This window comes from Archocentrus centrarchus, chromosome 9 (assembly GCF_007364275.1).
Source record: "Archocentrus centrarchus isolate MPI-CPG fArcCen1 chromosome 9, fArcCen1, whole genome shotgun sequence".
In the NCBI taxonomy this organism is placed as follows: Eukaryota; Metazoa; Chordata; class Actinopteri; order Cichliformes; family Cichlidae; genus Archocentrus; species Archocentrus centrarchus.
Window position 1 is genome coordinate 22,735,300 of NC_044354.1, and position 60,030 is coordinate 22,795,329.

Genomic DNA, 60,030 nt, shown 5'->3' on the forward strand with positions numbered 1-60,030 from the left:
AAATCGACTCCAACAACCTCTCAGTCATTTTGCAGAGCTCTCTGAGCAACAGATCTAAGCTTTGCCAAGAGTCAGAAAGCCAGATGAATGTGGAGTGAGGTGCAAAGAGGGAGATCTTTTCTACACAAACCAGGGAGGTCACTGATGTGCAGGAGAGGTAGGGTCTGTGTGTGATTGTCTTTGAATGACAGCGCACATCCTGCTGTTGTACTTTTCCCTAGGCAATTAACTGTAATCAGCCCATCTGAGCTCTCTGGGTGTTCTACGACACTTTCACACGCTGGCACCGGATGTCTCTCATCACCACATCCCACACACGCACTCACACTGAGTACTACCTGGAAGCTAAAGTAATAGGATGAACCTTCGACCCGCTGTAAAAGTAGAGAATGTACAAGAACATGGTTATTTGTGCACGCATGTGTGTGTGTGTGTGTCCATGTGTGTGTGATGTGTGGTGCTTGTTTGTAGCCAGGTCTCTGTGGGCCTCTCCAGCCCGTGGCTCTCACTCTGTTCAAACTTCACCATGTGTTGCACACATGTTCCCATTAGCCCTGTAAAGCAGTCTTTGTGTCTCTGAGCAGCGTCTTTGACAGCAGTTAACTGTATTTCCCCTTGTGACACACACTGACCTCGTCCACCTCTCCACCTGACTGAAAGCACCTTCACCCACATAGGGCAAAATGGATGCTTATGGCAATGGGAACCTAAAATGCATGCTGTGTGAGAATTTCCCGCTATGAAAAACTTGGACACAGGCATTGAGATAGATGCTAACACAAGGAACAGAGGTTATCCTCTACCTTTCCCACATCTACTGTGACTGATCCTTGTTACCAAGGGGGATTATGGGGTCGTCCAGTGAGTTCGCTATGCCACACAGTGTGTGGGCCATGTTGGCCTGCGGAGGCACCACCAGGCAGGCAGACACGACTGCTGCTCTGGGCAACAGCTGCCGAGCAAAATGAAGCTGAAAAATTCCACTCCCCCATTCCCATAAACAGGACTAAGATATGATTTACATATTGTGAGACAAGAAGAAAATTATACACCTTACTGCAGGGCAAGTGTGTTTCTGATACATGTGTGCATGCTTGCACAATACTTAACTACAATTAGCATGCCTAAAGAACCCACAAAGGGTGCATCTGGGAGCTTAAAATGCCCACATTAGAGATGATTATATTGTTCAGTATTCAACCACAAGTTTTTATTGAGAATAATTGGAAAATGTTCCCCATCCACAGGAAGGTCAAAGCTCAGATTCAGAGCTGAGAGAGATTTATTGTTTTCTCAAGGACATTTTAGCAGCGTGGGTGCCTACTGACATGAAACTCACCCTGTAGTGTAATGACAGCTGCTACAACGTTGCATTAAAGTGCAACTGACTGTATTGGTTACTGCTGGTCAGCCTTTGTCCTCCAACACCCTCTTAAACTCGAGCTCCTCGTCTCTCGTCTCCAGCCTCTCTTCAAATAGCGGCCCAGCTGACTCATCCTAAACCCCTCTCACACATGCTTACACACAGATAGTGAATCTCACAGATAGAAATACAGCCACATGCAAGCGGTGCGCACACTCAAACACACCCGCACACACATTCACATGCCCACGCACACACACACACACACACTCCACTCACCCCCGGTGAAAGTAGAGCTCAGCACATTCTTGTGGGGCATGTTGACACCCTGGCAGGATCTATGAGGAGGTTCTGGCATCAGTAACATTTTGTTATTCCAACGTTTTTGCTCTTGTGAATACTAACTTCTCCATCTCAGAGCCACAGACCAAATAAGAAATCAGCCAAGTATTTCAGTCACACCACATGACATTAGTGGATTTTGGAACTGTTAGTGAAAGGACGTATATTATTACTTTTCCGGCTCAGTCAAGTTTACTGCCCGATGTATTCTTTATATTTATAACTAAGGCTTTGACTGTGGTGCAGATCTCGGCAGTGCAGAATGAGCGTGGCAAATTTCCAGCAAGGACTGGGTAAGATACCCTGTAAGTCACAAAAACAAGTGAATTCACTTTAGCTAAATTCACACGTTAAATACATTTAAAAACCAGTATCATCAAGTTATAGCTCATGTAGGCAGGACAGTGTGGACAGAAAACATTATTCTTTTGACCACTGTGCAGAATATAGCAGATAAGCAACATAGCCATTTATCTGCTCAAACATGTGCCAAAATATGATAATTACAGATGTTTTCTTTCAGATATTAAACTGAGAGTATCTGAACAAGCATGCAATTATTAATTTTTTAAAGCAACTACAAAGTTGCTGGTAGTGGTGAGAAGTACAGAAAACATTTTAGAGTCAAAACATTTTAGCCTTTTTCAGCTCACTGTTTTGGCTCATTTTCATTAGTTTTCAGCTGCAACAGGCAGCTGTTTTTAGCTAAACACTTAACAACAAACCTAAGACAGACAACATCTACAGTAGCTTGTGAATGTATTGTAGTGTTTAGCAGCTAAAGTGTTAGGGGACACTGAAAATGTTAGACTAGATCTGCTAGATGTGCAGACCTCATGCAAATTTGACATATTAACTACACAAGCTGCTAATGCATCAGATTCTGCTGTGGTCTGTTTTCTGATGTATTTCAGAAATAAAAATGTGACAGGCTGCTGTTTTATCATCATCTTTTAATCAGTTTTATTCTCAGTTTCTCATACTTCTCTCTGTTTTAACATAAAGTGCTGTGCAAAATCACCCCTCATTTCTTTATATTTTGCTTCCAAGGAGCCAGACTGTAATTTTTTAAAGTGGTCTTGAGCAATAGTCCTCCGGCTTTCTGAAGCTCTTTTAAAGTTTTCCAGTGGACATTGGCTGCTTTTTCAACCATTTTCAGTCCAGTCCTTGTATCTGACCATTTTCAGGGGAATATCTTTGTTTGATTGTTTGTTACTTAAAAATGACCTATCAATGACTTGAGCTTAAAAACTTGTTACAACTGTACAAACTATTTTTGCCTTTTGTACTGTAGTTTGTGTGTTTACATATGTTTGCACATAAATCGGTGCACTTGTTTCCCATTTTCTTAACAAAATATTCTTTAAAAAAAAAAAATTTAGGGGTTGCTCAAGACTTGCACAGCCCCACATACCTACACTGTGCTCTTTGAATCTTTTAGTACTTTATTGATTGCTGAGAAGGCAACAAAAAGGCAAAATTTCAATTTAACAATCTCTGCCATGATATTTTGCTCTTGTGTATAGAAATTCGATCCAACATTGTAAACAACCTGGCTTCCTTACAGTGCGTGTTTTTTCACACTGTCTCACTATATTCCTGTCCCATGATGGACCTGACTAATTAGGAGCAGCTTGTTTTGACCCAGGTCTATAAATAGGCATTCTTGTGCCTCTGGCCTTTATTTTAGTCAGACGCTGATGCTCGTGTTAGAATATCTTTAACAATATGGGGCACAGAATGGCTAATGTCCAACATGTGTGGAGAGGAAAAGGCTTTACAGAGAAGAGAAGCAAAGACTTTTTATCTTTTAAGTGATAATTACTTGATTCCTATTCTGCTTTTCTTGGCATTAGCCTTTGATTTCATGCAAGTCAGCCTGCAAGACAAGCATAAAATTACAAGTGTGATGATTTTAAAAGCCCTACACTTTACTCTTATGTGTCTAATTAGGAAATCTCTCTCCTTCCCTTCCTGCTGCATTTTTTTAAATCCTCCTCTCTTGCTATTATGTGCTCTTTGATGCTTTTAGTTTATCTCCTACTTGCTTGCTCTGTGTTTGTGTGTGCAGCATACATGCCTCTTGACACATTCGCTGCTGACTATGGCCTGACTCAGATGCCAGTGGAACAGGGTGCGTCTCCCAGAGCCAACTGCACATACTTCTGAAGTCAAGATTTGTAAGAGTCTTTCAGACAGCCCCCTCACTTGTAAATAGAACAAGGGTCTGTATTAGGAAGGAAACTGAACTTCACTTAGGAGCATTGTAGAGCTATTAACAGCATTCAGTAGAATACAGTGTGTATCCGCTTTACTAAATATCTCTAATGTTCCACTGCAGGTTGGGCTTGTGTCTTCTTCAGAAACAATTTCACAAAAGCAAAACATCTGTGTGCAAAATAAATTATACCTCCATTTATATCAGCGTCTATGAAGTTAATACTGTGTCTTTATTGAGTTCATGTGGAAACGTACTGAATTTGAATCAGAGAGCTTTAGAGGAATTCATTGGTGCAGTGCTCAGGGCTCTCTGGGCACCTCCTCCCCCTGTCCTTCCTACCTCTTCTCATCCCCTGACCACTTCCTCATGGCTTTGAAGCCGGGCGCCCTTCTTAGCTGCTGCCAGACAGGATACCCCACATCCTGTGAGAGACAGGAAGGAGCTCTGCTTATACTGTAGCCCCAGACACAAAATCTGTGCTCCAGCAACCTTCAGAAAAACCTATATGCTGCTATGTTACCTATCACACTATTTTACACTAGTGTGATGCTTTTTTTTTTTTTTATTAAAAAACAAATAAAAATCTGTTCTCAAAGATGCATTTCAAATCTGCAAGGATTTCAACAGCTGGTACTCATTTTCCTGAGCTTCTTTTGGATGGGCTTACCCATGCTTCAGTGAAGACACTCCAGACCTCCATCTGCTGCAGAGCTAGTGGTCGTTTTGTTCGCTGCACTGATGAACCGCATGCAGATCAAGAATTTGGGTGCTAGTACAGAGTTTTCTTCAGGTCATACAAATGCACAGTCAGGATCTGTGAAGCAGAGATGAGGAGTCTCTGCATGTCAAAATGTGCTAATGGACAGTGGCAGTGCTCCATCTCAGCCACTGGACAAGTTCTGAGAACTTGTGATTGTCTCATGAAATGCAACATCTGCTGTTGCTTCAGGCTGAGGTTTTTGTGACTATTTTGAATATGTAAATGTATTTACATTTTACTAAAAGATTTCATATACATACTGCACCCTTGTATTGTGCCACCACTTATTTCTGATGTGAAACTTTACCTCCTTGTCCATATGCCTGCAGTTTAAGGTCAAAGGGAGTCAGCCTAAAGACCTACAGCCCCAGCAAATTTTGTTTGAGCCCAGCTGTCATTTGTTTTTTGGACAGGCATGCCAGCTTGTAAGAATATTGCTTTTCAGAGCAATAAAAAGAGGCATACACCCAAAATCCTTGGTCTCCTTCCAGAAAATAAAGAAGAGGTGACCATGAATAAAATAGCTCCAGAGCTATGACCGAATTGACTGCTCCTTGCGGTGGCAATCTAAAATGTGCCAGGAGCAATCAGCTTTGCTGCCCTGTCTGCTTTCAGGTGTGGGAGCCCTCTCTCTGCCAGACAGCCATCAAATGCATGACTGTAATTTAGAGCATTAAGATGCAGTAGAGTTCTGAGCCCTTTGCGTGCATGCATTTTGTTGTTTTGTTTTTACTAGTTATTTATCTGCCAAAATCAGCCATGTCAGTCTATGTGCTTGTTTGCCCTTCCAAAAGTAAAGTCTATCCATGGGCCCCCAAAGTGTCTCCCTACAGCTCCAGTGAGACATGATGAGGAACAAAAAAAGTTAAATATCTTTTTAAAATGCTAACAATAGTTTGAAGGTCTGTGTATTGAGTGAGACCTAAAACTAGAGCTAGACATAGCTTTGTAAGGAACTGACCATGCATATCTGCATTTATGTCGAGCTTAGAGGCTTGTGCTGTGTTTGCCAGCAGTGACAGGAGACACCTAGTGGCCTGTTTAGTACAAAAACAACAACTGTTTCAACTGCAGAAGTAAATTACAGCTGCAAACACATCTCCTTCATCTGTCATCTAATGTCTGAGCATTATCTTTCAGATTTGAAATGCAAGAGCGTCTTTAGAATGTCTTAATGTTGGTTAAATCCAACTACAACATTCAAGTATGAAACAGCAAAGAGATGTTTCAGGGGAGCACTGAAGAGCCAGAGTGACGGACACAAGGTACATGTTTGCCTGATGATTTAACATGCTTGACTTGACACAGGAGTTAATGATTGCTAACCCCAGAGTTTAATTTTTATAATAACATTACTGCCAGACTATGCAGCCCACAGATCCTGTCATGCTGATGGCCATGCTGATTATATTTGTCAGACTTAACTCTAGCTGTGTTTTTTTAAATTTGTAAAATGGTTGGTAAAAGTGACGGTGGGTCATCATCAGAGCTGAAGGTATTAATTATAACAACGGTAGTTCTGTGGGATGCTTATAGTGCAGGTTTATAGCTTCTGTGCACGTGCGCAAATTTATACATGCACTCTAGTACAACAGTAACCTCAGAAATCTAGACATAATTGTGACTTTAGGAGCCCAAGTAGAATTTAAACTAAATACGACTTCTTTCCAGCGACAGAGGGCTGTTTGTTGCTGGGCCTCATGCTCTCTCCACTCAGGACAGAGGCAGTAGTGCCAGTGTGCCAAACGTTGGAAGTGGGTCAGTGCACAGTCACACAGTGGCTGTAACACATACATCATGTGTGCACCTGTACAAACATACAGAGGGAGGGAAAGCAGAGGAGAACTAGAGTCTACATCCAATTCAAGCCACATTTTAGGCACATTTTAAGCACAAGGCTACATGTTTAGCCTCACAGAATGATATACCTCCAAACTAGTTGACCAAATATGACAGCTGTATGAGTAAAGCCTCTATATTTGTAATTTTGTGCTGCTGAGCTTTGTGAAGTCTGCAGTAACCACCCCATTTGTCAGAGAGAGCAAGGATCTTGCTTGCATCAAAGCCGAGACCGCAGTGGTAGTATATTTTATTGCCTTATTTGCATTTATGTTCTCAGCTATAGCTCATTGTAGTTCAGAGTCTATAGCATTATGTGATTCAGCAATCTGGGACTGACGAATGCAGAAAGGCTACTGCCTGAAAGGCCTGTGTGTTTTTGTGTTTGCATGCTTAGGAATATGTAGAAGGAGCAGGATGCTATTTTACATCAAATGCCTGGAAATCAGAACACTCAAAGCAGGAGTCTTCATTTATGGGTTAAAAAAAGTATACTGTTATTTCACTTTTATTAAGGAAAAATAATAAAATACAACTTTCTACAAAGCAACAAAATATACCTTGCTTTGAAGGAAATATTTGTGAGGCTTCTTTGTGACATTGCACTTAAGCACAGCAGTTGCCTCAAGCTAAATGGTAACATCCACATGTTAACATTTATATATGCAGCACTCTGCATGGACATATTTACATTATATATATTTATATTTTATAATATTTATATATTTTATAAATAAAATATTTACCATTACTTGACTTTGATGACTCCTGGATAATTTTACTGAATTATTCATTTTGGATGAGCAATAAAACACTATGAAAACACCTCACTACATATATATATATATTGCTGGCAAATTATATATTTGTTTAACTTAGTACATTTGATCAAAAAAGTGATTTGTGTTGATAGTGCTGATGGAGTCTGCACCAGTTCAACTTGCCTGTTGTATTAAACCAGATCTGGCAGGATTTGATGTCTCAGATGAAATTTATCTGTTAAGATGATGAATCACAGCAGCTTATTTACTTGCCTGTGCAGGTAAAGCATACATTTCCACACAAAGCACAGATCGTAACTGATCTCAGGGCAGTAAATACAGAGCCAGCAGCAGCTTGTCTATCAAGCTAGTTTCTCATCAGTCTCCCGTCAAAGACCAGAGATTTATACACAATGTGCAGGTGCAAACAACAATCCACTTGACAAGCTCATACCACTGTAAACAAGAAATGGACATGGCCATGAAATCAACCTGCACTGCAGATTTCAGTGGAACTGGAGGTAAGCAGAGTTAAACCTGCTTCCAGAGACAACAGCAACATGATGGCAGTAATTAAAAGGATGGTGCAAGCATACAATAAAAGATGCTAATAGCACAGAATGCTGTTTGAGATGCAAGGAAAGAAAGGTTTCATTGTGGTAATAATTGATGTCACATTTTAGATTTCACTGGGCAAGCAGTGTTTGCCTTGCTTGTCCTGAGGAAACATGAGTTTTTTGGAGCACATAAAAACAGTTTGGGTCTCTATAGCTAATTCCCCCTTCATGACAACTGTACCAAGGTGATTTTTTTTTAAAAATATGATTTACGTGATAAACTATTACATATGCTTAAGTTAGGAGTGTGGTTGCTTTTACTGACAAATAGATACTGACACAGCTGTTGTAGTCTGTAGCTTTTCGTTAGGTTCCACCTCACTGGCTCGACACACTGAACTGGGACTTTTGTCCATGTTTATGGTTTTGTTTGTTGGATTTGTTCTGCTGTTATTGCATTGCCCCTACAGATTTTAGATGCACCTTCAAACCACTAAGAAAGTGCTCCATTTGAAGCTTCCAAAGAAGTATGTCATTATGCAACGTCGATGGCATGACAGTTAGGTCCATCTTTTACAAACAGTCTATGATAGTAATGTCATTTTTTTCCAAATGTGCTTGATAAAAAATACTGAAAATACTGCAGAAATTAAATTCCTGAACAGATCATGGTACTCAGGGCAGTTAGAGATTCATATACTGGAAATTGTGAATATCTGTGCAAAACATTTGTGCCATTACGTTTTGTAGATGTCAAGTTATGTCACCCAATAAATCAAACATTTTGGCTTGCTTTTGGTGCGAATCTAATGCTTGTTTATTAAATGTCACAAGTAAATGTAGGTGATAGATGTAGGATGGAGAGGCCACGTGGAGAGCTGCACCACCACTTGCCTCTCCGTTTTAATTGCACTTTAGTCATTATAACTCACAACACATACACACTTACAACCTGATACACATAGGACCTTTGGGGCAGGCATGTTACTCAGAGGTTGATGAGGTGGGGCCGCTGAGGTGGCCCCACTCGGATCCTCGTCACTGTCTGTCCCCAAATTTTATTTGCACTTTAGACATGGAGGGTTTTGGGGGGGCAGTGTGGGCAAGCACTGACGACCAACAGTTGGTGCTTGTGGCATAACTGTCCCCTCAATTTTAACTGCACCCTATACACCTCATTCACTCACAAACATTAACACACAGACCTACAAGTTGGGGAGGAGGAGGGGTGGATGGGTCATCTTACACCCCGATTTCTTACGCCTCGCCCAGGGTAGGGGTCGGGTGGTTCCTTGGGGACCGGGCTGGTGGTGTCCTGGGGTCGCTGTTGGCCCTGGGGTGGTTTCCACTTGCCCCGTCTTCAGAAGGTGGGTAGCTATGGATGAATGTGTGTCTTTGTCACCGTCTCCGTGAGTATGGGTGGGTGAGTGAATGTGTATGTATGGCATATCTGTGTGTGGGTAAGTATGTATGGGCATGTATGAGTATCTGTGCATAAATGTGTACACGGGTGTGTTTGTATGTATGGCTGGACCTGGGTCTGGGCCTTGTGCCTTGCCTCCTGGCCGCTCCTTGCTGGTTGCCTCCTCCCCCCTACCCCCCTGGGATGGGGGTGCCTCAGGGTTCCTGGGTGGGGCTGGATGTTCTGGCGTGGGTGCTGGCCTGCTCCCCTTGGGGGTGCGGTGCGGGGCTGCGTTGGCTTCTTCGGCGTGGGGGGGGGCTCTGTGGAGGGTCGGGCGGTCCTTGGGTGCCGTGGGCCCTGGGGCCCTGCCGCCGGCCAGTGCAGGGGGCTGGCCGCTGGGGGGGGACTGGCTTCTCATCGCCTTGGGCTCCTCGACTGGGGGGGCTCCGTCTGAGACCACCCTCTCCCGTCTGCTGGGGTGGGTGTGCGGTTGTCTTTGGACTGAGTAGCCATGGGTCTTCCTGGCTCTTGGTGGGCTGCTGGTAGCCTGGGTTTCCGGAGGCTTTCTCTGCCTGCCTCTAGCTTCTGATGGGTGGAGCTGCAGCGTTTTGCCCTCATTGGTAAGTACGTTCCATGACACAGACACAAACATGACACAGACACAAACACCCACTCAATCACAACTCAACAAAATTGTTGGTGTGCGTAACATGCTTTGTTAGTTTTGTTTTTCACACACAAATTTATTTTTGCAAGTATTGATAGTATTTTTTTATGTTAAAGTGATGAAGTATCTGATTAATAGACTTGTGCTCTTTCCCCTTTTTTTTTTTTTTTTCTCTCCTTTTTTTGCTCCCTTTCTCTCTCCCTTTTTCTTTTCTTTATTTTCCTTTTCTTCAGCCTGTCAGCTCTGGCTGTCACATTGTATGTGAAAAAATAACTCAGATAAATAAAATAAAGGGTTAAAACATCAACAAGAAGAGCCTATTGAGAACCTATAGAGCTCATCTTGAAATAGCAAATATGTTTGGCACAACAACGCATTCAGATCACAGTTCTGCTTGCAAGATCTACCAGACATGACAGGCTTTAAAAAAAAAAAAAAAAATGTAGGTGATAGACACTCCACGACAGTGCCTGATGAATTGCAGAATACTGAGGGAACTATAACAAATGGTTCATACCAGTGGGTGTCACTGTCAAATCTGATGGTCTGGAGAGTATCAAACTTGGGGAATGGTCATACTCATACCTGGGGTCATTCAGCAGCAACCCTGGTGTAGAATGGATGTAAACAGCTGGTGTGCAGTACATACACATTTTAAGTTCAGATGATTTCAATCTGGGCTTTATTTTTCTTTGGCAACAGAGCAAATGCCAATGAATTATGGCTTTTTTTGACCAGCATTTAAAGAGCCAACATGGGAGAAAAGTCACTCTCCAGTAAGTGTAGGATTGTATGCCAGCATCTTGACTGGCACTAGTTCGCTGGGATTTTAACAACTTTACCTCAGTCAATGTCAATGTTTTTACATGTTTACTCACACTGTTTGAATTTTGTTCAAAAATGAAAAGGTGGGTTCCCCGCTATTTCTCCCCCATGTCTGTCTTTTTCTCACCGCATGGGCTGTGCTGTATGACCGCAAGTAAACACCCTCTTCAAAGTTTTGCTCTTTTAATGCACAGTATGAATAAATTGCTCCAGGCCCATAAACTTTAACAGTTGTTTTGTTGCTCATTGCAGTTTCCTGCATTGCTCATGCTTAGAGTGGAAAAAGTCGCTGACTGCTTGCCTGTTATGAATCTGCTTGTTCTCATAAAACATTTCTTTAATTCTGTGGGATTTTCTTAAGTGCGCGGACTTGTAGGCCAGTCTCAACATCTCTTCTCATCAAGAGAAAGTCGTAAAGAAAAGCTCCTGTAAAGAGGTTAATTAAAAGTCTTAAAAAGGCTAGTTAATTAGGGAACTTTAATTTGAAAATACAGATGATTATGTTGCATCAACAAAGGATAAATGAGATGGATCTATAAATACATCAAACTAACACAATATTTTGCCTGCTAATGCTGGAGGAATCTAATTTTCTTGCACATACAGAACATTGTTGGCTTTCTTTGCACAGTTTTGTGGTAGTGGCCCAGTCCATTGATTACACAGAAAAGGTCTCAGGGCTTGTTCACCTGACCAAACAGCTCCTGATTAAAGAAGTTGATTCTGGATGGTAGCTTTTCCCTCCTCAACTTCAGGGTGAAAGGTAAATATCATACTGCACCTGAAACACTCCAGAGCAGGCACCCTTCATTCTTAAAGTACAATTTGCCATGTATAGAGCTAAATATACTCTGCCAGCTGTGAACACAAATCATACTTTTACCCTCAAATGCATAGTTTATATATCTCAAGATATTGTCCTTTTGGAATATTTGTCTGTTGTTTATCACAAGTGATGAAACTACTGTGCAGTGTTGAAATATTATAGTCTCTGTTGGCAGCACAGCCCTTCAATTTCAGTGCTGTAATAAGTGAGTTTACCTGCAGTAATAGGCAGCTTTGTATCTGCATGGCTGCAGCAGATGTGTCCTCTCCACCCCTGCTAGTTTAAAGGAGACAGAGTTACTGTGGGAAAGGAAAATGTTTGTTTGAAGAGAGCAAATCTGCTGAGTCTTTTAAATAGCATCGAGCAACGCATCCAAAGAGAAAACTGAAACTTTAAGCAGATTATTGAATGTATTGGACACTAGATCATCTGAATTTTTGAGATATTACATCTGTTTCTCATAAGGAAAAACGTCTGGAATGAAAACCTCATAATTCTTTTTATTTAGTTAAATCATGACTTTCACTTACTATAATTTCAGTCAAAAGGATGAGTCAGAAGTGATCAAATTCTGGAATATACCTATTCCACTTACGTGGGACTATATCTGTTCCCATGTAAGTGGAATAGCTTTTCTGTGTGAACCAGTGAAGTCTTTTATTATGATTTAAAATCCCCATTATGGTACAGCTTCGGCAGCATGATGGTCCAGTTGCTAGCACTATTGCCTCACAGCAAGAAGGTCCTGGGTTTGAATCCACTGGCTGTGTGGCAGTTGCATGTTCTCCCCATGCTTGTGTGGCTTTTCTCCGGGTACTCTGGATTCCTACCACAGTCCAAAAACATGCAGTTAGTGGGGTTAGGTTAACTGGAGATTCTAAATTGGTGACAGGTGTGATGTAAGTGTTAATGGTTGTCTGTCTCTCTGTGTCACCCTGGCAGCCTGTCCAGGGTGTGCCCTGCCTTTCACTCTGTGACAGCTAGATAGGCTCCAGCAACCCTGAGATGGATAAGTGGAAAAACAATGGAGGGATGGCACAACTTAAAAGACACATCTGACAAACCAACAGCTTTATGTTTTTGCATGGTGCTTTGTCCTGAGCTGTCTGCACACACATGCACACTCATAATGCAAAAGAATAGCAGGTTGATGCCACCAGCATGTTGTACTGTTTAAAAAAACAGCAAAAAGATTTAAGCAGAAGCAATTTGCCATGAACAGAATAACCTGATACAGACCATTTGCATATTAAAATTTCAGGGGTTCCCACTGCTGAACAGCGGTGATTCACGCATAGCTGTGGCGTTTTATGTACTGCACCTGTACTGCATCAGAAACATTTTTAGTGATAAATAGGGCTCTTATCAAAACTTTACAACATTACACAGATTTAAATAGAAGCATCAACATCGGGTAGATGGTAAAACCAATAATGGTTTTCTATAAAGGTACATTTCTCATATTTTGTCCATCTTGTCATGTTGCCTAACGTAATCACGAGCTGCACACATTCTGTCTGCACATTTTTGGTTTTCTAAATACAAGTTTATGTGTGGCAAATGGTGCATGTGGTTTTTAAGTTGGCATTTTTTGTACACCCGATCCCAGACTGCCTCCATTTGTTCCACTCCTATAGCAGGTTGTCTACCAATTGGAAAGTCGGTGGATCAGTTCCCAGCTCCTCCTGTCCTTGTATCCATGTATCCAAAGTATCCTTGGGCAAGATACTGAACCCAGAGCTGCCCCTGAAGTATCCATTGGAGTGTGAATGTTAGATAAAAGCGCTTAGGTAAAGATAAAAGCACTGTATGAATGTGTGAGAGATTGGGTGAATCAGGCTTGCAGTGGAAAGTGCTTTGAGTGCTCAAAAGCGAATAGAAAGGTGCTTTATAAGTGCCAGGCCGTTTACTTTAGAGCACTTTGGAGCGATGCACTAAATATTTATTATCATCCCATTAAATGTTGGTTGTTATCAGTCCCATACATATTATCAGTAGGTGGTCTATTCCATCCTATTATCAAGCTAATAATTTCTTATGTTTATATTTTTTTAGGAGGCTTGTTATTGGTTGTGACAATAATGTGCATGCCAGTAAGATTTATAAGGTGTAAGCAGCCTGCAACAGCTTTTAGCTAATCTTGAAAACAAATATACTTTTAATGGCGCTTTAACTGATTTATGTTTGAAGACAGGGTTATGATCATTAGCTGTATATAACTGAGGCTGACAAACCAGTACATTCAGTACATGCTGATATAGTAGGAACTTGAGATTTAATGCCCCAAAGTGCATCCTGATTTATTATCCTTCTACATGGGACCATTGTTTAGGAAAGGAACATCATGTTGTATTATTTTTGAAGCTTTTCTTCCATTTCTTGAGTTGACAGGATTGTGCCCTATCCAATAAAGGAGGAACTGTAGGAATTCATGAAAATAAGACATTTTGAACTGAGAAGATAGAGATTTAATACACATACCTGGAAGGATAACTGAGATTTCAGTTTATTGTTTGCAAATTGGATGAAAAAGGGCTGCAGCAGCTCAACTAGACATGTTAAATATAATCGGGTTAAGACTTGTGACTCGCACATGTGTGTCTTACTCCAGCCTCTGCTTTATGCCAAGCTAAAAGAATTTGTGGCTTCAATTTATGGTGTAATGCACAGACATAAGAGTGGTATAGAACTGCTAAATTTCAGTGGCAGGGTGTATGTGTTTTTTTTGTTTTTTTGTCACAATGTGAAAATATTCCTTTACGTGTAATTGCCCACTACAGGCTGTAAATACAGCTACCACCAACTCTAACTTGAGTGGCATGGTAAAGCTCTGTGGGGCCAGCCCCTATATTGCGGTTGTGTAGTTTACACCTCCCCGTCACATCGCAGCCAGACTGTGTGATTTCTGTTTATTTATGTATGAAAAATGCAGAAATATATGTGGGCTGAATTAGAGAGGCCACGCAGACCCACTGTGAGCCCACTGGCTGGAGCACCAACTGGGCCTCAGAAACCCTCCATTACGCCACAACTTTATTTTTAGCTAACATTCTTCAATTCAACAAAGAAGACATTCAACTTAATCCAAAAGCAAATATTTCTTAGAGAGTTATAGAAATAAACCGTGTAACATATTGACATTTGCGCTACTGTACAGTGTTGCACTGGTGTGTGCGTTTCCTCACGTGAGCTTTTGGTCATTAGACTTAGAAAAGGCGAGCACAGCCTCTTCACGTGTCTGCTGAAAGAAAAAGAATGATCCTGTTTATTGAGTATGAGCTTCAATAACTTCAGAGCATTCCTCAGTGGCATCAGAAAATATTTGGAGACGATGGGAGAAACCGTAGACATAAACAAGTGAGGCTGGGAGGGCTAACTGGCACAGGAGGACAACCTGCCAACAGGAGTTGTGGCTTTCAGGAATGTGCACAAACACAGCGCCTCTCTTTTGTCGTCAATATCATCCACGCTCCCATTTTCTCACTGTGTTTGTCCCACCTGCAACTTGTAGACATTTGACATATAAAACTGATATTTCTGGGCTAAAAACTGCTGCATAAAAATCCCAAAGTTCAGCATTTGGAGAAATACACATATCAGCTTTCTTTTTAAGACTTCAAGTATATGAGAAGATCATGTCTTTATTGCTGAAGGCAGCTGTTAGATAGTTTAGTTTTGCCTGGATCAGTCAAAAGCACATTTAAATTAAACTAAGTGAAAGTAAACTAAAATGCCAACTTGTCCTGCAAAGACTTACAATATTTATACAATATTAGCTGAAAGATGATCACCCAGGTAACTTTCTTCCTTTCTTTTTTCTAGTATTTTAAAGTTATTTAATTATCTCAAATGCTAAATCACTGCTGTGCACAAACCAAGATTATACCAGGATGTTTTACAGCATCAGCTCCTATTTTGCAGCATGCAAGACAGTATTCTGGTGCACATTAACACAACGCCACAATCTTTTCAGTAGTAGGCAGTAAATTCACCCCAAGGTGAGACCACGCAATGCTCAGAGAAACTGCAAAAAACCCAAGAACTACATCTTAGACTCTACGGGCCTCAGTTAGGATGTTAAATGTTAAAGTTTATGACAAAACAATTTACTAAAAGAATGAACATATATGGCTGGTTTGGAAGGGTTGCCAGGAGAGATCTTCTCTCTAAGATGATGATGATGATGATGATGATGATTGAGGCTTCTTTCGCATGTTTTCCACAGGACTTGGGCACCTTGCAGTCATTGAATTGAATTGACTATGAACTCATCTGTATACCAAAGTCAAATGTGAGGCCATCTGTCAGACAGCTGAAGCTTCGCTGAAATGAGACATTCAACAGGACTGCACAGAGTGCTGTGAAAATTCTTTTTCACATGCCTGCATACTGCAGTCTATAAACCAAGATAAGCCCTTCCATTGGCTGTAGCCTTTATTTAAACTATTTCCTATAACATGGAAAGAAACTGATAGTGTTACAGTGGCACAGCTACTTCCGAGTTCTTTGTGCTCTCTTACTGCAGAATTTGGACAAATTTAATATAAGTTAAACAAATTTAATGCTTTATAGTTTCATCATACTTATGAAAACAATAAATGTTTTAAATATTTATTTAAGCCTTTGGTCGAACCTTGCTCCTTTGGTAATTGCCTCTCTTGGGGCAGGAGCTGTGAGGGCAGTATGTTGTTGCTCCTGCCTCATTCACTTCACCTTGATGGCCTACCAGCTGCTCGGCCAGCACTGAGTTGACAACACAGCCTCCAGCTTAGTTTACTCAACCCCCACTTCCAATTTCTCCCAGCATCAAGCTTGTGCAGTTTATTTCATGCATGTCACCCTTGTCAGTGTAATTTCCTTCAGCGCACGCCACACCAGTAGACCTTTGGTCACAGATGGTCACAGTTTTACACCTCTGTGGAGTGATTTGTACGTTTTAGTCCACAGTTGCTTCACACCATATAATAGATCCTGTTGTGCTTGCACTGTGCGTCAACTTGACCCTTCTGAACTTGCACTTTCCAAAACAGCTCTGCAGCAATGTCGCCCTGGCAAATTCATGTTTGGATATTTAGAGAGGCAAGTCAGAACACTGAGCTATCTGATGTTGCTTTTATTAAATCCAGGAGATGCTGCCAAGCATTTGATTCATTAAGAGCTCTGTTTCTCCAGGAAAAACAAAGCATAACAGTTAAAGGAGTGATTGATGTCAAGGTGTGCTTATCAGGAATATCGCTCCAGGAAAATCAAATGGAATTTTTAAATAATTTTCCATGTGTAACTGTCGCATGTGTGATTTCAAAGCAGTTAAAAAAAAACACAGCATGAAAGAATCTAAATGAGTTAAAGGCATTTCTTTTTTTTAGGTTAAAGATATACTCATTCATGCATTTGTTTATCTGAGCATTACTGACATGTTGTCACCTATGGTAATGAGTCAGAGTGAGTGGCACATAAAGACTCTTTTCATTGCACACTCTGGGGCACTGGAGCAGGGCAGTCATAGAGTTTGAAGGCAGAGCTGTGCCCCTGCCTGAATGAAAATACAGAATGGAAAGAATTTCCTGAAATGAAACTCAATCAGTTTTGCCACTAAACAGCAGACTGTGCACTGGAAGACTCGTCTGCAAAGTCTTGGATTTGAGTAGCTTATTAAAAGGTATTCTTGAGAACTGTAGAATAGTGGGCACACAATCAAAATTGGACAGGAAAGCTCTGTTCTGTATCTAGAACAAAAATATAGTTATATGCAATTCAAAATTACACAAAAGATGTGTCTCAGTTTATTCTAACTTAGATCTTGAAATTTTCTGTTGTTGAGTTAAAGTGGACTTATAGCCACGGGTGACAGCGACGGTCGTGAAGATGGCAGAGACTATGGAGGCTGTAATCCATGGCTTTCCTGTGCTGACTGGTCTCACAGAGGCCAGCTGGTGTTGAGTTTCTGTCCAAGCAGCTGGGCTGGGGTGTTTTGTGGTCTCCTTCAGTCCTCTTTGAAGAGGATAGTCAAGTTTAGTCCCTCTATGAGGCCATGAGAACCTGCCCGCTGCAGCCTTACTGAGGAGAGAGTTCCCTGTTGCAAACATGTTAAAACAGGCCTGCAGAGCGAGACTCTGGGAGACTCATGGAGATGTTGGCAACAGGTGAATGCAGCACCAGTGTGAAGGAGAATATTTGGCAAGTGGTTTGGAACATCTTGAGCCAACGTGGGAACTCAGGATGTTGTCAATATTGGTGAAACGTGTCTGACTCAAATGCTGGGAAGAAATAAAAGACACTGGTTCAAAACCATTCTTAGTTCAGAAGGGTTACTCAGACAGGGTGTGGTGCGCCGGTGTGAAGCAGCTGTCCTGTTGGGAGAGGCACAGGGATAGCGAAGCTTTTCATTTACCCCCACAGAGGAAGTGGACAACTTTAGGAAGGGCCTTGACAGTGTGTTGATTGGGCCTTTTCGTCAATCCGACTGATCTACCGTTCCTTGATCTGCGCAGGCCTGGGTAAATGGTTTCCTTGTATTTTGCCTGGCCACACAGATGGTGGAAAATAGCTCTGTAGTGGGTTTTGCTTGGCTAAGCAACTCTGTTTTATTTGGAGTCCCGCACTAAAGGATGAGTAGCCCAGCTTGACTGGAGAGGGCCCAGGGCCTTTTGAGATCACACAGGCACTAAAATCCATATGTGAGATGTATAAACATCAGCCAGTGTTTATTTACAGCATTTGATCCTTCATCATGTGTCTCATGCTTAACTCCACACTCTGGAAAGAGGAGCTGACATATCTAGGTTTGGTAATGTAAAGAAACACATGCAGAAAGCATACACTGAAGCAAGATTTACAGACATCACTGCCAATTTAGTCATTTTACTCCCCCAAATTATAATTGATCATTATCTACCTACTATCACTATCTTCTCGAGGTTATAGCAAGTAAGCACTTCAAGAAGGCCCATTTTGGCCAACATCAAGGTCCATGGAGGTTAAAAGAATTTTTGATTTTGGCAAATGTGCTCATTTGCTCAATGTATGAAAATGAATTTCAGTTTAATAATGTTACAATCAGGAACTGCTTTGCTTAGTATAATACAATGCAAATAGAGGTAAAAGCTAATCAGACTCTGTTTAAGATGAAAAGTTAAACATAACCTGTTATATAAACATTTTTGTGCAATTTTATTGAGGTTTTCCCTGGATTACACAAGCAACATTCACAAGAAGTCAACTTTATAGGTGCAGGTAGGTGGATTTTTTTTACTGCTGGGTAGGCAAACTGTCTTGCTATTGCTACCAGATCACAGCATCTGGCAAATGCATGCTTCCCATTTTAATTTATTGTCTAAGTAAGGCACCTGCTCCTTATTACCTTATGATAAATCAGTGGTTACCAGAGTGACAAAACTTTGAAAACCTTTGAAACTATCCATTCTTAATCTAAAAGGAAACCAGATTCAGTGGCTGGATGTCCTAATTCTTGCCTCGGATGTTTTCAGAAACACATTTCCTTTTGGTGTGTATGTATGGTGTATGTGTGTGGTGTGTATGTATGGTATAGTGGTTAGCCCTGTTGCCTCACAGCTAGAAGATCCTGGGGCCTTCCTGTGTTGACTGCACGTTCTCTCCGGGTACTCCGGTTCCCCCCACAGTCCAAAAACATGTATGGGGTTAGGTTAATTGGTGATTCTAAATCGGCCATAAGTGTGAATGGTTAAATGTCTCTCTATGTTAACCCTGTAACAGATTGGTGACCTGTCCAGGGTGCACCCTGCCTCTTGCCTTACGAAGTCGTGACCCCGAATAAGCAGAAGAAAATGGATGGATGACAAAGTTTGCAAGTTAGCCACTATGTTGGTTTCTTTTTGAAATCTGAGAGCAGACAGCTCTGAGAAATTCATCCAATCAGCTTCTGCTCAGTTTTTGCATGGAGAGCTCCTGTCAGTTGTGTGTTTTGACACACTTTAATGGCTCGCCCATTAAGTGTCCAATGCTGGAAAGCAGGTTGATCCGTCCCATGAAAAAAAGAAGAATATGGACACATACCATGAGCCTTAAGCCACTGATGGTACTTATATAAATGTAAAAAGAGGATTATGCACTAAGTGTCCTGTGTGATCATTGCTGTTTGCCTGTCAGAAGGGTATGTGAAAAACAAACACTCATTTCATGGAATTTAGTGGAGAGGTGGAACATGACAAAGAATCTATAACAGCTTGTATTTTGTCCTGTTATATCACTTTAACTAGTGGACTTCAGAAGTGCTTTTTGTTACCTTTAAGAAGAAACAAGTGAAGTTTCCTCCTGCTTCCAGTTTCTATGTGAAGCTACTCAAAGAATCTTCTGGTTACAAAAGAGAGAACAATGAATTAATGTCAGTGGTGAGTTAATCTGCCAGTTGAGTCCATTTTTATCAGTTTTTAGCGATTTAATACTTTGTCTTGTTCTGCATTTGTCTTTTCACATCATTTACTATTTCACGTTGTAGTCATTTCTTTTATCCTAACTGTCTGAAGAAAGCATGCATTTGCATTTTAACTTTGTGCATGGATTATAAAGAAAGCATACAGACTTGCACATGGCTCTTTTTTTTTTTCTTTTCCAAGCTGACACTAGAAGGCCTCTATAGATTTTAGCTAGGGAGCAAATAATTGTACTTTCCGAAATATCAAATTGTTTAGTTGGATCCTAGTGAATATTTGGATGCTTGCATATAAACATCCAGCGTTGTAAAATCGCCTTTTGCATACTCCAGCAGCGGTTTGAGGATGGATAGAAGTGGGCACATGAAATGAAGGAGTCAGCAGAATTCTCATCCTTATTGTGACTAGAGACCAGGATGAAATATTTCTATTGAAAACAGGGAAAACCTACAGCCAGTCTCCTATGTCTCTGGAAAAACAGAATCTTTGAGCTGTATCTTGGAGCAGTGATTATGGTGGTCGAAATAGGAGCTTGGGGGATTTTTTTTTTAAATGCTCTGAATACAGGAAACACGTGTGCTTCTCCTTCTCTTTTGGTTGTTGACTCAAACTGTGATAATCTGAGCGGCGTGTACCCACCACAAACAAAGGGTTTGCACATATCCTCACCACAAAAGTTATCCTATAGACTTCTGGCTATCTTCTGTAGTTCACCGTGGGCCCTGGAGAATAAGCTTGTTCAGTTTAATACTGTGGCTAAAGGTGCAGAGGTGTGCTTGTGCTTATATTCCATTCAAAAGCAGCTAGTTTGAATGTGACAGAGCAAATAAAATCTATGCTTAATAAAGCATTATTTAAGTTTTTCATTAATTTATTTTTCATCTGTAGCACTGTCAGTAATGTCTTTCTATTTATTTAACATAATGCAGCATTCTGAAGTTAATGTGGCATTTCTCAGTGATGCTGATTTACCTCAGTGGTCAGTTTTCAACCCACTTTTTAAGCTAATAATTAGTAGTTAAAATATGTTATCTACTTGGTCGTAGTATATTATTATGCAGTGTTTGCTGACTTAGCCTCATATCCAGGGAAAGACTTCCTTTTCCATCTGCCTATCACTGATTACGAATGTAGATCAATTAAACGAAAGCTAACAAATAAATAAATCATAATTAAATGATTGCTGATGGTAATGCTCTTGACACGGACTGTGTCTTTGCCTGCATGCAGCCAAAGCCTACTCAGATATAACTGGTTTGCAAGGATACTGTGAATATACACCAGAAAATTTCTAGTACCTGAAATTTGGTCCTTTAAACCACAGACTCTGCAGATGCTACAGATCCATAAACAGAAATGTTTTCATAGAGAATCATTGTGTAATCGTGACCTGTCTGGGCACTGCAGATAAAAACTAAGTTTATTGAACTTTGGAAAACAATTTACTCTGACATACAAATTAATGAATTAAATAAATTCCATTTCTCGATACTGCTCATTTTCAGTATTACATAGCCTGATCATAAAGTGAAACTTCTTGGGGTCGCATTCTATAATTGCTTTCCTCTGATTTGTCCAATGAGATCTCGTGATCTAATGAGTTCATTTCTGCCACATCTGTATCTTATCACTAGGTGTCTCACACTGGTGTGTCTGTGTGGGAGGATTAAACCGTGCATGGCACACATTTATCCTGCTGAGGCTGGCACCTTGAGTTACAGCCACTTCAAAGTCTGGTGTTAGTGGTCCATTAAGCACTGGTAATTGAAGTATCGCTTTAAATGGCACTGAGTGCACTGCTCTCTCTGGACTATAAAAGAAAAAAAAAAAAGTTGGACTGAAAACGTGGTTTTATGAAGTCCAGCCTCATTACTAGAACGAAGGTAGTGACATTTTGCCAGTGGCTGTGCAGTGATTCTATAGCAGGGCTTTCCATGAGGGTCCTATGTAACATGTTGGCTATAATTTCCTCTCTGTGTCCACCTGTGTTTTGTCAGCTAGTAAATTTGTCATGAACAAATTGGACGGTTAAACCTGTCAGAGAAGCTGATTGCTGTTGAAATAACCTTTACTTTAAGTGCTCATTTCACATATTCTGCCACTTTATTTTCAAATGGCCCCATATAAAGTCCAGATGCTACCAGCAGTTTTACACTGTACATTCTATGTAAGCAGGGAAACCTCTGGGTCCGTTTACGATGACAGGGTGAAGAAACAATGCAAATATCTATAAATGACCAAACAGATGAGCAAAACATAATAACCTGCCCAATGAAAAGGCCTGCACAATTGCTTTTGTAAGACCACATGCATGCACATACAGGCTATTTTTTGACTATAAGAGAGTCGGGGATAAAATGTGTGGATCAATTTTATGTTCAGATACTGCATCTCTGGCATTTAATGTGCTATTATAAAACTACAGTTGGCACATTTTGAAGTGTTTACATAAATCACACATTCATGACTGTCTTCCTTTAAGCAGACAAAAAAAAAAAAAAAAAAAGGTCCTGGAAAATTAAATTAGGTTTTCAGAGTTTCGCGTTTTGCCTTGCCAACCTCAATATAATAACTGTAAAACTATTACAAACTGAGAAGTGTTGGTGTTGGCAGCTTGTCAGAGCAGGGGCAGTAAAACAGTGCCGTTTACATTTAAGACAGGTTGCCGTTTCATTTGTAATTCTCTGTCAAGAAGCAGCACTATCTGTTCACAATCCAGCAGTATTACCAATAAGGCACGTGTAAGAATTGTATCATTTGTTGTCAGCTGTAAAAAAAAAAAAAAAAAGTGTGACTGATGCCAAGAAGAAGTTGTAACACTTGTGTGTCCAGCACCCTTGCCACCATCACTTGGAAATATTTCATTGTTTGAAAGACTGCATTTCCTAGGTTTTGTCATAATAAACAGATGATCAATCAAAAAAAAAAAAGATTTTTTTTTTTTTTGAATTGCAGATGTACGTGTGAGTGCTGTCAGATTGTTGAAGGAAAACCCACTGTGGATGCCTCGGGTGGGAGAGAAACTTTGGTCAGTGGATCCTTTGTAGGCAAAGGCCAAAAAAATAACGGCTGGGCAACAGTTGCAGGAGGAGCCCAGAGTCAATCCTGCATGTTTTATTTGGTTGATTCCTCTCAACGAGCTTCTTTACTACCAGTTATGATGTATGGAGGCCTCGAGCAATGTGCGAGTAAAACAAAACACATAGAAGGTATAGAGGTCTCTGCTGGGGAATTATTTTTCTTTTGCCGGTGTGGGGATACTTAACGACTGTTAAATTGGTTGCTTTCTGTGGGATGCTGGGAAGTGTGCCAGAATCACTAAAAATAAAGAAATGAGAAGAATTTAATCCCTATCACAAACACGCCAAAGCCAGGGAGAGAGTAAAGCCTGCTTCCAAAAAAATAACATTCATGGAGGCTGGACAATAATTTCAGTTATACCACGTGATATTTTCTTTTTTGTACATGTGAGACTCATTCTCAGGGCGGGAATGAAAACTGTTGCTTTTGTTTTGTATCATTTCACTCAGTAGCCGTGTTTATAGCCAGAAATAATTTAAAGCGATATCTGGGGTCAGTAATGAAAAGGCTACTGTTTCCTCAGCATACCCCAGACAAGGAAACTCAGAGTCAGGAGTGCTGATATCATGCAGGATCAGACAAGGTTCATTTATTCTTCTGGAAAAATATATTTAAACAAATGAAACAAAATAAAGATACAGTGGGGGAAATATGTGATTCACTTACAAAGAAATGAACAGTCTATAATTTTTATGGTAGTTTAATTTTAAGTGGGACAGAATGTCAAGCAAAAATCCAGAAAACCCATGTTACATTAGTTATAAACTGATTTGCATGTCATTGAGTGAAATAAGTATTTGGTCCCCTACAACCCAGCCTGAATTCTGGCTCCCACAGATTGGCTGTGTGCCCACGTGCCACACAGATTGCAATCAATCAATCGATCAATCAATTATAGATACTCCTGATCTCAACTCATTGTGTGTATAAAGCACACCTGTCCAGAGAGCCAATCTCTTCTGTTCCAACCTCTCCACCAACATAGGCAAGACCAAAGAGCTGTCAGTGGATGTCAGGGACAAGATTGTACACCTGCACAAGGCTGGAATGGGCTACAAGACCATCAGCAATAAGATTGGTGAGAAGGCGACAACTGACCATCAGTCGCCTTCACTCTGGAGCTCCATGCAACATCTTGCCTCATGGGGTGAGGATGATTATGAGAAGGGTGGTGGATCAGCCCAAAAATACACAGAAGGCAGTCACCAAGAACACCACTGGTAACACATGACACATTAATGGGCTGAAATCTTGCAACTCCTGCAAGATACTCCACTCACAAAGGCACAGTACAGGCGCGTTTTAAGTTTGCCAGTGAGCATCTAAATGATTCAGAGAAGGTTTGGGAGAAATTGCTTGGGCCACATGAATACGATAAATCAAGCTGTTTGGCATCAACTCGACCCGCCTTGTTTGTAGGAAGAAAAATGCTGAGTATGACCCAAAGAACACCATCCCCACCAGGGGCAGGCTGGGGTTTAAATTACGCCCGGGAGCTTGGTTTGGAGAGGCCTTTTATCCGATTTTACAACGGACAAACCATAATTTTAAAACAAGAGAACTTTATTTGCAGTATAAAAACACTATATTTATTCAGCAGCATTAAAGCAACTGTGTGTGCATGTAGCAGCAAAGGGGGGGGCGATGGGTAAAAAAAATTATGATCACCGGCCGGTTCAGTCTGGAAACAACTGGCCATTCGGGAAACCTCCCGAGTCTCCCAATGGCCACCACGCCCCTGATCCCCACAGTCAAACATGGAGGCGGAAACATTATGCTTTGGGGCTGTTTTTCTGCTAAGGGTACAGGACGACTTCACTGGATGGAGGGGCCATGTACCATAAATTCTTGCACAAGAACCTCCTTTCCTCAGTCAGAACACTGAAGTTGGATCATGGGTGGGTCTTCCAGCATGACAATGACCCAAAACATACAAAGGCAACAAATGAGTGGCCAAAGAAGAAGCACATTAAGGTCATGAAGTGGCCTAGCCAGTCTCCAGACTTTAATCCTATAGAGAATTTGTAGAAGGAACTGAAGCTTTGAGTTGCAAAGCAGCAGCCAAGAAACCTAAAAGACTTCGAGAGTTTGTGCGAAGAGGAGCAGGTCAAAATCCCTCCTGAGATGTGTGCAAACCTGATGACCACCTACAAGAAACGTCTTACCACTGTGCTTGCCAACAGTGGTTTCTCCACCAAGTACTAAGTCACGTTTTGTTTGGGGATCAAATACTTATTTCACTCAGTGAAATACAAATCAATTTATAACTTTTATGTAATTTGTTTTTTCTGTATTTTTGGTTGATATTCTGTTTCTCTCCATTAAAATTAAATTACCATAAAAACTAGTGACTGTTCATTTCTTTCTAAGTAAGCAAACTTACAAATTCAGCAGGGGATGCAATAATTATTTCCCCCTCTGTAGATATCATTTATAAATTTTCCATAGAAAATCTGTGGAAGGTTGAATAATCCTGCCAATATAATATACACTTGCTGACCACTTTATTAGGTACATCTTGCCAGTACTGGGCTGAATTTCTTCAGAACTGCTTTAATTGACTCAACAAGATTCAACAAGGTGCTGGAAACATTCCTCAGAGATTTTGGTCCATACTGACATGATGGGATCATGTCATTAAAAGATGGGTACACTGTGGTCATGAAGGGATTGACATGGTCAGCAACAATACTCGGGTATGCTGTAGCATTCAAACCATGCTCAGTTGGTACTAAAGGGGCCAAAGTGTGCCAAGAAAATGCCCCCACACCATTACATTACACTACATTACATTATATTTTCTGAGGTGTATGCGGACCAGGGTTATAATAGTTTTGGATTTTACATTATTGTTTAGTTTTAGTTAGTTTTTACTTTTTTTTCTTTAATTCAGTTAGTTTTAATTTGTTTTCAGAGTGGTTTTGCTCATTTTTAGTTTTGGTTTATTGCTTAGTTTTAGTTTAGTTTCGTTAGTTTCAGTATTAGTTTTAGTTTTTCATACTTTATCAGGTGCAAGATTCAAGGTACAAGAGTAAGTCTTGTGTAATAAAAACTCAACCAAAGATACCGTTTAAAGAAATATATTCAACAACCAACTGTTCACAAGACAGCAGCATTACGTGCTAAATGTGTGTCATATTAAGGACACACATGAATATCAGCAGGGAGAAACAAAGAAAAACATGAACTCCCAAACTCAATAACTTCTACAACTAGAAGCACTCAGAGAGCGCAAACCTCCGCCAAGGCCAACCCCCTATCCCGCAATAGTGAAGAATTCTTAAAAAAATTTCTGGATCCAGATCGTGATCCGGATCACCGCCAAAATTTAATCACTTCTTCCTCTTGTCATTTCCAACCACTCCACAACATTTCATCGAAATACGTTCATAACTTTTGGAGTAATCCTACTGACAAACAAACAAACAAACAAACAGACAGACAGACAGACAGACAGACAAACGCGACCGAAAACTTAACCTCCTTGGCGGAGGTAATAAACTCCCAATAAAGTTCAGCGTCAGTGCAGCAGATTAACAACAGCTTCTGTTTTGGCGCTAGCTTGGTTAGATGCTCGATATGTGTCCGACCTCATGTCACATTTCTGCTTGTGTAGCTGGATTGTGTGTGTTCATTACCTTACGGTCGTGTGCTGGTGTTTTATATGCGGTGCCGGCTGGGACTTTTGGTCTTCGCTCTTTGTGCTTATTTTTTTGGCTGCAAACATATTTGTCCCTGTTATTTCTTCATTCCCTGGAGTCCTTATATTGATTGTTCCTGATTGTTATTCTCTCACTGATAAAGTGGCCGGAAACGCACAAGGACAGAACAGGTTCATCACAACGTTGCGGCTGCGTGGCAGCGACCAGTAGTCACATTTCTCCGGAGGTGAACGTCAGATTATGTCGGTTCAGAGCGGTTTCCTAGTTGCCTTGTGTGCGCTTCTCAGGTGGACTTTGATGTTGGTGTTTTCTCCTCACTGAGATGTGTTCCATACATTTTTCATCATTCACAACAAGACACCTTCTATCTGTATTATCGGACTCAAAGAAACTCCATATGGGACTTGGTGAGCGCAGCAGGCATGCACACAGCTGCCCGACGGCGCTCCCAGCTTAAACTGCGAGAGTGGAAAAATGATAAATCCAAAAGGCTTTTAAATAAAATGACAAACAAGAAAAGGAAGGTCATTTTATCTATAATTTTATTCATTTTTAGTTATTTTTTTAAACTCACAATACAGTTTAAGTTAGTTATCGTTTTTTCCTTTTAATTTTTGTTTTTATTTATTTCAGTTAACTACAATGTTTTTTCAATTTCAGTTTTCGTTATTTTCGTTCCTTTTCTTTATCTATAATAACCCAGAGGGTGCTATAGCTCCCCCTGGAAAAGTCATAGCACCCCCAAGAAAATAGCTTGTGTCTGGGTGTGCTGAGAACTGAAATGACAAATGATCCTTCAGGGGGGGGGGGGCAACATGAGGAGGGGAGGTGAAGGAGCACAGCGGCGCCTAATCCGTGCCTCTGTTATTGATCATATATGCACAGCGGTTAAATACAGAAAATGCCGACTAGAGAAATAATTTGCCCGCATCGCCCCCTTGTGTGGCGCCCCTTTGCATTGCATACAGTGCATACCCACTTTTTGCGCCACTGACCTTACATCACCACCACCAGCCTAAACCACTGGGCAGGATGGAGCTATGCTATTATGTTTTTTATGCCAGATTCTGACCCTACCATCTAGAAATCCAGACTCATCAGTCCAGGTCAGGGTTATTATAGTTAACGAAAACGAACGAAATAACGAAAACTGAAATTGAAAAAACATTGTCCTTAACTGAAATAAATAAAAACTATAATTAAAAGGAAAAAATGATAACTAATTAAAATTGAATTGTGAGTTTACAAAACTAACTAAAGCTAACTGAAATTATCCATAAACGGACTTTCATTTACTTTTTTTTTTTTTTTTTAAGCCTTGTGGATTGATATGAAATAATTTTTTCCGCTCTCCGAGTTTAAGCTGGGAGCGCCACAGGACAACTGTGTGAGTGTGTGCGCATGTGCGCTCGCTCACCGCGCTGGTCCGCAAAGTAATGGCTGCGGTCTGCCGAGAAAGCGGCAGAGTCCCGTATGGAGGTTCTTTGAGTACAAGAGCACAGACAGAATCGAAAGTCTTGTTGTGGGTGATGAAAAATGTGCGGAACATTTCTCAGTCAGGAAAAACCAGCAACATCAAAGTCCACCTGAGAAGCGCACAGCGGCTACAGAAACCGCTCTGATCCTACCAGGTAACCTGGCCTGCGCCTCTGGAGAAACGGGACTACTTGTCGGGTCCGCACAGCCCAGAACGTTGTGACTAAACTGTTGCGTCCTTGTGCGTTTCCGGCTACTTTATCAGTGAGAGAATAACAATCAGGAATAATAATCAAAGCATCAATATAAGGAGTCACAACTGTCAGCAAATTCCTGGTAGGAGACTGCTTAAACTATGGAAATAGACGTGAAGGAATGAAGAAAGTGAAAAAACAAAAACAAAAAAAAATAACAGGGACAAATATGTTTGCAGCCAAAAAACTGAGCACAAAGAGCGAGGACCAAAAAAGAAGTCCCAGCCTGCGCCGCATATAAAACACCTGCACACGACCACAAGGTAATTAACACACACAATCCAGCTACACAAGCAGAAATGTGGACATGAGGTCGGCAACTTCCGTAGGTTATGTACAGAGGCTGCAAAGACCCTGCAAGTTTAATTAGCGAGCATCTAACCAAGCTAGCTCCAAAACAGAAGCAGCATCAGGTGGTGAGAACATCAGGATGCAGCTGGATTTGAGCTTTGACTCCTTCAAAGAGTTTGTTTTTGTCAAACACCACATGTAGGTGCTGCTGCACTGATGCTGAACTTTATTGTGGAGTTTATTGTAGAATTTATTGAGTTTGGGAGTTCATGTTTTTCTTTGTTTCTCCCTGTTGATGTTCATGTGTGTCCTTAATATTACACAAATTTAGCATGTCTTGTGAACAGTTGGCTGTTAAATATATTTCTTTAAATGGTATCTTTTGTCAAGTTTTCCTTACACAATAGTCACTTTTGTGCCTTGAATCTTGCACCTGATTAGGTATGAAAATACTAAAACTAATACTGAAACTAACTAAAGCTAAGCATGAAACCAAAAATAAAAACTAAGAAAAACGAGAAAAACCACTCTGAAAACTAATTAAAACTAACTGAATTAGAGAAAAAAAAAGTAAAAACTAACTAAAACTAAATTATAATGTAAAATCCAAAACTATTATAAAAAATATTATAGAAAATATTAAACTATTTTCCAATCTTTTATTGTGCAATTTTGGTGAACCTGTGCAAACTGTAGTCTCAGTTTCCTGTTTTTAGCCAACCGGAGTGGCACTCGGTGTTGTCTTCTGCTGCCATAGCCCACTGCTTCAAAGTTCAACATATGCATTCAGAGATGCTCTTCTACATACCTTAGTTGTAAAGAGTGGTTATTTGAGTTACTGTTGTCTTCCTATCAGCTTGAAGCAGTCTGGTCATTCTCCTCTGATAACAAGACATTTTTACCTAGAGAATTTATACTTACTGGATATTTTCTCTTCTTCAGACCATTCTCTGCAAACCCTTCAAATGGTTCTGTGAGAAAATCCCAGTAGATTAGCAGTTCTGCAATGCTCAGACCAGCCCAAGTTAAATAGCATAAAGGGCAGTTGGTTGAATTACAGTAAAAAATAATTTGGTGCAAATTGTAATTTGTCCATTTTGAGAGTCATATGATAATTTCATTGAATTCTTTAGATGTTTATTTGCTTCAGTGTATTCACTGACAAATCAAAATTACCTGAAACACTGATTTTGAGTTCTAGATAATCATTATATCAGATCTGATATGAATTGAATTGAACAGATGCTTGTTTTTCTGAGTTGTGGGTTTCTTTGCAATGACTTTAGATTTGTTAAAGTTGACTCTGGGTCTAGTTCTTACTGTACTGCTTGTGTCAGCTTTCCTGTGCTGATACTCGGCATCAACTTCAGCTGATTCTGACGCGTGCTCCACAGCTGTGTACTCACACACTTTGACGAAAACAAACATCTTTGTCTTCACTTTCCTTTTATTTTTTTGTGACCAACAACAGGTAGCTCTCGTCTTTATCATTGAACAGCGTATGCAGCCTAACTAAACAGTGAAAATGCTGGCATACCTGATTAACATGTTGCACGGTCAAAAACTGTTATGCTTCCACCATTGAAGCCAACCAAATGAGCAAACCCTATAAATACAACAACTCATAAACTAAGTGCCCCCTAGTGTTCAAACACATAACACCAAAATAAAAGAAAATGGCTCTTACACTGCTCTTAAAGTTACATGTGCTGCTGTAGTGCCTGTGTGTGAAAGTACAACTGGGTCATCAGCACAGAACAGGAATTTAACTTCTTTATTGTTACAGTTAAGCCAGGTTCCTTCAACATTACTCAAGGCCATTAATAAAGATGTTCGTAGAGTTCGAAATAAGCTGTTGACCCAAAGGATGTCTGTCTCTTGAGTGGAGGGATCTGTTTGTAGTACGGCTGCCAGTTTTTACTCTGCATTTGTCACTAACATGAAGTGATGTAATTATATTACATCACTGTGCACCAAACAAAACAAAACAAACAAACAAAAAGAAACTCCTCATAAGTCAGTGTGTAAGCATGTAATCATGATTAGTTGACTCAGGGTGCTGATAATGCTGCAACAAACTTTCTTCAGATTACTGCTCACATGTTTCTATAGTTAAAACTTTCCTTTTTCATCAAGCTTATAGTTAGAGTTGGATCAGGTGATCTTGAACCATCCCTTAGTTATGCTGCAATAGGCCTAGGCTGCTGGGGGTTCCCATGATGCACTGAATATTTCTTTTTCATTCACCTCTTTTCACTGTTTATACACCACTCTGCACTCTCTGTTGTTATTATCAAACACTGGCTCTCTCCCACAGTGTGTCTTTTGTCCTGTCCCTCTCCCCTCACCCCCATTCGGTATTGGCAGATGGCTGCCCCTCCCTGAGCCTGGTTCTGCCGGAGGTTTCTTCCTCTTTAAAGGGAGTTTTTCCTTCCAAATGTTGCCAAGGGTTTTCTCTGTAATTATTGTAAGGTCTTTACCTTACAGTATAAGGCGACTGCTTGTTGTGATTTGGTGCTATATAAGTAAAATCTAATTTAATTGAAATTAGGGTGTAATCTCTTGGGGTAATAAGCCTCAGGAAAGAAGCCTGACCTAAGAGCAAGATTATAATCAGTTTTCTGATATTGTCAAGTCCACGTGATTTGCCGAATATTAATCTTTATTCTGTTTTTTCACTCTCATATTGTAATGAACTGGGTCGTGGTCATCTTTCTGTAAATGTAACTCCGGCAGTGGAGAGAGAAAGAGAAAGAGAGAGTCGTGGATCAAAATATGTGGCTGCTGTAGTGTCGCTTACATGGTGAGTGAAGGGCAACACTGCCCCCTGCTGTCCAGCAGTCGTACTGTCCGACAGCTTTCATTCGTTTTCGTTAATTCACGTAATCCCGGTGCTTTGACATAACAAAACAACATACGTGAATAAACTGCAGTAAGCCTTACGAAGTTATCCCATTTATGGGAGAAACGCTTTATTTCGACTCTGTCAGGAAACGACGTGTATGCCCCGCCGCTGAACAGGTGACAGATTCTGTTGCTATGGTGATGACGCTGATCGCCGCAAACGCTGGCACGTCCTTTAGAGCCGCTACTCCCACATTTAATGTCGTTTAAAGGTTAGTAAACCGTATTTTGCTGCTCAGTTGTGCTCTCCTAAATTCAAGCTGCGATTCTAGGGTTTTATTTTAATGTAACTGGTCCAAAGCCTTTGGTTTTGAACGTTTGGGGGGGGGGGGGGGGGGGGGGGTTCATAGCTTATCGTTCTGGTTTCCCATGATGCACCGCTTTATTTTGTGTAGTATCTCGGGGAGATGATCGGAAACTGACACAGCCACCCTTCTCTCTTACCCACCCGAGGCGAGTCCTCTCTGACAGCAGCATCCCCCGACATGCCCCGCAAGGCGGTGTGCGCTTAGCCGGTGTGGCGAGTCTGTTTAACGAGATTTGACGACATTTTACAAGATATTCGACGGCCGCGTATTTTTAGCTGTAAGGTAAGCTCTCCGGCACGTAACGTTAAGGTGCTGTTGTAGCCTCGCTAGCAGTTGAGCTAGGCTAGCATCAATGAAAGCCTCGTAGCTTGCGTAGTTATCCTGTTTCATTCAAAGGAGGCTATCCGCACATTAAAATATGTTTGCTTGCCTGCAGCTCGTTTTTGTGTGCTTTAAGTATCTACTCCAATTCGGCTTTAATCTAAACAGATTGGATACAATTACATTTTAACTTTTTAGTTGTTTTGTCTATTCTACGTCAGAAAAACCTCATATCGTTAATAATAGGATGGCACCTGTAATGCGTTTGGGTGTTTGATGCGACCCAGCAGAGGATTAAAACGTACTGGACACTGGACAGCTCCTCCCTGGACAACAGTTGCACATAACATTGGTTGCAAGGACAGCCTTTGTAATGACCCCACGAAATGCAGCAGTGGCATCCAACGTTACGTGTCATAAGCAACACAGAAAGTGAGGTGTTTTTGAAGCCTTTCACGGGCACCGCTCGCCAGGCCCGATTTACGACTTTCTCGTATTGTGTGGTAAGCATAAAGAAGGTCGAGTCCTGATTTGTGTAAAGCTTAAAGTTAAAATAATGATCCTCTGGCAGCTACCGCCAGGACCGACAGCGGCTTCATTTCGGGGTGCTGTCCGCAATGCAGGTGCTGAAATTGAAAGTGTCGTGGAGTGCCGGCTGACACGTAGCTTTATAAGTCCTGTTAACATTGCAGGCGTTGTTTGTTGTTAGACCACGTAACCTTTAGCTGTTTCTGTTTTCCTGTTATTGCTGTTGTTGGTGTGATAATACGTCAGGTTTCCTAAAGCCATGACTCTATGCGAGGACATGGGATTATTGTGGAGAGTATCTCAGACTGCATCTTAGAGAAGATATGCAAAGAGACGCTCCTGCAATGTGAAATGTAGTGTTAAAGGATGCACGTTTGTGTGCAAATTCAGCATCATTACACGGCGTGACAGCGAAGGTGTTGTGGCTGAGGATAGTAGCTATTTGCTAATGTTTCATGGTGCTGCTGCAGTTCATTGATTATTTATATTCTCTGTATGGGGAAATACTGGTTCCTACGTTAGGAAACACACTCAAATGGCATGAATTTATATGTTAGGGGAACTGAATTGTCTTTCTTTAATTCACTTAGGTTTCTTACTCTTTTGACTCACCTCCATGCTATGGCATGAGCCATGTTGATGCTGGAGTTGGCTGAGGTCGTGTCTTTGCAAGCGGAAAGCTATCTAAGCTATTCTAGGAAGGAGCTGGGATGAGAGATATGCTTGCAGCGCAGGGTTTACCGGAAGGGCCGCACATTACTCATCAATAATAGATTATCTCCTCAGCCTTTGTGACACACCCCTAGCTGTATTTGTTATTGCCAGGCTGTGTCTTGGTTATCACACACTTTCATGGCAAAAACACACACACCCAATAGCTGAAATCAGGGAGCACGTCAAGTCAGGTACATAGAATGTATTATTCATATTAGTTAGCTGATGATGTAAGACTGAGATGTTTTATTGAAACACACTTATATATGCAGTCAGAGGTTCTCTCTGTAAATGGGAGGGAATCAGCATCTTCTGAAGCATTAGCACAGTAAAACAGAGGGTGGAGATGGTGAGACTCGCCTCAGGAGACGAGGACATCCAGTGAAGAGAGGGTGGAAGAAGGTGGGGCAGGCCACACCAGTGTCGCTCACTGTGACATCAGTTAATGTGTTCATCTTTGATTTTGTGTTGTAACTGATCGTGGCACTGACACTTGATGAGAGGATTTTGTAGCAGAAACGTACGTTATGCTGTTTTGCTATCAGGGTATCTTAGATATTCAGAATTTAGAAGACTTCTGTGCTGAGGAAAAATATTTCCATTGCATCATCTGATCAAATTACAAGATAATATGTAAATTGTGTTAGTGCATATTAGATTAGTGTTACCTTTCAGATGCCTTTTTTTAAGGCCAGCAGGGCTCACTCTGGCTTCTAAATCAATATTTTCATTTCAGGGATTGGTTGTTAAGTACAGCAAGCACTTACAGTCGCCTGGCCTTTCTCAGCTAGTCTTATTCTAGCATTGACCCAGGTAATAATGGTATCCTACACAGCTGGTGTGCATATTGATCAACAAATAGAGTTCCTTTTTTTTTTTTGCCTTTGGATGATCAGTTGAAATCTTCTTTGTCGACGGGGTTAATGGTATCATCCGGTATGTAGATTGCCTGTTTTGCAGACAAAGCAAAGTTAGAGCTTATCCTAAATCTCACATTTGTAGCCAAAAGGGTGAGAATTGATTTTATTTTTTTATTTTATTTTTTTTTAATCGCCCCCATCTCCTTTTCTGTCATGTCTGCCTTGAAGGTTGCGAGGCCAAGTCTGTGTCCGAACATAATCCACCATGGCGTCAGCAAATGTGACGCTGGAAAATCAGTTGCACAGTGCACAGAAAAACCTGCTCTTCCTCCAGCAGGACCACGCCAACACACTGAAGGGGCTGCACTCAGAGATCCGCAGATTACAGCAGCAATGCACAGGTGAGAGGGACATCATGCTGCTGTGGAAGATCAAACCACTTAATGTCAATCATGGTAGGAGTAACCCTGAATTTAAAATGGGGGTGGTTGCTGAACCTAAGTTGATATCTGGGACTAAAGGTCAGCAAGATGATTAGTTGCCACTGCTAAATATGTCATAAAGAATATGGTGACTTGTGTGAAATGCACTTAGTGAATACAACCTGCACCGTGATCAATCTTACTGCCGGTAATAGATACAGTCTGCAGAAATGTAAATGGTCACCTAGAAAAACAGAACACAGCATGATTTGGCCCTGACTTCCTGTATCCTGGGCTAACCTTTTTACTAAAGATGATGACAAACTCTCACTAATCTTATTAAATGATCACTGCCATATGAAAAGGACAGGCATGTTTTTCCCAAAATTGCTTTGCCAGTAATTAGTCTATGAGGAGCATGCTGTTAGGTAGCTGCCCTGTTCCAACCACATGTAGTGCAGACATGTAAGTAATCCTCTATTTTTTCTTTCACAGATCTAACATATGAACTCACTATTAGAAGCTCCGATCCCTCAGGTAAGACTCATTTATAGTACACAAGTGGCATTAAATATCTGTCATCATTAGTTAGAGATGTCATTCATTTGTGGAAATTTAATTAGGGCTACTCAGTTTTGGTGAGTGTGAGCCCTGTGGCTGTGCTTTTATGTAGACCAGTGGTTCTCAGTGGTTTAAACTTTAGACATGACAGCAGTATTCTTGCAAGAGTCGTTAACCCTAGAACACTAACTTTCACGTGGGTGACAATCACCGGACGTTCATGTTCTAGGATTAAATAAACAGTTTTATATTATATCAATGCCCTGTTTCATAATGATACATTTTAATCTGTGGAACTACTTCAAACTGTGCAGCACACAAAACTCCACAATAGTGAAGCTGTAAATCAGTGTTTTCTCTTGAAACAGAGCTCTGTGTCAGTGGACAGGCCTGGGAGCACAGCACTCTCCTTGTTCCCACCCAAGAAGTATTGCACTGCGGGCCTCCCTGCTGTTTATTGCAGCTCCCATTGCTCATTGCCACCTGCCCCTCCCCCAGTAAAACCAAGGCCATGACATGGAGTGACATCACTGGTCTGAAGCACACGCAGTTCCACAGTATAGTCAGGAAGGCACCTAATAGGCTGAAAGCAATTTAATTTATTTACACACTATTGATGACCACACTGATGTGTGCAAGTGAATATGTCACCAGGAGCACATTATGTTGTCAGTTTCTTTAAAGGGCCAGCCTCGATCAGTATTGTTAAGGCCTCCAGTCAGAGGCACTATCATGTTAGTGTGGGACATCTCAGAGATTGGAGTGCAGGAAATCTGATTATGTGTCACAGCACTAACGCACAGACCGCTAAATGCTCACTGCAGCGGGGCACAGCTGTTCCAGCTGTAGCAACAATGTATTGGTCCCCTTTCAGAAAATGAAAGAAATTATATAATCATCTCTCTAACCGCCACTTGATTAGAGATTGAATGTGGAAATTGTAAAGCAGAGAGAATTTCTACTATAAAAACAGTACACAAATGTGTTTCGTTCCACATTTTTTGCACATATACAAACATGGCTTTATATAGATGGTACCTGGGTGGGGCAAGGCTGGGTGGGGGCAGTAGTGATGGAGGTCAGATGAGAGTGCTCTTGCTGTCTACCAGAGCTGTAATGTGAGACTGGAGCTCTCTGCCCACTGCAGATGAGTCTCTGTAGGATCATACCATCTCTGTCAGTCTATAGTCAATGTCTGCACTTAATGCACTAATGAGTAGTCTGGCGTTGCTATGTGTGAATTTTCTTTTTACCATTTACTAAACACGTGTTTCTGTAGATGTATAGACACTATTCAAAAGTCTTGAGTCACTCATATTTTGCTTCTAAGGAGCCAGATTTTCTTGCAGATTTTCAAGTGGTCTTGAACAATAGTTCTTCAGGCTTTCTAAAGGACTTTCAAAGTTATTTTTTTGGACGTATGCTGCTTTTTGACTGGTTTTCAGTTCAGTCCTCAGACCTGACCGTTTTCAGTGTTTTTGTTTGCTTGTTTATTTGTTTGTTTGTTTAACCACTTCCCACTGACCTATGAATCATTCAAGCTTTAAAAAAAAAGCCCTAACTCAAGGGATGAACCAGTGTTGTGTCTGCACATAACAGACAACAAGTTCAAACTATTTTTACTTTATAGTACCAGCCAAAAGTTTGTCCAAACCTTTGACTGGTACTGTATATTTGCACCTTTCAATAATAATTGCAATAATTGCTGCATCTATTTCCCCATTTTCTTATCAAAATGTAAAGAAAGGATGGCTGACTTGACACTTTTGCATAGTACTACATGTAATAGCTGTTGGGTTTTCTTTTTTAATTGTGTGCAGACAACAGTGAGGCCCGATGCAGGGAGCTGCAGAGGAGGTGTGAGGAGCTGGAGGCCCAGTTGAAGAAGAAGGAGGAGGAGAACACAGAGCTTCTCAGGGACCTGGAGCAAAAGAACGCCATGATTTCCGTCTTGGAAAACACTATCAAAGAGAGGGAGAAGAAGTACCTGGAGGAGCTTAAGATGAAGAGCCATAAATTGGCTGTTTTGTCTGGGGAGCTAGAGCAGAGAGCCAGTACCATTGCTTACCTTACCTCACAACTACATGCCACTAAGAAAAAGCTGCTGGCTGGCAGTTCTTCTGAGGGCAGCCCCAACGTCAGTCCAGTCACCTCATACAAGCCCACGCCTCCACCGGCCAAGGACAGGCAGCCTGAAACACCACGTCGCCGCATGAAGAAGAGCCTCTCCCAGCCTCTACATCCAGAGTTGACAGAGGTGTATCGCCTTGGCCCAGACGGTAGGCGGCTGGTTCTACGGGAGACGGTCGATGCCATGCCCGACCCGACACCTTTCCTCCAGGCAGGTAGAGAGTCTCCTGAACCACAGGTAGTTCGTGAACGGCCTTCTGTCATCCCTCCCATCGCCTCTGAGCGCTCCCCCGTCCCTCCGCTGGGTGCTACGGCAAGTCCGCGTCACAGCCCTGCGCGGGACCGTCAGTACAGGGCTCATGTGGGCGTGGCGCACCGCATTCCACATGGCACTCCTCCCCTGGCTCCGCCACAGGCGGATGTGGAGACTCTGGCAGTGGACCAGGTCAACGAGGAGAAGGTTGTGCGGAAACGCTCGGGAGCCGACAGGACAGTTTAACACTGCAATGCAAACCTGCACCTTAAATGCACATCTACTGTATACACACCACACTGCAAGTACAGGAAGCAGCCTGAACCACTTTGTAGCCTGCTTTTTACGCAACACTGCAATATAAAAAAAAAAAAACTACTAAGGTAAATTTTAATTTGGTAGGACTTGTTTTTCTTCATATACAGTAGAAATGGACTACTGTAAAGCATGCCAAATGTTTCTTATTTACTGTATAACCCAGTGAGTCCTTGTATTGTACACACCTTAACTTTTTGCTTAGACTTTCACTCCATTCTGTCTCACATGGTGCACACAACAAATTCTTAGCCAAATATCTGCATCAGTGCCTGCTGAACCGGTTTCACCATACACAAGCTGCGTAATGTAGTTATGGCTAATAGTTATCTTTACATATCTCCGTCTGCTTCATCTTCTCTGGACATATCAACAAACTGTATAACAAGCTGTGTGCAGCTGCTTAGGATAGAGCTGAAATAATTAAACTATTACTCCTTGAATGTCTTTCATCTGCCTGTGATATCAGTATAGTAACAGTCTTGTAGGTTTGAGCTGCATAATATGCAATTGGATGATTGCCGGTTGTGGAGGTGAAAATTGGAATCTCACCTTTTCCTTTGCTGACAGGGAGAAACAGCAATAGGTGTGTGAGAGAGAGGATGAGCGTGTGTGTTTCTGAGAGATAGTGATAGCCACTGTGAGAATTAAATTTTGGTTTTGCGTTATTCATTGATGTTATTTGTCATATGAGGGCATTTTTGAAAACACTGCTGTACTAGGATTTTTGTGATATTATTAACAGTACTTTATAAAAGCTGTACATTTGTAATGAATTCTTTTTATTTATTTATTATTGATTATAGAACACAATAGAAAATACAACAACACCTCAGATATTCACTATAGTTACACCACCAATGTGATGGAAATTAAAATCACTTAAACCTGCTTTTGTCCTTGAACTATACAGAACAGTACAATAAACAATAAATGATTTTTTTTAAAGGGCTACTGGGTTTCTGTTCATATAAATGAATGAATGACAAAGGAAAATAAAAATAAAGTCTTAATAGGCTGATGGGCCACTACGATGTCTGAAAGTGTTCTCCGTGATCCCAACGGTGGCTGTTTTGCACTAACAGCCACCGGTTTGCACTAGCAGCCATGCAGTATAACTCACATTACCAACTTTATGGAAGGATGACTCACAAAGTCGGCTGTTCTTAGAGAAAACAAGTGAGTTACATCAGGGAAAACTGCCTTTTTACACTTACTTGTGTATGCACTTCTACCAGACAGCCACTAGGTGTCCCCTTTTGCGAGAAAAGACTCGCAAAAGGGGTTAAAAAAAGAGCACGTTACTAAGTCATTGTATGAACACAGGACTGTCATAGATTCACAAAGAAACATTTGTAAAACAAAGTTTTTCCTGGCTTTACCAACAACATACTGTATTACTATACACTCACTGGACACTTTATTAAATACATCTGTTCAACTGTTTAACACATATATCTGATCAACAGGAAGAGGCAGCAAATCAATGCATTTAAGCATATATAGGTGATTTAAGTGAGTTTGAATATTGCACGGTTGTTGGTGCCAGATGAGCTGGTCTGAGTATTTTAGAAACTTTTCTACTGGGATATCTAGGATTTACAGAGAATGTCTGAAAAAGAGAAAATATCCAGTAAGCGGTGATTCTCTGGGCAAAAATGCTATGTTGACATCAGAGGTCAGAGGAGAAGGGTCAGATTGCTTCAAGCTGATAGGAAGACTTTGGCTTAAAAACATAAAAGCATGGAGCCATCCTGTCTTGTACCAAGAGTTCAGGCTGCTGCTGGTGGTGTAATGGTGTGGGGGATATTTTCTTGGCACACTTTGGGCCCCTTAGTAACAACTGAGCATAATTTAAATGGCACAGCTTACCTGAGTATTGTTACTGACCATGACTGCAGTGTACCCATCTTGTGATGGCTGCTTCCAGCCATGTCACAGAGCTCATCATCTCAAATTGGTTTCTTGAACATGACAATGAGTTAATTGGTCTCCACAGTAATCAGATCTCAATCCAATAGAGCACCTTTGGGATGTGGTGGAACACGAGACTCGCATCACAGATGTGCAGCCGACAAATCTGCCGCAACTGTGTGATGCAATCATGTCAACATGGACCAAAATCTCTGAGGAATGCTTCCAGCACCTTGTTGAATCTGTGTCACAAAGAATGTTCTGAAGTTGAGTGAGGGGTGGGTCCTAACACAATACTAGCAAGATGCACTTAAAGTGGCTGATGAATGTATATTGTGACAGGAATTTTGGAAAAGCTAGTCATTTCTTAAGCCTTTAAAATACAACTATATTTAGGATCACATTAGATGCAAGAAGGCTCCTGGTTCAAATCTCCTAGTCAGCCTTTTTTTGTGGTTCCCGTGTTCTTCCTGTGCCTGCACTGGCTTCTTTACACACTGCTTTGCATGGTATGTAAATGCCTGACCAACTCCACTTACATGGGCCCATATATCTGTTTATTCCAGGGGCGGCCCCAAAGCAACTACTGTGTAATGTCACCTTTGCACATCCTCAGTGCAGGGACCGACTGACACACAAGCACCTCCACAGAGTGATTAAAATAAATTTTATTTTTGATATGGCATATTTGGTTAAACTCACTTAAGGTAGGCTTTTCTCTGTCTTTACAGGTACACTGTATTGAGAATAAATGTAGTTGTAATAAATCATCTGGAATAACATTCTCTTTTACTTATAGGCTCATATTTACAATCCAGAAGGCCACTTAATACACTTTACAGGACTGCCAATGATGGACATTCACACACATTAATAAACACACAATAAATGGCAAATACAGTTATTCTCTTCCTCTTGTCAAAAATAGCATCAAATTAAAAACGTTCCTGATGGTGAGATACCACAGGGCCTATTTCAAGGGCTTAAAACATTCACTTTTGACTTGAGAGCATCTCAAAGCTTTCAAGTTAAAAAGTGCATGAGGGAGAAAAAAAAGTCCTTTTTGGCATGATCCACAATAAGGAAACCTTTTTTTTTTGTTTTTTTTTTAAATAAATGACAAAGTGCTTTGTTATCAACCTGGTATTGGCTTCTCTACTGAGTATTGTTTTAACTTGTAGGAACTCGCTTTCATTTTTAAGAGCTTCAGTTTATCTTGATATGCGATGAAGACCTTCAGACTTGCCATGTCTCAGCTGCACCGTCACTGTGCAGGATCTAATATCTTGGCTGGCGATGTGAATTTCTTCTGTTGAAAGCCTGCACAGAGAAATGACTATATGTTACTTCAAAAGATTCACACTCAAGTTGGATAGAGAAGAAAACTGAAAGTGCAAACCTGAATCTGTAAGAGTTAATCGATTCAGTTCTTCCTCCAGCTGCTCAGCGCTAATATTTAAGGGGCGTTGAGGTACATCAGGCAGAGAACTGAGGATGGGCTCAGCGGAGGGCTGCAAATTCTTTGCTGGGACTGCAGGTAAACCTGAGATGGAATCTGGCTTTGACTCATTCAACAAAGATTTCAGTTCTTCCTCCAGCTCATCCATGTCTTCATCTACAGAACCAAAAAGAAGAAAAAAAGAAGACCAACTTAGAGCTCTTTCAAATTTGGATATAAAGTATCTTGAAGATACAACTTTAACAGAAGGACTCACCTGCAACAGTCACACCACTGGATATAGTCTGGTTCACCTCATCTTGAGTGTCACATAACTGTGTTTACAATAGAGAAGATACATGAAGATGGTTAAATGCTGGAGTCAATTAAAGTGGCACCATTATGCCTCTCCTTATCTTTTGTCACATATTTACTGTTAGAGTGGTGGATGCTAATATTAAGGATGCTCAAAGTTTCAAATTATGGAGGTCAGGGCACGTGTAAGTACTCCCAGTGAGTGGAGGTGAGAAATTTAAACTGCCTCACACTTCAGTCGCTACAGCAATTATATCATGATATGACATTTTTTTATCACATAACCATCTATAATCGGTATTAAGGCGGATGTTCTGATATGGCACAGCCCTACCGAAGCTACTTTCGGCCGTTCCCTTATTTACACGAGGTCGCCACAGCGGGTAGCTCTGCATGTTTGATTTAGCAGATTTTTTACACCTGGGGCCTATTCCAGGAAGCATGTTCAACAAACTCTGAGTTTAAAAAAAATACTCTGAGTTTCCCATTCCAGAACAGCTGATCAGAGTTAGTTCAATCAACTCTGAGTATGTTCACCCTGAGTTAGCGCATGCGTGAGTAAGAAAAGAAAGCCATCATCAATGGAGTGCCGACACCATGATTCACCATGGCAACGGGTAAATAACGAGCAGAGCCTCCATTTTAATCCGATGGATGGAGGTTCGCACGTTTCAGTCTGTCTATCATCATAGACAAAATAAAAGTTTGTTATAAAATATATAATTTATTTTATAATATCTGCTGTCATTATTTACACAACTTGAATTTTCATCAGATGAAGCTGAATCCTAATTTTACAAGTGATTTATAAAATCTAATTATTCAGCTGCAGCCTGATGGAGAAAACAGCTCAGACTGAGTTTACCTGAGACAGCAGCAGACCGTGGGGGCGGAGCTTCCCTCAGGTCAGCTTTTATTTAATAAAAACTGTTTTTTGCTGCAGTTTATGACAGTTCGGTTTATGGCCATTTAATTGTTTAACATTTTTACTGAATAATTGTTCAATCTATTGATGGATTAGCAACCTCACGTTAATCGTTTTTTAATGGAAAATTTCAATATTTCTGGTATTACTGGATAAAAATGAGTAACGAGATTTTTAGTAAAGAATTGTGTTGGGAAAACGAATCCATTATTAATGGATCTGGACTGGATGAGCAGGAAAATGACTGGAGCCTGAACTGGATCTGGGCCTTATCCGGTCTGAATCCGTGATCCCTATCCATTTGGATCCTCCTGCTGTGAAGCTGGACTCAGACACGGTTTGCTGATCCGTTATAGAGCCGATGATCTCCGATTTAGGTGATTCTCAGTGGAAAATATGTCGAGATTCACTCTGAATTTCACACACCATAACTTTTAAAGTTTTGAAATATTTAAGTCACTTTAAATACATTTAGTTCAGTTTTCAAGCCTCATCTTCACTCAAAACATTCACATCATCTTCTGATCCAGACATTTTTAAATCCACAGTGTGTTCTGTGTCTAAAGCTTCATCCAGATCAGTGTGATGTAACAGTGATGCTACAGTAACTACAGTAAATGTTTCAGAGGAACTGACTGACAGTCTGACAGCTGCAGGCTGCGCTCATTATAAATCTGTGACATCATCGCTGTCTCCGTCCTTACAGCCTGTTGACGAGTGAACCGCTGTAAAAGCTTCATGTTACATACAAAAATAACGAGCTAACGACTAACTGGGATTTCAGTGCTTGTAGAAACATAAACGTCTGCAGATGAATTCGCTTCTCTGATCGCTCTGAAGCGTCTTTATGAATGAGGAAATGAATCGGAGTGTCAGACAGGTGGTTCAAGTGCAGCACGAAGGGAGGAGTCAGAGAGACACTCAGAGTTTGTTGGATAAAAACCTGCCAGCGAGCAGGTTAGGTTCACAGAGTCTGTTACCCTGGTAACTGACTCAGAACTGAAGTTAGCTCTCTTTCAGGAACTGAAAACCCGAGTTTCCCTCATTTTAGGGTTAACAAACCCAGAGTTGTTAGCAAAACCTGCTTCCTGGAATAGGCCCCAGATGCGCTTCCTGACAGAACCACAAAGGGATTTGTGTCTCCTCCTGGGATCAAACTGAGCATCTTTCACTTGTTAGGTGAATGTGTAAAACACTACACTATATAGCCACTGGCACGACTCTACCAGTGAGTCAAAAGGTTCAGGCTTCAGACTGCTCTAAATGCTCCATTTCAGACAGTTTTTTTCTACTCTTGTCTCTGTAGGATGTCAGTGAGAGTGGAGGGGCTGCAACAAGGCGCAGCATGAGCTAAACTAGGATTATTTTGAACTCCAAATCATGCAAAGCTCTCTAAGCCCAGTGCAAGTACAAAAATACAGTGCTGGAAATGAGCATAATAGGTCCACATAAAAATGATAAAATATGCAATTAAATTAAACATAAAAAGAAGTTGTGTACCTCCTGGATTTGATCCACAAGGCTCTCGGCACGCTCCACAGTCACATCTTTGAGAGAGAGCCTCAGGGCAGCCACTCCAGCCTGATATGCTTGCATAACCTACAGACATGACAGCAAACTTGGTTATAAACAGCTGTACAATAAAACAGTGGCAGCTACTGTTATTGTTGATCTTACCATCTTATCGCTCTGTGACTGCGCTATTCGATCCAGGATTTCCCTGATGGACTCCAGCTTAGCAAACAAGTTGTCCACTCTCTTTTCTACCCTCTTGCGGCCTCTCAAACACCTCAGTGCCTTTCGGATTGACAGTGAATATAAACAGATAATCTGACTGCTGTCACATATTTAGTTGCAATTTTTTTTTTAATTATTATTACAGTCAACATCAGTAATAACCTGTGACTTCTTCCCTTCCCGCAGCAGAATCCTTGCTTCATCCTTGCACCTGCATTTAGATCATGTAAAGCAACTTTAGCAATAATCTGTGTGACTTTCTGATTCACTGTGCCTGGAAATTGGTGATTTAGACATGAAGTTGCACACAAGCTGCACTAATTAACTGACTCAGTCATATATGGAACAACATAAGTTACTTGTCAGCCTCGAGGCCCAATTTCTCCACCCGTTCGCCGAGCAGTTTCTCACTGCGCTGCAGCTGGTAGATGCCTATGTCCACATCACTAACTGGAGACACGCGCTCCTGTCCAGGTAGACAAAACTTAACAATCTGTAAAGAAAACACAAAAGGACAGAGAGACCTCTTACACAAGATGCCACTTAAGATGCCAAACGTACAGATTGTTAATGGCGAGCAGATATACCTTCTCTCCTTCGTGCAATGAAACCATGACTTGCTTGTCCCTCTGCAGCTGCAGGAGCGCCATGCATAGGGTGCTCTCATCAGCACAGATGTCAGAGGAGAGGGTGCAGAGATCTTGAAATGACACAATGGAGCAGCTTGAAAATTCACTGCTCCGGTAGACCCTGAGTAATTCAGCTGCTTTCTCCTGGAAAACAAAAGAGAAACTTACATCTAATGGCTGCCAAATGAGCCTTTATTGTACAACTGAAACACCAGAGAAATGCAAAGAGAAACCTCTCAGCATGACTGCAATTCAAAATGTGTAAGCTGCATTTAATTGTGTTCACCAGTATGCACCAAACAATGCTGGATGCCTACTGCAGTATACAACTTAAAGTACATTGGAGGACATCAAGAAATGAAATGCATTTGTATATATATATAAAAAAAAAAATGTACAAATTGTGGTGGCTTAAATATTTGCATGTGAATATGTTAACTTACACTCACTCTACCATCTCCAAATCACTGAATTCAGGTGTTCCAATCACCTCTATCACCACAAGTGTATAAAACCAAGCACCTAGGCATTCAGACTGCTTCTACAAATATGTGAGAGAGAATGGGTCGCTTTCAGGAGCTCAGTGAATTCCAGCGTGGTACTGTGATAGGTACCACGTGTTCCACAGTCAGTTGTTAGTGGTATTATAACAAAGTGGAAGTGATTGAGAATGACAGCAACTCAACTACGATGTGATAGGCCATGTAAAATCACAGAGTGGGGTCAGTGGATGCTGAGGCACATAGCGTGCAGAGGTCAAAAATGTTCTGCAGAGTCGACGTCTACAGACCTTCAAACTTCATGCGGCCTTCAGATTAGCTCAAGAACAGTGCGTAGAGAGCTTCATGGAATTGGTTTCCATGGCAGAGCAGCTGCATCCAAGTCTTACATCACAGAGTGCAATGCAAATGCTTGGATGCCAGCGGTGTAAAGCATGCTGCCACTGGACTCTAGAGCAGTGGAGACGTGTTCTCTGGAGTGACAAATCATGCTTCTCCATCTGGCAATCTGATGGACGAGTCTGGGTTTGGTGGTTACCAGGAGAACGGTACTTGTCTGGCTGCATTGTGCCAAGTGTAAAGTTTGGTGGAGGGGGATTATGGTGTGGGGTTGTTTTTCTGGAGCTGGGCTCCAGTGAAAGGATCTCTTAATGCTTCAGCATACCAAGATTTTTTGGACAATTTCATGCGCCCAACTTTGTGGGAACAGTTTGGGCATGGCCCCTTCCTGTTCCAACGTGCACCAGTGCACAAAGCAGGTCCATAAAGACATGGATGAGCGAGTAGAAAAACTTGACTGGTTTGCACAGAGTCCTGACCTCAACCCAATAGAACACCTTTGGGATGAATTAGAGCGGAAACTGCGAGCCAGGCCTTCTTCTCCAACATCAGTATCTGACCTCACAAATATGCTTCTGGAAGAATGGTCAAAAATTCCTATAAACACACTCCTAAACCTTGTGGAAAGCCCTCCTAGAAGAGAGTTGGAGCTGTTATAGCTGCAAAGGATGGGCCAACATCATATTAAACCCTATGGATTAAGAACGGAAAGTCACACAAGTTCACGTGTGTGTGAAGGCAGATGAGCTAATGTTTTTGGCTGTGTAGTGTATATGAGTATAACAAACCTTTACTAGTTCAATGATAACAAATGACTCCTCCAAAGGTACCCGGCTGCTACCCAAAATTGCCGAGAATGTCCACTTTAGAGGCTTCACCAGCAGCAGGCCAACACCCCAGGACAGCCAGCCACAGTCCACATTAGCAGCAAACTCCGACTCCCTCTGGATCTTCCCAGATCTGGCCGAAATACAGACAAATACAGAAATACAAATACAGACTATAAGCACACTGACCCAGACTGATAGGCGTAGACAGCAGGCGCAGAGCTTCACTCACCTGGCCATGGACTGGATGACAGTCGCCAAGCCCAGCGGTGATTTTTCTTTCCTCTTTAAGGTCTTGTTTAGCTCTTGTAGGCTGACACAAACGGTGCCGCGGTCCCTGCAGCTCTTCACGATCAGAGCCGTCCAGAAGTCCATCTTACTGTCCCAGTCCGTAGTGTTCACGTCTCGATTCTCTTTGAAGTCGGAGAACATAAAATCCATCCGCTCATCGTCGTCCCACTCGGCGGGGAACGTAATTTTAGCAGAGCTGGACATTTGTAATACCCAAGGCTAAAGTTGGGCTAAACCTGTTTATCGACTAGCTCGTAACGCCAAGCAAACAGCTGAGACAGCTAGCTTAAAACCAAGGCAGCGTTTGCTTAGCTAGCAACAACGAGCCCTTTAAAAACAAAGAGCCCAAATATCACCCCTTAACGCTAAATAACATGTAAGTCCAAATGTCGCCTACTGGATTAAAACTATGAGGGTGGAGCTCACATGTCAGCTGCCACAGTAAACACTGGTCTCACTATCAAAGTCTCGCTAACACGAGCTAGCATTGCACATATCAACAACAACATACGGCGGCATGGGTTCATAGTTCTCACCTTCGCGGAGAAGCGGTAACGTTTGTTCTACTGTGTAAAAACGTCAATTCCGCCCACGCAGACACGTCGAACAACAAAGCAAGCGCACCTTCGACTCGCCTATTACGTTTGCGCCCTTTATGCGCGTTTATGAGATACGCAACGTCCTTAATGCAGTCTGTGGACATTATCCGTCATTAACCAGATTGTTACTGAGGATAGATGGAGGTGTTCCCTCCTGAAGTGTCCTGAAATGCAAGACTGACTCGCGAGTTGCTCTTTTAAACGCATAACCATATAAAATACAAGACACAGGAGTATTTGGAGGCCACAAGCAGGATTTAATTATACCCCCATCCCAGTCATGTGCAGATGTACACAGCAACAACTAATACAGTTTGTGACTGTACAAAACATAGATTGGGATAGAATCTGGACCTTGTCTTATAATTTTAATGCAAATTCTGTGATTTTGCTATAGCTTCTTAAACAGTAGCGTAGCTGGGAGACAGGTGGAAAGGTGAACAAGAAATACCCGGAGTCAACCACCCAAAGCAATGGACAGTGCACAAAAAAGGTGAAGATTATTATTATTATTATGCAGTCACTATGGAGCAGGTGAGAAGTAGAGGCATGGTAGTGAGACCTGCTATGGTGTATGGTTTGGAGGAAGTGGTGATAACAGAAAGACGGGATGCCGAGCTGTCACGAATGGACAGAATTAGAAATGAGCATATCAGAGGGACAGCTCAGGTCTAGCAGTTTGGAGACAAAGTTAGAGAGGCTGAGATGGTTTGGACATATGCAGAGGAGGGAGAGTGGATATAATGGACAAAGGATATGGAAGATGGAGCTGCCAGGCAGGAGGAAAAGAGGAAGACCACAGAGAGGATTCATGGATGTAGTGAAGGAAGACATGCAGAGGGTTGTTGTGACAGAGAAGGATACTAGGGATAGGGTGAGATGGAGACAGATGATCTGCTGTGGCGACCCTTAAAGGGGGAGCATCCAAAAGAAAAAGAAGAAGAGAATGTAGCTCTCACAAATCCCAAAGTTTTGTACATGACCTCAAACCTGGCCATTAGTTGAGGCCCACTGTCATGAAAAGCAGGGAAATATGCACCATAACAAAATCAAAGAATGTCTGTGTAAACTCAGTTCATAACATCATAAAAAAAAATTAAGCTGAGCAGCACACAAGTAGGTCCACATAGTTACTGTTTAGTTTGCTCATGCGTCCTCAGACCAGCTCTGACCCGTTGCTATAAATGCAGAACAAACACTCATTCCAAAACAGATTCAAGAATATCTCATTTATAAAGATAAAGATAATCAAGGATTTATATTATTGCGGTGGAAGCTTGCTTATAGTGACATAAAGTGTCATGCAAATAGTTACTCAGATCAGCTAGCCTACATGTTCTAAGTTAGAAAACCGCCATAATTTTAGTCTCAGTTATGCAATTACCAGTGGAGAATTCAGTAGATGCACATGCACCTTGTCACATTAGTACAATATACAACATAATTCAAAAACAACATTGCCTGAAGCAGTGATGCAGCCGTGACACGACACCTCTGTTATTATGTTAAATGACACATTATTTATTCAGATATTAAGGGATAGTGCATAAAAATAGATTAAATACTCATTTAGTTAACTGCCTCGCTTAAAACATCAGAGGAAACAGCAGACTTTTATTTCCATGGCAAAAACAGTCTTTTACTTATTTGGCACATTTGATACATATCCAGAAACACCTCTTGTTGCTCTCACATGTCTACTTGGCACTGAGATCCACCACCAGGTGCTGGTAGGCTAGGGTATTGCCTTTGAAGCTGGCAGCAAGCAGGATGTCCTTGTTGTCCACCGACACCAAACTGAAGCCCCTAGGGGCTCTCATGTTGAGCTCTTGGAAGGGTTGAAAGCGCTGAGTGAGGTCATCCCACAGGTATACCCTGGAGAAAGAGAAATCGCTTCCAAGAATGAGGTACTGGCGAAGGCCCACAACGAAGGGATACACTGCCATTGAGCCCCGAGAGGGAAGAGTCTGGATTTCCACAAAACGCTGTCCTTCCCAGCGGAGGATCTTGGAATCACCGATGAAGCGCGTGAGGCAAAGGTAGAGAACTTTCCTCACCCAGAAGTGCTTTACCATCTGCACATCAGCCAGCTCTGTGATCTGGGAGTGGAAAGCAAACTGTTTCTGGCTTCGGTTCCACTGGTAAACCACCGGCGGTTGAGAGGCGCTGGAGAGGATGAGATGAGGCTTTCCCCCGACATCGAGGAACTCAACATGGGTGTCTCGATGCCAGGGATGGAGGGACTGGTGGGAGTAGAAACCATTGCTATACCACCGATAAATGCTAGTGGAGCCCGCCTTGGAGCTGTCTGCTACCACAAAGTACCACTCGCCATCCAGCTGGAAGGTCTCCACGAAGTTGGGTTTCCTTACCCGACTGGTGTCAATGTCTTGGATCTTTACAAAGCGCTGTGGGTCCTCTTCCCACCTGTGTTAGCAGAAATGCTGTCAGTGTATTCCCAAAGCTCCAAACAAATAGAGCAAGAGTTTTACATACATTCCATACTAAAAGTTAGATGAGAGGTTCACTACCTCTCATCGCATCTTGAATAAAATGAAGAGCAGCGGGACATCTTAGCCTTGCAGACATTTGTATGACAGATGGCTGGATCTGCCATGATTTGCTGCCGCTTTCACAGTCATCTGATGAGTGTCTTTTACATTACTAAGGTGAAGATGTACCCACCATGAGGGATTCTGCACAAGCAATATTTATTTTCTAACAAACTGCAGCTTAAACTGCTGAACATTCACTGCTATTGACAGTTTACGGCAAACCTGACTGCTCTGACTCACCTAGCACCTTGGGTGCTGCCACAAGCTACTGAATTAACCCACTTATCTAACCACCAACCACAGCCCTAGCTGTGGGGCATTGTACTTCTGTATTCACAGATAGGTTAGCTGTTTGCTCCTCTTGGTAAGTGTTGCTCACCGCAGAGCTTAATGAATGGAGCTTGAGCTGGTCCAGCTACACTCTGAAATTAGTGGAGCTCCATCCGTGTACCTGCTCTCAGGGCATTCATCTCATAAATGCATTTTCCACTGTGTGAGAAGTTTGCTTTCAGGGCTTTCTGCCAGAAAGGCTTTAGGAAGTCAGGAGAGGTAGTACATGGAGTGACACACTTGCCCACATTAGGATGATGCTATGGTGGATGAATGGCTGAAACACAGGGTGTTCAGCCAGGAAACTGGGGTTTGAATCCCACTGCAAACCTAAATTCAGTGGTGACTGTTTTGTTTTTTTAATCATCAATTTTTTAATTTTTTTCAACTACTTAGTTAGGATTAAGAAAGAATAATTGATCGGGGTAAAATAGCCCCTTTCACACTTTTAACCAAGTATCAGAAAATCCTGGCAGAAAGTTCTGAAGACAAAATTCAGCTATGTGCGTGGGGCCTGATCTGGGGCTGTGGCTGGACCCAGTTTTATTCTATTTAAACTATTAAAAGCTCTATTTAAAGCTCCATTGACTCTGTTTGCAGTCTCCATGCTCAACCAAGCTAATCATTTGCTTACTCAAGCTTCATACTTACCCAGCAGATATTAGAGTATGTTACTCTCTCAACAGAAAGGCAAAAAAGTACACTGTACTTAGCTGCTCATATTTAATATACTGGAGACATTTAATAGGTCACTAGCTGTATGTGAGAAAGAACTGCAAGCCTTACTTGTATATATGAGAACCACCGAAGAGTTGAGCCACAACCATGTAAAGTGTGTTGTTAATCACCACTGGTTTGCAGTACACGGCAGAACGAGCTTCAAGAGAGACACACAGAAGCCAAAAATCATCAGGACTCATTTCTTAACATTGTGCTGTACACAGTCCTATGCTTTCATACTCAGCAACTTACAAGTAATGTTGTGAAACCTCCTGAAGACCATTTCCACATGATCCCATATATACAGGGTGCAGAACCCTGAATCAGGCTGAGCAAAGACTACAAACTGATCTCCATTGAACTCATAAGACTCAACTGACACAGAGTGGAAAGGGAAAGTTTCATACACAGCAAAATCTGTAGGAGGACAACCCAGAGAGACAGTATTTATAAATCCAGAGGCAGTGTCATGGCCAGAGACATTATTAGAGAAAGACATCTAACAGAACTTTATCGTGGCATCAATTTTTGTAAAGTGTTCAGTAACCTAATAACAAATTAAGGTTAAACCTGCGCTGATGCAGTTAAAGTCTCGTGGTGCAAGGTCATGGATTCTGCGTCCCTGGAATTCAAAGGGACTGGCACAGTATATGGCAGGAACAGAAGTGTTGGTCTTCTCCATCCAGTCTACAAGCCACTTGATTTTACAGTCGCAGCGGAAAGAGTTCCCACGCAGGTCTCTAAGTAGCAGGTGGGGACCAGAGAAAATATGTCAAGTTTAGTCTTGAATGCTCAAAAATAAATCTTTCAAACCTCCTTCAAGACGTTCTTTTTTAAAATACATGTGTACATTTCAAACAAGGACTGAAATAGAAACAAAGCTCACGCTCCAGTCAGACAGCTCTACAGACCGTCTGGCTGGAGTGTGGTGCTCCACAGAATCCTCGGGGAACCTGAGCAAACCACTGTTTTGTAGTGACAGACTGTAGGGCCAAACCACTCGAGATGTCGAGGCACCGTTTGGATTTCAGCGTGGGAGCACTTACAGGTCTGTGAGGATGTCTAGATGTTTGAAGAGATCTCTGGGTAGCTGCTGCAGGTTGTTGTTTGAGAGCGAGCTGAAAAATCAGAGTTGTCATTGTGTCATGAGGTGTAAGCATGGAGTTGGCTGTGCTAGTTTAAAAATGCATAGGTTATTAGGTGCAGTAATGTTGCTAAGTAACATGTTCTTTATTGGAAAGGTTTTCTCCATGTTAGCAGAGAAATACTCACAGATGAGTCAGAGACTTGAGTCCTCTGAAGGTGTACTTTGAGAGAGCGTGGATGTCGTTGTTCTCAATGAACCTGAGGAAGGAAGGAATCACTCACATGTCACACAGTGATGGGAACCTCTGAAATTCAGCCAGTAATACAGAATGTCACCCTTGTTTGGAAGGAGGCCAGAAAAAAGCAGGAGCAAAGGAGCAATGATTTCTGAGGATCAGCAGTTAGATAGTAATGGACAGTATATTTTAAGGGCTGAATTGGAATTAACAACAATATGCAGATGCAGATTATTTATTATTTTATTTTGTATTTGATGGATTCTTATTGACTGTGTGTTTACTGCAAAGAAATCAAACATTATATGTTAAAAACCACACTGGAGTGCAATAAGTCTTACAAACAGCTACGCATCAGCATCATTTGAGCCTGTTCTGTCTTTGTCTATTGATAGTTGAGGACACACTGTACATCATGTGCAGACTCTCTGGCTGGATATGAAAATATAACTTTATTAGCATTCAGAGCGCATAGCGATTTTAGTGGCAGTGATGCAGGGGCCTGATGGCTTGGCAGCAGCCAAAGTCACGCAGTGAGCAGCCTGAAGCATGGCCATCACGGAAATCTGCGCACCCCAAAGCATCAGCTAACTACTTTCTAAAGCTCATCAATTCACAGATGGCACATTCAGCTTGATCACACTGCAGAGGCAAAGCACTCGCTGTCATGGGCAAATTTATTTTCTGGTTTACTTTTGGCATTCTTTGCCACACTGCAGAGTTCACCCCAGAAATCTTGCTGCTGTTTGAGCTACATTTATTCACTTTACTGAGAAATAAGATTACTTGTACGGAGGACCACAACCGATTAAATAAATAAATATGCAATTAAATTAATTAGTAATTATTTTATAAAATCTAAATTGCTTCTTTATTTGGCTGTGCATCAAATTCCTCAATTAATTTATTTACCACTCAATTTAATCATCAAATTATTATATTAAAGTAATTTGTTTATACAGCATACCTACTTACACTATATTGCCAAAAATATTGGGTTGTCTGCCTTCACACGCACAGGAACTTGAGTGACATCACAATCCATAGGGTTTAATATGATGCTGGCCCACCCTTTGCAGCTATAACAGCTTCAACTCTTCTGGGAAGACTTTCCACAAGGTTTAGGAGTGTGTTTATGGGAATTTTTGACCATTCTTCCATATTTGTGAGGTCAGACACTGATGTTGAAGGAGAAGGCCTGGCTCGCAGTCTCCGCTCTAATTCATCCCAAAGGTGTTTTATTGGGTTGAGGTCATGACTCTGTGCAAACCAGTCAAGTTCTTCCACACCAGACTCGCTCATCCATGTCTTTATGGACCTGCTTTGTGCACTGGCGCACATTGGAACTGGAAGGGTCCATGCCCAAACTGTTCCCACAAAGTTGGGAGCATAAAATTGTCCAAAATGTCTTGGTATGCTGAAACATTAAGAGATCCTTTCACTGGAGCCCAGCTCCAGAAAATCAACCCCACACCATAATCCCCCTCCACCAAACTTTACACTTGGCACAATGCAGCCAGACAAGTACCGTTCTCCTGGTAACCACCAAACCCAGACTCATCCATCAGATTGCCAGATGGAGAAGCATGATTTGTCACTCCAGAGAACACGTCTCCACTGCTCTAGAGTCCAGTGGCGACTTTACACCACTGCATCCAACACTTTGCATTGTGCTTGGTGATGTAAGGCTTAAATGCAGCTGCTCTGCCATGGAAATCTATTTCATGAAGCTCTCTACGCATTATTCTTGAGCTAATCTGAAGGTCTCATGAAGTTTGGAGGTCTGTAGCGATTGACTCTGCAGAAGGCCTATCACATCATAGTTGAGTTGCTGTCATTCTCAATCGCTTCCACTTTGTTATAATACCACTAACAGCTGACTGTGGAGTATTTAGTAATGAGGAAATTTCACCATGTTGCACAGGTGGCATCCTATTATGGTACCATGCTGGAATTCACTGAGCTCCTGAGAGCGACACCCTTTCACAAACGTTTGTAGAAGCCTAGGTGCTTGAATTTAAATACCAGTGGCTATGAAGGTGATTGAATCACCTGACTTCAAGGATTTGGGTGGTTGAGTGAATATTTTTGGCAATATAGTGTATGTAGTAATTTCAGTTTGCACACACACACACACACACACACACACACACACACACACACACACACACACACACACACACACACACACACACACACACACACACCCAAGCTAATAATGTCATATATATAGATATATATATAGATATATATATCTATATAGCAGCCAACGTCTATATATATATATATATATATATATATATATATGACATTTTTAGCTTGGGTGTGTGTGTGTGTGTGTGTGTGTGTGTGTGTGTGTGTGTGTGTGTGTGTGTGTGTGTATGATTGTGTATTTAGTTGTGATCTTAGCACTGACTGTACTGAAAACTTGACATAAGACTACTCTAATGCAATTAAAGCATCATTGTAAAGCATAAGGTAACAGTAGCACAGTTTTGACAAATTTAGTTTATTACAGGGGAAATGTGTTATTTGACCGTTAAATACACAGTACTGTGCAAAACTCTTGAGCCACCCCCCATTTCTTTATATTTTTCTAGGAAAATGGAGAATAGGTACAGCAATTTATTGAAACACAAATGGAAATACAGTATGTAAGGCAATTCTAAATATCTGCTATGACTATTCACCTTTGTTCTTCAACACAGCCTGAACTCTCTTAGGCAGCTTTCTGTTATTTCTTTCAGTAGTCTTCAGGAACAGTTCTCCAGGCTTCTTGAAGGACATTCAAAGCTCTTCTCTGGATGTTGGCTGCCTTTTTTTGTTCTCTGTCAGGATGATCCCACACTGCTTCAATAATCTTGAGGTCTGAGCTCTGGGGAGACTGATAGTATTCCATTGTGTGTTTTCTCTCCAGGTATGCTTCTATTGCATTTAATGTGTTATATTTTAAAACTGGTTCTTTGCTAAGTTGTTTGTTATGTGCAGACACAACACTGGTTCATCCCTTGATTTAGGTGCCTTTCTTATGCTTAAATAATTCATAGATCAGTGTTAAGTGGCTTAACATATAATAAAGCAATAATTTAAAAAAAATTATAATAATGAATTTATTTGTTGATACCTTTCAAAGCACTCAATGTCACCTTACAACAAGATCAATATTAAAAAGAGATTGCATAAAACATGATGGTCATAGTTAGTTAGATATGCTGAGGTGAACAGGTGGGTTTTGCGCTCTGATTTAAACTGCCATACAGTCTAGCTGACAGAGGTGAAGTAGTAGAGTGCTCCAAAGAAGTGGTGCAGCGCAACTAAATGGTGTTCAATCTGAAATGAGGAGCAGTCGGGAGAGCAGCTGAGGCTAAATGTAGAACATAGAAAAAGATACAAGGACGAGCGATGGGGATGCCAAGTCACAGAGAGCTTTGAAAATGGAGCAGAATTTTCTGTTGGATGTATTCAGGAATAGTGGGCTAATGAACCTGGAAAAGAATGGGTGTAACATGATCGGTGGACTTAGTGATGATTTGTGCTGCAGAGCTCTGTACCATTTGGAACCAATTAAGGAGGTTTTTTGAGGAGTCCAGAGAGAATGGCATTAGAATAACCCAAACAAGTGGTGATCAGGGTATGAACCAGAACTTGTGTGCTGTGTTGAGAAAGAGAGTGGTGAAGGTGTGGACTTGACAACCATGTATAGAGACAACAAAAGGGTGTATTTTGGAAAGTGAGTCCTTTGAGCCAATAAGGATAACTTCACTTTTGTTGCTGTTTAGTTTGAGCTGATCAATTTTCATCCAAGTAGTGATGGCTTGTAGGCAGGTGGTGAGGATAGAAGGAGAGAGAAGATAGAAGGAGATATTGGGTTTTGTGGAAGTATAAAGTTTTGTTTCGTCTGCATGAAAATGGTGGAAAATATTTCCAAGATTAAGGAGATAAATATCAAATAGCAGAAGTCCCAGCACTGATCCCTGAGGGACACCATGTGTGAATGAGACTGATGGAGGGCCTTGAACAAACTGTTTCCTGTCAGAAAGGTAGGATGTAAACCATTATATTGCTGTGATCGATTCCAATGCTGGCCAGTCGTTCTAACAGAAGAGGATGGGAAATGGTGTCAAAGGCGGCAACGAAGTTCAAGGAAGATGAGGATGATAAGAGGCCCAACATCTGATGCAAGGAGGAGGTCATTGGTGATTTTAATAAGAGCTCTTTCAGTGCTGTGTCTTGAATGGAAACCAGAGTGAAGTGGCCCATAGATGTCATTATTAATTGGAGTTGTGATGCTATGGTGCGCTCCAGAATTTTAGATATAAATGGAAGGTTGGAAATGGGCTCATACCTATTGAGGTTGTTGGAATCTAGACCAGGTTTTTTTAAGAATAGTGGAAATAGAGGCCATTTTGTGGGATAAAGAGAAGGAGCAGTGGAGACGGAGGAATTAATTATGGCAGTTATGATCAGAGAGAGTGTAGAAAGGCAGTTGTTGACTAAGGTGGTTGGATGGGGATACAGTGAGCATGTGGAAGTTCTGGACATCATGATGAGTTTTTGATATATTGTCAACTGCTGATAGATGAAAAGAGGATAACATGGAGAGTGGAATATTTGAGGTGTCTTGAACCAGGCCAGAACCAGGCCAAATTTCAGTTGTAGATAGATATCAAACATTTTGTTAGAGAAGTCCAGAAATGCCGTGCATTGCATCGTGGAGGTGAGACGAGAAGTTGTTTCTGCAAGTTTGATGAATTTGTAAACAGTGGAAAATAAGGTCCAAGTATTTCTCTCACCCAAGCTAATAATGTCTGAGTAATATGATCATTTGGCAATATTGAGAGCATTCTTATAGCACAGCCAGTGATTGAAGAACATTTGCTGGTGTACAGCCAGTCCAGCTTTCTTAGACAGTCGTTCAAGTCAGTAAAAGCAGCCAACGTCCATCCAGAGAAAAACTTTGAAAGACCTTCAGAAAGCCTGGAGAACTGTTGCTCAAGACCACTTTAAAAAAGTACATGAAAGCCTGGCTTCTTGGAAAATATATAGCAATACTAAATATAAAGAAATGGGGGGAGGCTCAAGAATTTTGCCCTGTACTATGCAAAGTCCTGTTTTAAAACAATAACAAGAGATACTCTTTTCTGGCCACAGTGGCTTTTTACTGGCAGTAGAGGGAGACAGGAAACGGGGTAAGATACGCGGGCAAACTGGCGACAGGCTGGGACTGGAACCCGCGCCACAGTGTGGCATATGCATGTGGTTGCCTGCTCCACCACTGAGCCACCCAGGTGCCCGAAAGATGCCTTTTTTTGTCAGTATATATAGGTCAGTAGGGAATAAATGGTGAGTGAAATATAAAACTACAATGTTTTTTACTGTCTTAAAGACTAAATGAAGTAAATGAAGCTAATTTAAAAGTGAAGAAAGTGAGACACTCACAGGTACTGCAGGTGAGCCAGACCAGCAAACGCATCATCAGCAATTGTAGTGAATGTGTTGGAATTCAGGAGCCTGTGCAAAGGAGGTAGGAAATGTTAAATCATGTCATTGTTAATGTTACACATGTCCAGCAACTGCGTGTCATTTAATGTCTCTAAAGGAAGCAAATGACCTGCTATCCTTAAATTATTTGCCACAATTCAGAGTATAAATTTCACTTTAAGGCAAATGTTTTGAACAATAACACATTAGAACAATCTACAGACACACAAATGCAGACATGCACATGAGCGCCTACTTATGATTGCATCTGAGGAGATAAAGACTCTTTGTGTGGAAGAGCACAAGTGAAGGGAGTCAGTCATTGGCAATGACACTGATACAGAGCCACTCAACCCTCATTACTGTCCTGTCACCACTGTTTTCAATAACCATTCATTTCTAGTACAGTGGCTGAAGTCCTTTTGTTGTCACTTCTAAACAAAAGACGTCCGTGTGTTCTATAAAAATATACCTGTGATGAGATTTTTTTTTTTCTCAAAGAGGGAATAGCTGCACTCTGGTTGCGTGAGAGCTCGTGAATCAAAGGTTTATGGTGTTGGGAAGTTTTAAGGATGTAGTGTGGCCAGAGCACTCACAGGAACTGCAGCAAGTGAAGGTGTGAGAACGCTCCCTCGGGGATTGTAGTGAAAGCTGCATTCACCATCGTCCTGTGTAGACAAACAACAGCAGATGTCATCAGTCACACTGCAGGATGTAGATTAGACAGCAATGCCAGAACTTGCAAGCATTACATGTTTAAGGGTGGGAAATGCCATAGTTTTAACATTTAATTTCTTTGTCAATTCAAACGCAAGTCTTCTTTCAGGACGCTCAGCAGCTTGCAGTTTGAATTGCAGAAGTGGCTGCATCATTTTTAAAACTGGGACGCACAATTTTACTTTTTCTTTTATTAAATGAGGGCACTGCCACCATCCTGGGCTCTTCAATTCCCTTGACTCAATAGTCAATTCACCAGCAATGGGGGTTAATATCAGATGAAAGGGAGTGCCTTATAACCTTCTTTGCGAATCATAACCTTGCCCCAGTCAGGCTTTCGTTCCTCATTATTTGTGCTCCATTTACCGAGCAGATCTCTGTGCTCTCCTCAAGATTAAATCTCTCAGAGGAGAAGCAGGTCTCCTGCGGTGAGAGAGGGAAGCTATTGTTAGTATTCCTCCCTGGAGCTTGACAGGATTTTACTGCTGTGCTCCCACAACTAAGTTTACCACACCAGCACCGTAAAGTGACATTATTATCACTGTTATGTAATGCTGTCGATGCAGAGTCACACTGCATCAGGAAAACATCAGTAGGGAACACACCTTTTTTTCACTTTAAAGTAACTGAAAGACAAGCAATGGTTTCATGCATCATTACATAACGCAGGGTGACATCAGTGATGTAGCCATCTGTACCAGCCTGCCTACTGCCGAGATTTCTCACAGGTTATGAAAAAGATGCTTCAGCTGAGCGAAAGGGAAACACATGAATGCAGGACTCACAGAGAGATGATTCCAGGGGGGAAGCTCTTGGGGATCGCCTTGGTATCCACACAGAAGGCACTGTCTTTGGTGCAGGAACAGGTTGCAGGACAGCGGGGTATCTTGGGGGCTCTCCTGCTGTTTGATTCCCCCGGCAGGCAGAGAAACAGACACAGAACCAACAAGCAGCCCAACCTCACCCATCTTGGTCCGATTTCCAGCATCCTCGGACGGGAGGAAAGGGGAGCTGTCTGAGTGAGCTTCTTAAAGTTTTTACCTCAGTAGCAAGTGGCTTGTTGAGAGGTGATGATCAGCCTGCATAGAACCCGAGCGCACGAGAGAGAGAGCGAGAGAGCGAGAGAGAGAGAGAGAGAGAGAGAGAGAGAGAGAGAGAGATGGAATGTAGGTGAGAGAGGAAAGGAAGGCAGAAAGGAGAGAGAATACAAGTAATCCTCGGTGTATCCTTGGTGGGCGTGGGTGCTCTGCAGCTTCCCTGGATCTGTGCAGTCTTTCTCTGTGTCCCTGTCAGCAGCTGCTGCCAGGATGCACACTGCAGGAATGATGAGCGAGGCT

At 41.6% G+C, this 60,030-nt stretch overlaps 3 protein-coding genes across 7 annotated transcripts; 1 reads left to right on the top strand and 2 right to left on the bottom strand.

The window, feature by feature from the left end:
* Positions 1 to 31,720: 31,720 nt before the first annotated feature.
* Positions 31,721 to 39,002, top strand: ccdc92 (coiled-coil domain containing 92). Of its 5 annotated transcripts, XM_030737647.1 has the most exons (6): positions 31,782 to 31,854; positions 33,390 to 33,704; positions 33,786 to 33,915; positions 34,602 to 34,774; positions 35,291 to 35,332; positions 37,177 to 39,002. In XM_030737647.1, exons 4-6 carry the CDS (start codon positions 34,639 to 34,641, stop codon positions 37,983 to 37,985), a joined length of 987 nt encoding a protein of 328 aa, XP_030593507.1. In that variant the 5' UTR covers positions 31,782 to 31,854; positions 33,390 to 33,704; positions 33,786 to 33,915; positions 34,602 to 34,638; the 3' UTR covers positions 37,986 to 39,002. The 5 variants fall into 5 exon arrangements, with proteins under 5 accessions (XP_030593504.1, XP_030593506.1, XP_030593507.1 ...); XM_030737646.1 differs by lacking the exon at positions 33,390 to 33,704 and having other exon boundaries at positions 31,753 to 31,854; XM_030737645.1 differs by lacking the exons at positions 31,782 to 31,854; positions 33,390 to 33,704; positions 33,786 to 33,915 and adding exons at positions 32,002 to 32,232; positions 32,518 to 32,774.
* A 1,651-nt stretch (positions 39,003 to 40,653) lies between these two features.
* On the bottom strand, positions 40,654 to 47,565 carry chmp7 (charged multivesicular body protein 7). Its single transcript, XM_030737639.1, has 10 exons — positions 46,911 to 47,565; positions 46,640 to 46,811; positions 44,971 to 45,156; positions 44,743 to 44,876; positions 44,546 to 44,594; positions 44,324 to 44,443; positions 44,147 to 44,245; positions 41,684 to 41,741; positions 41,368 to 41,583; positions 40,654 to 41,288 (listed from the first exon to the last, which is right to left on the bottom strand). Exons 1-10 carry the CDS (start codon positions 47,171 to 47,173, stop codon positions 41,233 to 41,235), a joined length of 1,353 nt encoding a protein of 450 aa, XP_030593499.1. The 5' UTR covers positions 47,174 to 47,565; the 3' UTR covers positions 40,654 to 41,232.
* An 832-nt stretch (positions 47,566 to 48,397) lies between these two features.
* Positions 48,398 to 59,829, bottom strand: lgi3 (leucine-rich repeat LGI family, member 3). The gene is made up of 9 exons (XM_030737638.1): positions 59,479 to 59,829; positions 58,573 to 58,644; positions 57,935 to 58,006; positions 52,446 to 52,517; positions 52,220 to 52,291; positions 51,744 to 51,913; positions 51,426 to 51,590; positions 51,240 to 51,330; positions 48,398 to 49,995 (listed from the first exon to the last, which is right to left on the bottom strand). Exons 1-9 carry the CDS (start codon positions 59,679 to 59,681, stop codon positions 49,266 to 49,268), a joined length of 1,647 nt encoding a protein of 548 aa, XP_030593498.1. The 5' UTR covers positions 59,682 to 59,829; the 3' UTR covers positions 48,398 to 49,265.
* Positions 59,830 to 60,030: the final 201 nt, after the last annotated feature.

Coding starts and splice junctions, on each gene's coding strand:
- ccdc92 (XM_030737644.1), top strand. CDS start 34,639: ATGGCGTCAGCAAATGTGACGCTGGAAAATCAGTTGCACAGTGCACAG. Junction 34,775..35,290: donor ATTACAGCAGCAATGCACAG/GTGAGAGGGACA, acceptor TTTCTTTCACAG/ATCTAACATATGAACTCACT. Junction 35,333..37,176: donor TAGAAGCTCCGATCCCTCAG/GTAAGACTCATT, acceptor AATTGTGTGCAG/ACAACAGTGAGGCCCGATGC.
- chmp7 (XM_030737639.1), bottom strand. CDS start 47,173: ATGTCCAGCTCTGCTAAAATTACGTTCCCCGCCGAGTGGGACGACGAT. Junction 44,595..44,742: donor TTGGGCCTCGAGGCTGACAA/GTAACTTATGTT, acceptor ATCTAAATGCAG/GTGCAAGGATGAAGCAAGGA. Junction 41,289..41,367: donor ATTAACTCTTACAGATTCAG/GTTTGCACTTTC, acceptor TTCTCTGTGCAG/GCTTTCAACAGAAGAAATTC.
- lgi3 (XM_030737638.1), bottom strand. CDS start 59,681: ATGCTGGAAATCGGACCAAGATGGGTGAGGTTGGGCTGCTTGTTGGTT. Junction 58,645..59,478: donor CCCCCTGGAATCATCTCTCT/GTGAGTCCTGCA, acceptor TTGTCTACACAG/GACGATGGTGAATGCAGCTT. Junction 52,292..52,445: donor CTCAAGTCTCTGACTCATCT/GTGAGTATTTCT, acceptor CTGATTTTTCAG/CTCGCTCTCAAACAACAACC.